Genomic DNA, 72089 nt, shown 5'->3' on the forward strand with positions numbered 1-72089 from the left:
CTGGCGGTATCGTTGATGCAGGGCCCGTTCAATGGCTGTAGCCTCTTTTTTGAACTGTGCCACTGTTGTCGGTGGATTTCTCACAAGGCCGGCAAACAGTTGCTCCTTCACTCCTCGCAGGAGATATCGCAGCTTTCTTTCCTCTGGCATGTCTGGGTCTGCCCTAAGGAAAAGACGGGCCATGTCTTCCGAGAACATAGCAACACTCTCATTGGGCTTTTGAAAGCGGATTTCAAGGAGACGCTGCGCGTTTTCCCTCCTGTCGATGCTTGAAAAGGTATCCAGCAGCTGTGCGCGGAAGTCGTCCCACGTGGCAAAGCTCCTCTCCCGGTTTACGTACCACGTACGAGCATTGTCCTTCAAATAGAAATAGACACTCGAGAGTTTGTCCGCCGAGCTGGTCTTATAGTTATACTGGGCGACGCGCTCGAATTGGTCTAGCCAATCTTGGACGTCTTCAAAGGCATCACCATGAAAGCTCTCCGGGACCATAGGATTATGTAGTGTTACTTGCGATGGAGCTGCGGTGGCCATGTTATTTGTAGGCGGCAAACGATTTCTCGAAGTTTCTTGCAGGGGACTGGACTCGGGCGCTAAGCCTAGCAGGCGACGACTGAAGCGGTGGACCGGTGTTTCGATGCGCGATGGTGATTCCGGGCTTGATCGTCGGCTCCGCGAAGGGGTGCCAAGCATGAAGAATACCCAGCACCTCCACCAGTGTAACGACGTGGGATGGACGAGTATGCGTAGCAGCACCGCCAAGAAACGCACTTTATCAGTCGTCCAAGGGAACAACAACGTCTTCTTCGTTTCCCCCGCTTCACCTAAAAAACCCGCGCTACTTCAGCGTCGTCCCCACTGGCGCATACCCGCTGAATTATGGTTCTGCCAAATATAGTTGCGCCAATATTCATGGGTCATTGCTTGTATTTACTTTTGACTTTCGGCGCCGAATGCTTCGATGTTTCGCATAAAAACGTTTTGCACCTTTTGTGGTTTATTTGGTTCTGAAAACTTCCATGGCTTATCTTGCTTGCATTTTCTTCTTTTTACTTTCGGTGCGGATTACTTCGATGTCAAAAATGTTATGTCCCACTGATACGTGCATTCCGTTGATCATGTGAGATTACCGCGGGTTCATAAAGGACTTGAATACACGAAAAATAGGTGATGTATATTTCTCCAAGACATAATAAACTCCTGGGAATGCAAATTATTCGTCGTAATTACGAGGGTGATGTACATTGAGCTGACTACAGTCGCAGAACGCCGCAAGTGGAAAATCGCCCTATTGAAAATACTCGCATGGAGATTATGTCCTTTCTGCAACAGCTTATGTAATTTTATGGGTTCCTCTATAAAACCTCGCATGTTCCATATAAACCCATATCAGCAATATGATTACAGAGTGAGGCATATGCGTCATCTTTTATATGGTAGCAATTTATACCACTCTTGAAACTACTGCTTCATTATTTAGCGCCATAGCGTTAAGGGCCCTGTGCCGCAGATACTCCGTCGTCGGCATCCGGCAACGGCGTTTCCAGGAGCGAAAATTTCCTTACATGTTTAGGTATATGTAAATGCAACCTGTTGCTATATGACTGGCTGTATATTCAGGTTATATCGCCACACCATTCTATAACTAATGTTACACATACCTTGTATTACATTGTTGACAAAGTTATTCCTCGGAATTTTCAGAAGGACAGAGCAGAAAATAATGCCATGAAACAAAACACCGAGAGCACATGCATGTTATGTCAACTCTTCTCAGATGAAATAATAAACGGGCAAAACAATAGCAGGAATGTGAAAATGATGTGATTTTATTGCACGGCTGTGCACGGCGTTACCTCAGCGATCAGCCAAAACAATAGGCCGCGTTTCCACAAGAAAGCTCACCTTTGTGTATAGCGTTCGCCATCACCATTTCCAGATAAATTTTACGGTTACATAAGCGACACTCAGCCGGAAGCGTGAAAAGCAGTCGGGGATCTTTGAATGCTACCGCGTTCCATTCAAACGGACAGACCGCTGCTGGGAACATTAATCTAGATAATCCAGCTGATGAGAAAATTCCATATCATAGAGGCTACAACGAGCCATGTTTTTCTCATTAAACGTAGATCTATACATTTAATTAATCAAGAAAAGTCGCGAAAAGTGACCTGTGGCGTCCCGCGCGCCAAAAACATGAAGCTGCATAAGAGGTCCTCCACGTGACCTTCTACTAGTGTACGCGGTTCCTGGTCTTTTTATTAGTATCGAAATGCAGTACACTTTTTATTATTATAAGTTTTTCCTGACTTCCAATGTGCAGATAAGCCTTCGTTTTCGATGACTTCGCTTGGCTTGTCTATCGACAGAACAACGACGATGGGCGCCAGCCAGCCATGACATAGGCGCGCAATGGGGTAAAAGCGCGGTACAACTATTAGACATTTTTGTACAACAAAGCGAACTTATTGTATCAGCTTTTCATTTTCAAAAGTGGTTGAAAAGGTCAAAATTCTGGTGCGTAATCAGATTACCCTTACGACAGGATGGAGTACTCACGGTCCCAGATAGCTACAGCTGCGAAGAAAACTACACTAATGAAATCGTCGTAACTGGCTCACTCACAAATTTTCGCATTATTATAATTTGAATTGGTTTATACGCCCCGTAATGGGAGTTTTATTTTCAGAGGGGGGGGGGGGGCGGACCTAGCGCCTGTACCCTCTACACGAATGCTTCGCCATGCCGTACGGGGAAATGTCGCTCCGCTATTTCGTTTGTTCATTCCCTTCGTCACTCATCTAGAAGGTGAGCTCACCGCGAACACACGCACACGCACGATTACACAGCACAGAAGCACAACTCCAAGCGCACCTGCCTAACAACGTGACCAATGCTGTCCACGCACGAAAGCAAAAGCGTAGTGGGGCCAGCATACCTTTCAACTTCCCCATGCTTGGAAAAGAAGTCTTGCGGTAGCATACAGAAAAACCTTTTCGCTGTGATTTTATTACATTACATACCCCGTTAAAGAAACCCTACTGTTAACGGCGGCTGTGTACGTGAGCAGTTGCAAGCGAAAGTAAGCACAGCAGCGCCGTTTCTGTCTCGTGCGGCGACCGTCGAAAGCTCGAAATGTGCCGTGTAGCACGGCCGCTATTCCACTGCCGTAAATCTCCATTAGGGTGTTTCATGTCAACGGATTTCGCCGGTGCCCGTGTGACAGGGGTATTACACTCACTCCTATGAAAGCCCAACAATGGGCGGCTTTCACAATTTGCCAGGCGGACTATCGGCATCGCTCTCACTTCTCAGCGTTGTTGGAGGAGGGAAGCCTGGAAGACAGCCTCAGTGGTGCTCATCCCGAAACCAGGCAAACCCCTTGCGCCGGAGAACATGCGACCCTTCTCGCTTACGTCCTGCGTGGGTAAGGTGGCCGAAGATGCCATTCACAACCGTATATCTAGGCACATAGAAACTAATGAGTTATTCCCTCACAACATGGTCGGCTTTCGGCCGGCACTCTCCACACAGGACGTCATGTTACTTATAAAGAGGCAAATCATTGATGACGACACTAGAGACACTCGGGGCCTCCTTGCTCTAGACTTGTGCAAGGCTTTTGATAACATCTCGCACCGGTTCGTGCTAGACGCCATCTCGGACCTGGGCCTGGGGCCACGATTCCATGCGTAGGTTAGCTCCTTCCTGAGGGATCGAAAGGCCACTGTCAAAATAGGGCAAATCAAATCCAAGGAATTTACATTGGGAGCGAGAGGCAACCCGCAAGGGGCGGTCATCTCTCCCCTATTGTTTAAGATCGCCATGAAGGGCCTCTCGGACAGAGTGGCCACAGTAAGAGGAATGGGTCACGCCCTCTACGCGGATGACATTACCGTGTGGTGCATGGGAGGGTGTGACGCTGCAGTTGAGAGTGCGCTCCAACAGGCGCTCGACATCACAGAACACTTCCTACTATACACAGGCCTGAGTCTGTTACCAACCAAGTCCGAACTTCTATTGTATAGGCCCACCCGACGGGTGGTTAGGTGGTCCACACCCTTAGATCAAGTTCCCATAGCCCTTTATACGAGGGATGGACAACAAATCCACAGAGTGGATACCATCAGGGTCCTCGGACTCTTGCTGGAATCTCGTGGGGGCAACTCACAGACTATAGCCCGCATTACCTCCTCGACGGAGAATATGCTTCAGCTTATCCTCAGGATCTCGAACCGCAGAGGGGGTTTAAGCGAGAGCAATCTCCTCAGACTCTACCACGCGTTTGTGATGAGCCACGTTAACTATGTAGCCTCCGCGTTGCGCTGGTCTAAACGGGATGAGGCCAAAATCGACGCCCTCATGCGCAAAAGCATCAAGCGCGTGCTGGGTTTACCACTCTCTACCAGCACCGCGCGTCTCATGCAGCTAGGCAGGCACAACACCCTATCAGAGGTGATCGAGGCTCAACGAGTGGCCCAAATAATACGACTCTCATCATCGCGAGCGGGGAGACGCATCCTCGAACCCGTTGAATGCGGTCACCAGGAAATCACGGAGCGCGACGTGACCCTATCACCCGTGGTCGGAGATTCGTTTAAGGTAGATCCCATGCCACGTAACGTCCACCCTCAATACAATGTAGGGAGCCGGGTAGACAGGGCTCGTTCCCTGTTAAAAGCGGCAGCGGCCACTCCGAATCTGGCATGTTTTGTCGACGCCGCCCAGTACGGGCGCTCTGATCACTATGCCGTAGTTTCGGTTGACTCCAGCGGTAATCTCATTAACTCAGCATCCGTGCGGAAGGTTTCTGCAACAGTAGCCGAGCAGGTTGCTATAGCTATAGCACTGAAGGACCCTCTGCGTCCCAATATCTTTACAGGCCCCAGGTCTGCAGCCCGAGCTTTCGCCTCCGGCTCTATCTCAAAGGAGGCGGCAGCCATCCTCGGCAGCGAGGGGGCGGCTGGTTTTCATAGCATCAAATGGTTCCCGGCCCATATGGGAATCAATGTGCACTCTGAGGTTGTTCACGCCAATGAGTTGGCCCATGACTGTGCGCGAGGTCTTACACACCGCGGCGGTTCAGGTGGACTCACGGGCGGCGACTTAGGACTGTACAGGGATTCACTTCTCACCTTCCATGAAATCTTGTCACACTATCAATTCGCTCGACGGGCCTTTCTGCTACCGCACCCTAAACTTAATAGACCACAATCGTCGGTATTTCACATGCTACAAACAGGGTCGTTCCCCTCCAGGGGCCGATTCAGTCACTTTGCGCCTAATGTAGAACCCCACTGTCCAGACTGTGGGGAGGCGTACTGCTCCTTATCCCATATGCTCTGGCAATGCCCTGCGTTACGCAGCTCATCGCTAATCACTCTAACCGACTGGGAGGCAGCCCTTAAAAGCGGCGACCTCTCAGAGCAGCTACGGGCTGTCCAGAGGGCATGCGACAGGGCGGAGGACCACGATCTTCCTACCCCGACGTGGGTGCGGCCCGCGACGGCTACGGGGACTCCCTGAAAAGGGAGGTACCCTAACGCTGTTCCTCAGGACCATTAGTAAAGTTGTTTGTCTGTCTGTCTGCCTCTTACTTCTTTAGAGGGTGCTCAGATGGAAAAATTCTGCTAAAAATATCCACGCGCTTTTGCAAAACACCGCTGCAGATGTAAACACTATACCGAAGGTGGACCTTGCGTTGCGCCATAAAAAGCTGGGTCCTTAATTATCGGTTGTCAGTCACATTAAAGGCGAAGCTCATGCGTCCGCCAATTTTTTTCTTCTTTCTGATATGGAATAAAAAGTTCAAGAGAAACAACACTGTTTATAATTTTCTAGCTTCTCTTCTTTCAGAAAATAGACAGTTTCCGCCGAAAGGCGAAGCATTGATATTGATAGCAAGGTGTAGCGTTTCCATTGAACTTCAAGGACGTTGTTATAACTTTACTCGAGGCCATCATGTCCGCGCGACGCCATTGGCGCGGGCACTGCTGGTGTGCAGGAGGAACAGCGTCGTTGCGGCCCCAGGCGCCCCACAATACTGGCATGTGAGGAGCGCCATCAGTGGCATTGCAGACGTCGCACCTCATGGCCCACGAGATGAGTAAGCGCCCAATAAAAAATTGCATAGCGTTACTTGGATGTTTACTATGCGTTCGGCTAATATCAGTACATACGCACGGCAACTAAGCATAAATGCTAGTGAACATACAGTGCGCATGCGCACATCGCCCATGCCGGCAGCGGAAGCCTCACCGCTGTCCTGGCTCCGCCATCGATCTTATCGGGCGCAGCGCGGGCGGCAAGTCTGGTTTGCTTTATCTTTTTTGCGGCCAAGTGTACTCGACGTGTCGAATGCAGCCTAATTCGTACAGCACAAGCCACGCACATAGCGTAAGTGGCTGCGGCGGGAATATGCCTCGAGTGTTCGTAAATAATTGCTACCGCAATAATAATCGTTTCTTGTGATTTTTTCAACCATTCTATCGATAATCATAGACTGCCTTGGCTGCACCATCATTTAACGCTGAATGATAGTGGACATTTGAACTAGTTGAAGAAGAAACGATTGGTCTCGAGTTTCGGCTGCACCTTTCACTCATTATTTCAGTGAGTAAAGCATTTAATAGCGCTTAGCAAGACTTGTTCACCATTCCTACACTCCGTTTCACACATCAGCTGCAACGCTGTGGAAGCTACGCAAGAAGTTCGGTGACCAAAATGTAACACTCCGCCCGTTCTCTCCATGCTTCGCTGCGCGCCAGCGGCGTTCGCTAGCGCGAGCGTGAACCCGAGGCTGCTGCGACGGGCTTCCGGTAGACAGTCCAAAAGTAAACACAATAAGAAATAAATTAATCTAAAACAAAGCCTTACATAATCGTATAGCACAGTTTCTTCGTTTAGAATGATTAACGCTTTATTCAGTCAATGCTGATACGTTATATATACTGCAAAGTAAAGATAAAGAATACTTTCCCATAATTACGATAAAGAACGTCGAAATGTTTCTAAAGGTTGACGCAGCCAGTCCAAAAGTAAACACAATAAGAAATAAATTAATCTAAAACAAAGCCTTACATAATCGCATAGCACAGTTTCTTCGTTTAGAATGATTAACGCTTTATTCAGTCAATGCTGATACGTTATATATACTGCAAAGTAAAGATAAAGAATACTTTCCCATAATTACGATAAAGAACGTCGAAATGTTTCTAAAGGCTGACGCAGCCACTGCAAAAAGTCCCTCTATCAACCACAGCTTTGCACCTGATGTCTGAAACCGATTATATTAATTGTCGCAGGGTGCCCTTCCGCAAATCCTTCAGCCCGAAGCTGTGGATGCATGCATCCAGTTGGGTGTAAAATTAGATGAAGAAGAGGAACAAGAAGAAGAAGTAGAAGAAGCAAACCATACCTCCGAGCGTTTGCGATTGTTTGCCGGCTGGTAGGACTTCTCGTGCTGTGTCATCAGTATCATGTCGGAAAAAGCGGCTGTTCGTGAAAACGCCACTCCCAAGACGGTGACCACTTCGCTCCTGGAAGGCTTCGCAAACGTGGACACGCGGGACTTAATCCAGCAAAACGTCTACGTCATCCTGGGTCACGGGTGGTACCAGCGGATCGTCCTGGTCTGCACCTCCGTCGCCATCACTGTGGTGCTGGTGCACTCGTTCGCCTATTACCTCATCGGCCGTCCCGTAGACCACTGGTGCCAGCCGCCCGACCACCTGCGCCACCTCGGTGTCCAGGGCTGGAAGAATGTCGCAATACCCGTGCTGGCTGACGGCAGCTTCAGCAAGTGCACCGTGTACGAGCCCCCACTACCGGTGAGCTAACGACCCTTCAGTCCCTCGCGCATTTCGGTCTACTGTATCAAGCTGTACCACGGCTGCTACCCTGGCATCATCTTGCTTAACACTTTCTGCGAGGCGACGCAAAGAGTACGAAATATTCCGTCAAACACGAGTGGACATTCCCGCAATAATCAACCTAAAATAAGCTATACGGAGGACTTGGCATTGCGGTTAGCGTACCATGTTTTCACAGGGCGACATAATTACGATGGGCGGTGCGGTGACTTTTCGCGATATGGAAGCGCGTATCCGCGGTATCGAGTTCACCTGCAATGGTTTCTTCTTTCCTGCTGTCCCGAGCTTGTGCAGCACGCATTCCTATGATAATAGACGGAAACATAACGATGGCAACACGCAACAAACAGAAGCGCATTTCCCGCGACCTTTCGACCCATTTCATTCCCGTTTCAGATTATCCGGGACATTTTCTTGCAATCAAAAACAAAGTAATGCAGTGGGCCACGGCTGCATAGTGTAAACTACACTGACATTCTTAGCAAAATGGTAGTGTTTTCCTGCAAGTTTTCGTTGTCTCGTTCTTGAAAACGGCCCTAGCAGCAAAATGAGGCGTGTATAACGATTACTTGATAAGCCTCAAGCATTGCTCATACCCACCGTGAAGGAAGCGCCTAGAATAAGGGTGATTGATGGAAAACACCGTCGGGAAGCAACAATTCCTATGCGAACAGCGACGTCGCAACAGCAACCTAATGTATTTCACATGACAGTGCACACGATTCATAACCACCTAGTGCCTTGTATAGAATTTTTTCATACGAAAGTGCGCAACTCTCATTCGTGACTGTGACGTCGAAGGCTTCTGCAATTCTTTTGCGCGAGCGTTCACGCGCAATTACCACAGCAAGGACGGCCCTATGGCGATGCGCAAGGCGTTCCCTTTGAAAAGGTTCATAGCAACAATAGAATCGTACTGAGAAAACGAAACCACTCAAATATCGTAGGCGGCGCTGTATGATTTAAAATTATATAGGACTATTCCTGAGTTTGGCGCACCATAACCACAATATGATAATGAAGTATGCCATAGGGGGCGCTGCAGAATAATTTTTACCATCTGAGGTTCTTTAACATACGCCCACGGGTGTTTTACTACGCATAACTTTACCCCGCAATGCATTGGTCGTGTGGGTGGGGGAAAACTCAACCAATCACAACAGGGGCTCCGCGCGTCTTTGGGTTCCTTGCAGCACCACTGGATGGCGCTTGTCTCCGCGCATCCACAACAGGAGCGGCGCTGTCCGTAAGGGGAAAGCAAAAAAAAAATACAGAAAGCTCCCGTTCGCGCATAGCGTTCGCCGCAAGCGTTTCCCACTTAATGTAACTGTTACATAAGCTGCAGCCGAGAGACATTTCCGAGTCTTTCAAGCATCTCTAGGAGAAAATAACGAGCAGATTGCAACACAGGGAAGAAGGCGCTTACTTTCCTATCCACCATGCCGCCTCCACACATTTTTTTTCTTGTCAAAGGTTAACGCTTTCCGTTCGCTTGTAAAGGGAAATTGGAAAAACGCGAACAAAAAAAAAAAACCAGAGGCATGAAATGTTCCCGTTTCATTCTCATCTATGTTGTTGTGGGATGTCGCCGGTTGTATATTTTCATAGGCGGGACGTTCGTTTCTGTGTACAAGACCATTACTTACGTTTGATAGCAGATGGGGACGTGATGGTCACACATATCGCGGTTCTTGTGCAATTCGCGCTAACTAAAGAGGCATGGCGTATACAGGGACCGAGCCTAGGAGTATCTCAGTGATCAATATTTCTCTCGAAGCTAATTTAATTCGATTGTTCGAACTTTTCAAGCAAGCTCAAGGAGCAATTGCTGAGAAGTTTGTCAGAAAGCGGTTCGTCCTGGCGATTCACATTTTTGTTTCTCTCTTTCTTTTTCAGGGAGACGACCAGGACGAGCGTAGCCCAGTGCCGTGCAAGCACTGGGACTACGACACCGAGAAAGACGGCGAAAGTATCGTCAGCATGTGGAACTTGGTGTGCACCCGTAGCTGGCTCTACTCCATTTCGAAATCGACATTCGGACTGGCCCCCATGCTATTCGTTCCCATCGCCGGAATCGCAGCAGACCGCGTGGGTCGCAAACCGGTCTTGTCGACGTGCGCCATCTCCACATTGCTCGGCAGCCTGGTGGCCGCGGTGTCCCCCTCCGTGGGAATGTTCATACTGTCGCGCTTGGTCACTGCGGCCATGGCCAGCGCAACCCTGCTGTTGGCTCTAACTATGCTCTACGAAGTGACCGGAAGTCAGCACCGGGCTCCGTATATCCTAACAGCCAGTGGCACCGCCATGCTTGTGACATCTCCGCTGTTGCAGCTTCTTTCGACGCTTAAGCCAAGGTGGGTGCTCTCACAAGCGCTCTTCGTCACTATCACGGCGATAATGGTCTCTTGGTGCTATTACCTTGACGAGTCCCCTGTTTGGCAGATTGCCGCGTGGAGGCTACGGGCAGCTGAATTCAATGTACTCCGAGCAGCCCGGATGAACAGCATAGAAGCTCACAAGGCCACAGCAACATTTCAGGCGTTGAAACAGCAGCTTCTGAAGCGGGATGCCAACACCACGTCGGTGACTACTGCCGCTACGAGCATACTCCGTTCGGCTCCCCTTTTGCGGCGCGTATTGTCTGCACTCGTGACGTGGTTTAGCGTGAGCTTTGCCCTTTATGCCTCAGGCTTGGGTGCCGCGCTCGAAGAACTGTGGGCTCTCGCATCCTTTCTCTGCAATGGGCTCATTCTCACCATAGCCTTCGCTTGCATGAAGAAACGAGGCCACCGCCTCACTCTGTCAGTCGTACTCGCTTTCCTCGGCGCCTCAAGCGTGCTGCAGATGGTCCTCTCAAATTTGTCCTTACGCGCCGTACTTCCTCTGCCGAGGATAATGATGTCCAGTGCGTCGGCGATTGCCATGTGTCTGAACTACGCCTACACCGCGGAGGTGTACCCTACGACGATTCGAAGCTTGGGGCTTTGCCTGTCGTACTCCTTCGGCCGGCTTGGCGTGCTTCTGGCTACATACGTCGAAGTATCCTTGCACGATGAACAGCTCTTGGTCGATGGGGCCATCACGACAGCGCTGGCATTTGCGAGTGCAATAGCGGTCCAGTGTCTTCCCGAAGTATATGTCGAGAAGAAGCCCGCCGAAGTCATCCCAGTTCTGAGCGAAGATCAGCGCAAGGAAGCACTTAAGGCATCTTTGAGACCCATCACGGAGTCCCAAAAGTCCCCAAAGGCAGCCAAACCGGGCAAGCAGCATGGCCCACGCAAGACAAAAGTAAGCTCAAAACGCGGTACCACGACCAAACATTCAGCGACAGCATCGCCGGCGGCAGCCTTGTACCAAGAGGAAAGTGTTGGCTGTCCTGAGCTATCCCCAACGATGCCGAAGTGCAGAACGCAATCGCCATAACTCCATAGCATCGAATATATGCGGACTGATTAAGGAACACGTAACTTCTTTTTTTTTCGCGTACTTCCTGGCTTTTGCTATCTTTAGCTAAGTTGATTTTGCCGTCACTGTTATTAAATAATTCGGATGCCTTCTGCTGTATTCCTTGTGAAGTACATACTAGTGGCTGCCAATGCTAGGTATGCTGGCACAGCATATCCTTAAATCCCTATTAGGGCGTCTGGCGCATTCAAAATACAAAAAGTGTTCATTTAATTCTCAGCTGCCATATGACTTTCATGTAATGTATCCACTTCATACTTAAGGTATTCGGGCTGTTTTACTTCCTCAGTAATATTAGCATACATCCTGCAAAGGAGCAGAGCCGTGTTTCTGTGAAACTTTCCACACTGTTATAAAAAATGTATTTGGCCCAGTTACTAGACTTTACTACCCAGTACAACTTCGAAACTACCTGCTTACTACCTTGGACAATTCGGACTTGGTAGGAGATAACTTTATTAAGCAGTTACAAGGTTTCCAGACCGCTTAGTAAAAGGCACTTCCTCTCCCATTCATGGTTTGTTATCTGTGTTGTGGCTGTCTTAATGGGGTGGTTTGATAAACTATAGTCCTTATAAATATGGTGCGTGAGTAGTCATATGCTGCGTTGTGGCGCACTTTTCTGCGCGCTGTACCTAATACAAATATAGCTTCGTGAATTTCTTGATGAGTCCAAAGGCAGAAATCCCCACCGTTGCAACCTGTGCTCGTCATGACTATGGGTTTACGGTGTCATCATTTTTTGTTTTCATGAATTTTCTAAAATCGCCTGTTGCAGACAAGATACTTTCATTCCTTCAGCTGCATTATTCGGAGGCGCACAGCACTGGCACCAGAAATCGAAGCACTTATCGGAATAAATAAAAAAATTGACTAGTTACCTATTTAAATAGTAACTTCATGGCACATATTGAAATTTACGAATTGTAGCCAGCGTGATTGGAAGACGTATCTACTTGGATTGGCTTTCGAGTATGACACCAGTTTTAGGATAGGTGCCATCCAACTCCCCTTAAGAATGCACTGTTTTTCAACTAGCTTATTTAAGGAAAGCTTTTTTCTTATTTATTGAAGCATAATATAACTGGTGCGCCCATTTATTTCATCCGACACTTTGGGCAATGATATCTCGAAAATATGTCTGATCCTGGAGGTTCATTTCAAGGGAATACGACAAGGGAAACTCCTCGGCTACAACTTGCAAAGTTCAATGTGTGCCGTAAAGAAAATAAGCCAAATATTCTGCACATACTGCGATCAATATTATGATAATATAAATTTAGTGTTAACAAAGGAGCTCGCAAAAAAAAAGGTTCATTAGCGAAATTTGTGCAGCGAAGCCTTTGGTGCAGTGTAGTCTAATACACGCAACCTGATCCTGCCATGCTAAATCCTTAGGTGCCGCCATTAAATTGCCGTTAAATCTAACTAAACTTTGCGTTATACCGATTCCAGTTTTCCTCTTTTTTTCTTGTTCGCAAACGGGTTTATAATCCACTTTCAGTAAACCAGCGACCTAATTATTTCTTTGCAATGGAATTGCCCTTTGTAAACAAAACAGGTCCTACTAAGTCAGTTGTCTAGCAAATGCCACTAGACAGCTGTCGTTACTATGTATGGTTCCTAAACATTCTACCGGTGCTAGTCCTATGTACAAGCGCGCTTGCGCAGTAAATGCTGCTACCAGTGCAATTACTTCCCACGGTTACCAGGATCTTCTTAAACTTTGGGACAAGCCGTTACTACCTTTGAGTTAGAAAGTGGCACGACCCTTTATTAAGGGCATGGGTTTAACAGTTTTCCGCTACAGCGATATGTTAAGTGCGGTCCATTGTTAAAGTGAGCACTCAAATGTTTCGCTCTCACTTTGCTGGCGCCCTTGCTGCATGTGGCTGCAGAGCAATACTAGTGCACTCGAAAGGTGTGCCTAAAGGAGCAACAACTACCAACCACAAGTTATGTTGCACGGTCGCTGCACTCAAGTGTCCCCTTTAACAGTATGTCCCTGTGCACAAGTGTTCGAAAGAGGCATTCATTTCGTCGACTTCCGCTAGTATGTCCTGGAGATATGTCCTCCCAAGAGGACATATCTCCCAAGAAGACTGGAGGCAGTCCTTCCAGGCTTGGAAGGACTGCCTCCTTGTGGCAGCCAACTTCCATTAGCCTTGGAACATTGAAGTGCCGCTGCAGGGCGGAGCTACGCTTTAATATTGGCGTTGTGTAGATGCCGCTTCTCGTTTAATGATCGTCGCCAAACATCACTTTTCGCGTCGTTCACGTTAACCGTCAACTTTGAATAACTTTCGTATTAGGTAATCTGTCGTCACAACTGAACGTTAGGTGCAGAGGTATGTCTTATCGGAATATAAAGACATTGAATGAATGAGGTTTATGAATGAGGTTTTATTATTAATACAGAGGATATAGTACAAGGCAGTATTATACAGTAGGAGGTCCCGAGGTCAAAGACTGTAATGGGACCTCCTGTACAGCGTATAAGTAAAAATATAAATAACAACACTTGCAACAAATAGCGTAAAATATTCAAAAGATAACAAACTTAGTATTGTTTTAGGTTCGGCCGTACTAAACAAATCAGCAGCAGACATGCGAGTAAAAAAGTATAATTATTATTACATTCGACTAATTACAGAACTATAACACCATTTTGAAAGTAAATTGATAATGAGACCTAACCAAATGAACTTTAATTTGTGTTGCGTAGCCAAATGTTTCTTTGCTGTTCACCCCTAGCACCATGTGCTAATTGAATGAGTGAGTGAGTGAGTGAGTGAGTGAGTGAGTGAGTGAGTGAGTGAGTGAGTGAGTGAGTGAGTGAGTGAGTGAGTGAGTGAGTGAGTGAGTGAGTGAGTGAGTGAGTGAGTGAGTGAGCGAGTGAGTGAGTGAGTGAGTGAGTGAGTGAGTGAGTGATTGAGTGAGTGAGTGAGTGAGTGAGTGAAACGACTGCGTTTCCCTTCTTTTGGTACCCATTCTCTAACGCTAATGGTCCAGCGGTTATCTAACCGGCGCATTACATGACCTGCCCAGTTCCATTTCTTTCTCTTGATGTCAATTAGAATATCGTCTATACCCTTTTGCTCTCTGATCCAAACCGCTCTCTTTCTGTCTCTTAACGTTATGTCTAGCAATCTTCCTTCCATCGCTCTTTGCTCGGTCCATACCTTAAAAAATTATGGGGTTTTAAGTGCCAAAAGCACTTTCTGATTATGAAGCACGCCGTAGTGGAGGACTCCGGAAATTTCCACCACCTGGGGTTCTTTAACGTGCACCTAAATCTAAGTACACGGCTGTTTTCGCATTTCGCCCCCATCGAAATGAGGCCGCCGTGGCCGGCATTCGATCCCGCGACCTCGTGCTCAGCAGCCTCACACCATAGGGCCCTTACCTTGTTCGCAAGCTTCTTTGTCACTCTCCAACTCTCTGCCGCCCGGTCGTATTGCGATAACAGTTATAGAGACACTCTGAACGCACTCCAGCCATTCCAGCTGTCGTTGGCGTCGCCGTCACCGTAAGTTTCCTTATAAAGTCCATGGGCATCATGGCTCATTCACACCGGCGACTTGAGGAGGTCGCGCGACCATTTGCGACTCACGATCAAAAAGCGAACGAAGGCAACTGATGTTCACACCGGCAAGCCCGGCTGAGCGCGGCCCGCTAGTCGCAATCCCGGAGATTATCGTTCTCAGCGAGAACTCTCGGAATCTACGCCGAATTTGCCGCGACGCGGGAGGAGGCTGGAGGTAGACACATGAAAGATCCCTTCCGGTGCACCGCTGACTGGTTTGTCAGTTTTGCGACCACGGTCGCGTGACTAAAAAATTGCGCAGCGAGCGACTGGCCCAAAATGGTCGCTTTTCGAGGAAAGCGAACATTTGCGACAATTTGCGACCGGTTGCTTTGCGACAAACTTGGTCGCGCGACCACTGTCAGTCGCCGGTGTGAATGAGCCCTTAATATTTTAGCCGCGTACCCTGTGCTCTATGTGTGAGAGAAAGCGTGCGAGGGAGAGCCGGCGAACGCGAATCAACGTCGCGCGCGCCAGTGAAGGAGGCTGGGAGGAAGCGCGCCGTCCTGCGTCGCGCGCAAGGATCCGTAAGGAATGTAGGGAGAAGAGCGGGGGGCGCGTTTTACTACCGGCGGCTCGGGTGACCGTGCGCAGTGTTTTCCCGCTTACCTCGCGTTGATGCGAGACGCAGCACGAATGTCAATTCGCACACGGCTGCTGCCAGGCTTCCCGATCGACTCCAGCGTTCTGACAGCGAGTTTCCGCGGTCATCGAATGAGAAGTGAGCACGTTTGCCTGTGTACGCGTGAGACCATGCTTGTTAATTTCATTAGTATGCCTATTTTTGCGAGTTTATAGGGGCGATAAAACTAGTATCATTACTTCGTATAACTAGCTGTGAACTAATTCACTGTAGCAATCTCGGTGCTTCGACTTCCTGGTTAAACTGCAACTTTTTTTAATCTTTCTGTAAATTTCCTTTTGGTGATCAGGGTCCCCTGTGAGTAATTGACCTAACTAGACGTACTCCTGTAAGACACTAAAGGTTGGCTGACGATCCTGAATTCTTCTTTCCTTCCCAAGTTATTGAAAATATGATTGTCTTTTCCGTATTAATCTGCAACCTTACTTTTCTACTTTCTCTGTTAAGGTTCCCAATCATTTGTTCTAATTTTTCTCCAGTGTTTCTAAACAGTACAATGTGATCTGCGAACCGAAGGCTGCTGAGATATTCGCCGTTGATCCGCACTCCTAAATCTTCCCTGCCTAATCCCTTGTATACTATTTCTAAGCATGCAATAAAAAGCATTGGCGAGATTGTGTCTCTTTGCCTGACCGCTTTCTTGATAAGTAACTTTCTACTTTTTTTGTGGAGAATCAAGCTAACTGTGTAATCTTCGTAGATATTTCCCAAGGATTATCCTCTGCCTCCCATACTCCTTGATTACGCAATGCATCTATGACTGCTAGTATTTTAACTGGATCAAATGCATTTTCATAAGCTATGAAAACCATACAGAGACATTAATTGTACTCTGCAGATTTCTCGCTTGCCTGACTGATGACATGGACGTCATCCACTGTAGAATGTCCCTTCCTGAAGCCAGCCTGTTCTCTTGTTTAATTGAAGTCAACCGTTGCCCGATTCTATTGGCAAGTATCTTTGTGAATAATCTCAACAATATTGAAAAAAAAGCAGGTTGCCTACAATTCCTTAATTCTTTATCGTATTCCTTATTTTGGGTTAGTATAATGTTGGTATTCTTCCAGCTCTTTGGCATACTTGAAGGCATGAGGCATTGCGTATGAAGGGCCCTCTTAGCTTTTCAAGCATGACATTTCCTTCATTTTTGAATAAATCGATTGTTTGCCATATTCTCATGCCGCGTTTCCGCGGCTCATATCTCCAAAGGCACTTCTAACTTCATCTCTAGTTATAGAAACAGCCTCTTTATCCAGTTCATATCTACTTCAAAAGAACATAGCATGGCTGCTCTTGGTACTGTACATGTCAATATGAAATTATTCTGTTGCTTTAATTATATCATTGAAATTGCAGATGAGTACATCCTGCTCGTCTTTCATTGGATGCATCATAGCATGTCGTATGCCAAGACTTCTTCTCACTGATTTCATGCTGCGGCCATTCTTTACTGCTTCCTCAAGTTTCCCGTGGTATAACTTACTTTCTTGTTGTCGTTGTTGTTTGTTTATTTATTCGGTATTTATTTATTTTTTATCGCATAAATCCGCATTCCATTCAATAGCATTATAGCTGAATGGGGGGGACACACTTTAGACCCACCAATGTGAGAGCGTCCCAATTTTGGTATCAGACTACATTTTTAACGTTTAAAACGACAGTACGGCGAGCAATCTCTTAGAGATCCTGCGCGATACGCCACAGAAGCGCAACCTTCAGCGTTTGTCGCTCCAAAGCCGCTGTCCGTTGCACTCGGACTACTCACCAACACACTGCACGAGCGATAGTTTTCATGAGCACGCAGCGCATTACAACAGCAGAAGGCAAAATGCTTAGCCGATTTAGCGGAGCGTGAGAATGCGTCCGCTTGGCTTCTTCGTTTTTTCAGCGAAATGCAATGCGCTTCTCACCCGTATCTGCTGACCTAACCTTCCACGCGTGGTCAGCACACCAATGTTGATAGCGTGACAACGCGGCGGTGGCGATGGCGCCTCGAGTGTGCATATAATTGCTATCACAATAAAGTGTATTAGCATGGCATAGAAGACTACGCTAACCGCTGTAGTTGTCTGCGATTCGGAACTGAAACGGCGGTCCGCCGGCTGTGATTGCTACTCAGGCAAAAAATTAATTGTGACACGTCCGTATCACGGCAAAGCGGTTCAAACTCCCAAGCCGCGTTTAGATGAATGCGACAGCATCACATCGCATTTCCCAGCGCACATGGGAAAGGCGATGGAGCTTCGTTTACATATAGCGCATTAACTCTCCTGGGAACCTAGCGCCACATGCGGGAGTCGAGTCGCGCCCGTAAATCTACCCTCACGTGGCGCATTAATGCGATGCGCCTTCCTAGGGCATTGCAGCTGTTTACATGAATGCGATGCGCTAGACAGGCGACACGACGCGCCACTAACGGCGTTTACATGACCGCGACAGAATGCTGACAGTGGCGCATCACATGTTCCACCGCATCACAATTAACGCGATGCCACAGCGTTTTCGTGTAGCACCTCCCCGCTGGTGCTATGGTGGTGTCACATCGTATCGCACATCGAAGGCAAAGCAGCGCATCAGACGCGTCCGACGCCACGCCACGCGGCAGCTTGGCGAGCGTAACGAATTTGCAACAAATTCGCACCAAATTCCACTTCTCTTAATTGCTAACACGATGCGGTCGTGGTTATGTATACATGCACTGCGAAAGTCGACTTGCTCGTCTCAATCCACCCCCGTCCCGCGCATTTACGTGGCGCGCTTTCCTAGCGCATTAGCCTCGTGTACTCGTAGACGGATGCGATGCGACTGTCCCATTCATCTAAACACGGTTCCATGTTGTGGGGATACTCTCACGCTTCCCCTGATATGTTGTTTTCTCGCATAGCTCCCTTCTCCTGTAATCCGGCTTCGCCACGGCGAGGCTTTACTGCGGCGGTCGGTATGCTTACAGGGTAGTGCGAGAGATAGCGCCAATGTGGTAACAGCGGGGTTACTTGGGCGCAGAAAGGTGAAGGCTCTTCTTCTTTGACTCGAGGGTCGGCTAGCAGCGCGGACGTTCTGTGCGTGCACCGATCCATGCTTCTGCGAGACCATCTCGTGAGGCCTATTCCGGAATGGACGAACACGATCGTTCGAACGCGCCACCGTTCGCATGACCGTACGCGCGAACGATCAGCTGGGCGCTGGTGTCCAGCATGCGGCGAACATGTTCGCTCGTTATCCGGTCGCGGTGAGTCGTACTTCCGCGATTTGTCGCGCGCCCATCGGCATGTTTTGTGGATAGCAACTCTGCTAGCAGGCATTAGTCTATGAAAGGTGCAATAAATGCCCTTGTGATTGTTTGCACTAATATGTTGTCGTTCCTTTTTCCCAAGAGCATTGGTGAGAACCCCACAATTTGTCCTACACTATAAGAAAAATCCACGGGAAAACGGGAGTAACTGGGCCGTTAGTCCTAAAAAGGGCGCTTTCGTCCTTCAGAGGACTAACTGCATGACTGTGCGTGCCGTGTGCAAATTCCGGAGAGTAAGTGTTTAGTGCCTGGTCGGAAAGAGAGCAACGGGAGGACGAGCGACAACAGTTACTTCCCATGAACTTCGCTGCTTTCATCCGTGTCATGGAGCGACGCGGCGAAAACGGTATTGTCTATAAATCATGAATAGTTCGAAGTTCCTGCACTGTCTATTGAACTACACGAAAGCCGCGACTTGCCTGTTCGTGAGAAAATTGCGTGAAGCTTAAAAGCTGGAATGTGAAGAGCCATGCCCTTCGTGCACACACCATTAGTGAGCGACACACATTTAACGCGCAAGTCATTGTAGACGTACGGCTAGATTTTCTTGTACAATAGTACCTAAGTTCCTTCCGTCCCAAGGAGGTTACGAACTTAACTGAAGCGATGCGTAGCTCAATCAGCACACGCCAAGCGACAGAGAAATTGGCCTTCTCTGTCGTCTTCGGTGCCCCGTTTGAGCTCGCTGCACGTATACATCGCGTAGTGCCTCAGTTTAAATTCCCCTAAGAATACTCGGCCTGCTTTCTTTTCGCAGTCGCTTATGGTTGCAAGTACACTCGACGTTAGACTTCCACTGCATAGGCATAGCATGCACGAAATGCTGAGTCGCTTTTCTAGTGCAGCACTTGCGTTCCGATGCTTAACCTTGTCTCAATATCCGGTCCTGTGAATTGACCACCGTGATGAACAATGTAAGTGCCTGGCATTTCGCATTCCATCTCATAAAGGTGACATAGGCTCTTAAAAGCGTTTTTTTTCTTGATTCTTGCTATAGAACGATTTCACCGATCCAATTTCTCTAGCTACTGTACGAACCTCTTGTTTAAAGAGTTTCCAAGCAGCAAATAATGGCAAGTCAGTAGAAAGAGAATTTGTAAGGGCCATGCGCACGCGATAATTAAATTCCTGATTGTTGGCATAGAAAACCGTAAATGTGAGTTACAAAAGTACAAAAGTGAGTTACAGAGGTGCGCGAATTCGATCTCGAAATAGGCGCGCTCTGCAGTCTGAGTAGCAAACACGTCAAGCTTTACTTGACGAGCGACGTCACGGTATTTACAAAGTAATTCTGGAAGTATACTCCGAAGCAAATAAAAGTGAGGCGTGCAGACAGCACACAAGTGTAGACAAGTGGACAACACGAACGCCGGAAGCTAACGAAACAGGATTGTGCAGATTAGTAGGGGAACATGGAAAAGGGCTCAGAGTACTAGAAATGAAGCTTAGAACGACAGAAAGCTGAGCTAGTTGGTAAGGATTCATTGTGCAAATAAAAGTGAGGCGTGCAGACAGGACACAGGTGTAGAGAAGGGGACAACACGAACGCCACTTCTCTGCACTTGTGTGCTGTCTGCACGCCTCACTTTTATTTGCATAATGAATCCTTACCAACTAGCTCAGCTTTCTGTAGTTCTATACTCCGAAGGTTGTCTTCTAACAAATACGAATGACATAATTTCTCAATTAGAAATTTACTACACTGTGTTGTTTAGTGCCCCTCAGGAGGATCACGATACAAAAGTTTTAGAGAGTTTTGTATTTCTTGTAACCCTCACAAAAATTTTTATAGAAAGTCCATAGACAGTCTATAGACATTTGTCTATGAAGTCTATAGACTGTCTATAGACATTTCTTTAGACTGGTCTATAGATAGTCTATAGACTTATGGCCATACACTTTTTATAGACTAGTCCATAAAAAGTCTGAGTCTATAGACTGTCTATAGACATTTCTTTAGACTAGTCTATAGACAGTCTATAGACTTATGGCCATACTTTTTATAGGCTAGTCTATAAAAAGTCTGAGTCTATAGATTGTCTATAGACTGTCTATAAACTTATGGCCATACACTTTTTATAGACTAGTCTATAAGAAGTCTGAGTCTATAGACTGTCTATAGACGGTCTATAGACTTATGGCCATACACTTTTTATAGACTAGTCTATAAAAAGTCTGAGTCTATAGACTGTCTATACACTGCCGATAGACAGTCTAGAGACTTAAGGCCATACACTTTTTATAGACTAGTCTATAAGAAGTGTGAGTCTATAGACTGTCTATAGACTGTCTATGGACAAGTGTACAGGCTTACAGTTCTACTTTTGTAGACTAAAGTCTATAGAATGTCTACAGATGAGATTTGTCTGTAGACATTTTATACACTTCAGTCTACAAAAGTAGAACTATATATACAGTTCTACTTTTGTAGACTGAAGTCTAAGGAATGTCTATATACAAATGTATATGGATAGTCTATAGACATTCTATAGACTTCAGTCTACAAAAACAGAACATTATAGTCCGATACACTTTTTTTCTATGACATTCTGCAGACATTTGTTAACAAATATGAATTCTTTTTAATCTATAGGCACTCTATATACACAGACATCTTATAGACAAGTCTACAAAGAGTGTATAAGCCGCTATGGAGTGTATACTCCATAGCGGCTATCTACTAGTTAGTTTACATTTTTGTTTACATGCCGTAGCAAAAAGTTTTGAATGTATTTATGCATGTGCACCTGTTCCTTTTCATCTGCACTTATGCATTACCGTTAGTACATTAATAATGCTTCTGAACCAGCTGCACTTTCATATATGTTGCATAAACAGAAAGAATTTTTATAGTGCTGAATCATGCAGTGCGAAAAATAAAACAAATGCACCAGCAATGCATTCACCGTTTTTATTGCTCGATATAATAGATGAATTCCTTAAATTCATGTCGTATGCTATTATGGAAACAGATTAAATATTTACACTACTCCTTGGCAAGCATGGTCGCCAGGCTGGCCTTGACCTTTGTGTCATTAGTCCCAAAGGTGCTGCAGGTGTATGCTGCAAATAAGTAGATGCAGCAATATGAAGCAAAAATAACAAGTGTATATTCTTTGTGTGTTCATTAAGCAGCTTAATATATTTGCTCAAACCATCTAAGTCAATACTTAATGCGGTTTAACTATGACTAATGGCTGCTTGTCAATACAAATCAGCACCTTTATACAATGTTTGATTGCATGGTATGGTGAACAATTAAACAGTCACAACTGCTGCTCGTGCCAGCAACAGTATGTTCCTTTTTATGACAAGTTCATATATGATGCATTATTGTACTTATCCCAAATGGTCTCTATATTTATTGCTGAAACGTTACCCAGTTGGGCTGTCTGTACATTTTTTGGGGGGGCTGGTAGTTAAGTATGCCCGTGCAGAGGGATATTTTCAGAAGAAGTGACTGGAATATTCAGAGTATCATGCCTAATATTGTAATTTATTTTGCTTAATACACATTTAAATGTCTTTCTCATACTTTTAAATGAATGGGTGATTGGCCGTAACTTCAACGGAAGGCAGATGGGCTGATTGTATCGATACGGTCACTTAATTTGTTACAGGTAATGAGGCCTCTTGGGCGTGCTAACAGGTTTCCAAGTTAGGTATACCACATGAGCACCCGAAATGCCACACGAGCAATTTGTGTCATGGCACGACAGATATGCACCTCCTAGGAAACAGAACTGATAGTATAGTTCGAATGAATTCTATTACAGTAAATTATTTAAGGTGCTTTGAAAGATGAAAATTTTTTCTAGGCTATCGAGGTTCAGGACGCTTAGTTAACGCAAAAAAAAAAACACAGATTGAGTAAGAAATGCCTTGTCAGTATGCTTGACTTTCTTTTATTTTTCAATAAATGGAACCAATTTCCTTCAATTTTTATCAGGTGAAACGTTTTAAAATATATTTAACTCAGAGATTCTCTGGAAACTTTGTATGACATATAACAAGACAGCATACCTATGTGGCCATTTTAAAATTTCCCGATCTTTTTCCAAGCCTTCCCTGGCTGTTTTCATGAAAATTATCTGGCAGTCTATGACGCCTGCAGCTTAAGTGTAATAAAAAAAAATATTGTGGTTTAATGCTTGCCAAGTACTGCCAGTCCATAATATTTATATAAAACGAATAACACGTCAGTCACTTGACATGCAGTATTAGATTCAACTGACTTGAATCCCTTGATTAATAAAGCTGACAAGGGCTTCGGCAAGTTCGTAATTGATGGCCACACGAGTACAGCACGGAAGACACAGAGACACACGTAAAGCAAATGCAACAATGTGAGGAAAAACTATACAATGAGTTATACAATTAGTTATTTTTACGGTTCAATAGTAGTTTTCAATATAATTTGCTCTCATCACTTATGCCTCTAGTTAACTTTGTTTACCTCTGACTAAAGACTACATGGCAATATTAATCAGTACCATTATGATGTTTCGTTATACTACAGTATGATAAGCAGTTAGACAACCGTAATGGTCGCCGGTGCCAGCAACGGTACGTTTCGTTTTAAGACAGGTTCATGTGACACACAGTCTACTTATAAAAATAAAAGAAATGCGAGAATCCCAAACGATTCCTATAATAATACTTGTTGAAACAAAGATACCCGGCTGGACTGTGCACATTTTTCAGGTGTTAATGCAATATGCCCGTGCCGAACGAACATGCTCAGCATACTGACTGCAGTTTTGAACAATCACGTTAAGATTTGCAATTTATTTCCGCTTAGAACAGTCTGCAATGTCTCTTTTGTCATACTTCGAGATGAATACATTTGCCACACTTTCAGTAGAATGCACATGAATGGGGGCGTACTGATCAGGTTACTTATCAACTAAAACATGTTACGATCTCTTAGGTGTGTTGATAAGGGTAGAACAAATGCAATGTCCACTGAATTATTTGAATAATCTGTGCGTTATCCGCTTAGAAAAGACCACCAAATTGATAATCTGGCTCTTTTTTCTTTTGTACAGCGCATATTGTATGCAGTCTGTCCAAGACGACGGCACTACATGCAACAGTAATGAAAACCGGAACACTTATTACGCACGACAATGGCTTCATACCATGCACGATTAGCACAATGCGAATCTGCGCCAGCAGCTGCCTTGTGATTAAGAGCACGTAAACTGCAGAACGCCGAAGCATCGGAAGCCGCTTAACGCTTTTCATATAGCTCGATAGATAACTTCTGCTGCTAAATTGTTTAAAAAAGAGACAAAAAACGAATCTTCCAACTACCGTCAAAGGCAATGCCTTCAGTTTGAAACGTGTAAAGGTGTTCCCGGAGCGACTAATTTATTGTTCTCTAATTTTTTCGGCTAAGTTGCGAAGCTGCAAGTGACTGAGCTTATCGCAGGTTTCATGCTCCAAAAGCGTTTGTGGTTGCATATAACGAGATTGGGTGAATCTAGAGATTTCTACTAGATATTTATTCAAGTCTTTAGATTGGTTGCCAGGAACCTTAAAAATACTGCTACCTTTAAACTATGCGAAAACGGCAGCGCACACACTGCTGATGCATGCCCCGCAAACACGGCCTTTCATCTGAGTACGCTAGCAGTTATTCAACTATGCCTGTCTGTTTGAAAATTCTTGATGTTAACACAATTTCGAGATATATACGTAAAGCGTGTCACGAGAATTTCACTACACATACGGTGCAGCATTCATCGCGGCCGGATCAAGCGCCACGAAATGAGATCTACCACACTGGCTGCCCAACACACACAATCCGCTTAGTGGTTGCTCAGTATCAAGTTAAAACATGGTGTACTTCCTTTTTTACGCACTTAAACTATAATGATAAAATCAACAAGCACGAGCGATCGCTCGCCGTAAAACATTCCGTATAGTAGAAGCGAGAACAAGAGCGCGTTATCAAACCATGTCAACGACAAACCGACACTATACCCGAGTCGCCTGCGCTACATGCAGCCGGTTCGCGCTACGAAATGCGCTCACATAATCATGAGGTATTGACGCAAAACGTCTTTGATAAAGCTTACCATTGAGTGTAGTTGACGTGTGATGCCACAAAGAAGACACGCATACACAGATACCAATGTTCAGGGAGACACCGCACACCGGCACAACCGTTTACGTGCCTGGCGCACTCGCTGAGACGGCGCACCGCCGCGCATGCGCAAGAGCTCCGAGCATGCGCAGGAGCTCCGCGCTGGAGGGCGTGCGCGCTCGGAGGAGTGTGAGCGCCTTTTCCTCCTTCATTTTTTTCTTTGTCTCTTTCTCTCTCTCTGCGCGCCATGCGCGCCGGAACGGGTGGCTTTTCTTTTCCGTTATGCATTTTTTTCGTGGACGAAGGATATGCGCTGGCAGGTTGTATGACAAGCGCTGTGGGCTATCGTACGAGACTGGAACGCTAACATGAATGCGCTGTTTGTAAAAGCCGTTACGGGGCCCTTCAGACGTTTTAGACGCATTATTGCCAGCGTCGATGAGTAATACAGTGTATTTGTAGCATATCTTCCAGCGTACCGCCAAATGTGATGCCCGCACGTATGTTAGTGCTAATTTTTTGTTCCGATGATAGGTCAAAGCAATCAGTACAGCATTGAGGTACTCATATGCGTGGCTGCGCAGGCATACCGCCGGCGAAATACTGGGTGGGCTCAGAGAATTTGGCACCTATCTTAAGTGAATAAGAAACTTTGATGAGTTTATAGTGCAGGATATTAGGCAACAAAAGTCGCCCGATGTTAGTGACGCAGCCGAGATATGAAGACAATGTGAAAAGTATCCGAGGATCGGACGACACACAACGCGAACACCACATGCGCGACATTGGTTCATGGCACATTCACAAAGTCCGCGTTGTCAGCTACAAACATTACGAGTGTCTTTGCTGTTAGCTTGATGCCTGTTTCGAATCCACTTGTATCTGAAGCTGGCGTTCATAACATATATTTTAACAATTGGATCGGCGTTTTGCTTCCGTTATTCTACTCCCGCAAAAGTGATGCGACAACTGTGAAGAATGTCTTGGGATTGCCGAGAGCGACTACGTAGATCATATGTGGTCAACAAATGCGGAGGTATACACTATGTGTATACTAAAGTCTACAAATAGGCTCTATAGCAATCTCAGCAGTATACAACTTTAGTGGCTTATATCAAATGCAGCTATGTATTATCCACCGGTACCTGCGCTTGGTTACAGCGTACACGGGTTGGGCCCAGGTTTACGATGTTTGCCTATTGTTAATCTATAGACATGCAAGACCACGACAACTCAGAGGTGGTGAATTCACCACCTGGTCATGCGGGCTTTCGCCACTTATTCACCCCCTTTGCCACATCTTCACCATCTGAACTTCACCACCTGGTCTTCGCGAAGTGTACGTCCGGGAAGCAGCCAGGTTTAGGGCCTTCGGGTGCCTGGAAGACCTTGGTGACTCGGACGGTGCCAGCTCCGCAGCGATCCTCGTTCGGTGCAGCTGCACCGAACGCAGACTAGCAGTCTGCACGGTTTGCCCGCCGCGCCGGGGTTGCGGTGCCGTCGTGCATGAACCAGTGCCATATCAGCGCGTTCGCACAGGGCGGGGGGTATGGGAACTCGGAATTACATATTATCGACTTTCTTCTATAGACATTCAATACACCAGGAGTAGAGAAAAAATAGAAACCTTGTCGAGTATTGTCCATAATATAAAGAGTCAATTAACAGACAAAGTATGGACAAAAATAAATGGAAACTGTATCGGCTTTCGTCTACAGGTGGTCCATATAGAGGGGAAGTAGACAAAGAAGAAACAAACTCCTTATCGAATTTTTTCTATAGACAGTCTATAGACTGCGAGTAGACAAAAAGAAATAGAAATCTTATCGACGTTCGTCTACAGAAAGTCTATATACAAAGTATATGGACAAAAATAAATAGACACTGTATCGACGTTCGTCTAAAAGTAGTCCATAGAGGGGAAATAGACAAAAAGAAACAAACACCTTATCGACTTTTTCTATAGACCGTCAACAGACAGCGAGTAGACAAAAAGAAATAGAAACCTTATCGACTTTCGTCTATAGAAGTCTATAGACAAAGTATGGACAAAAATAGATAGAGACTGTATCCGCTTTCGTCTATAGGTAGTCCATAGAGGGGAAGTAGGCAAAAAAGACACAAACACCTTATCGACTTTTTTCTATAGACCGTCTATAGACTGCGAGTAGACAAAAAGAAATAGAAACCCTATCGACTTTCGTCTATAGAAAGTCTATAGACAAAGTATGGACAAAAATAGATAGAGACTGTATCCACTTTCTTCTGTAGGTATTCTATAGAGGGGAAGCAGATAAAAAGGAAACAAACACCTTATCGACTTTTTTCTATAGACCGTCTATAGGCTGCGAATAGACAAAAATAAATAGAAACCTTATCGACTTTCGTCTATAGAAAGTCTATAGACAAAGTATGGACAAAAATAGATAGAGACTGTGTCGGCTTTCGTCTGTAGGTATTCGACAGAGGGGAAGCAGACAAAAAAGAAACAAACACCTTATCGACTTTTTTCTATAGACCGTCTATAGACTGCGAGTAGACAAAAAGAAATAGAAACCCTATCGACTTTCGTCTATAGAAAGTCTATAGACAAAGTATGGACAAAATAGATAGAGACTGTATCCACTTTCGTCTGTAGGTATTCTATAGAGGGGAAGCAGATAAAAAGGAAACAAACACCTTATCGACTTTTTTCTATAGACCGTCTATAGACTGCGAATAGACAAAAATAAATAGAAACCTTATCGACTTTCGTCTATAGAAAGTCTATAGACAAAGTATGGACAAAAATAGATAGAGACTGTGTCGGCTTTCGTCTGTAGGTATTCGACAGAGGGGAAGCAGACAAAAAAGAAACAAACACCTTATCGACTTTTTTCTATAGACCGTCTATAGACTGCGAGTAGACAAAAAGAAATAGAAACCCTATCGACTTTCGTCTATAGAAAGTCTATAGACAAAGTATGGACAAAAATAGATAGAGACTGTGTCGACTTTCGTCTGTAGGTATTCTATAGAGGGGAAGCAGACAAAAAGGAAACAAACACCTTATCGACTTTTTTCTATAGACCGTCTATAGACTGCGAATAGACAAAAAGAAATAGAAACTTTATCGACTTTCGTCTATAGACAGTCTATAGACTTTATATCAACAAAAGTCCAAATCTATAGAAAGGAAAGGTCGTCTATGAAAAGTCTATAGACTTTCTATAGACAGTCTAAAGTCATTTTTGTAAGGGAAAACCGTTACAGGATGACGACTGTGCAGTTATCAGTGGTAGCCTTACGATCCAAGAAATTGAGCTAGCTATTGATCAGCTCCCTTTGTCAAAAACACCCGGCCCCGATGGACTTTTAAGTGAATTTTATAAAGCTTCCAAATCAATTATCAGTCCCACATTATTGGACATTTTTATTATATGTTTAGAGGTGGACGCCCTTCCGCAACCTTTTTGCAAAACCCACACAGTTTTAATTCCCAAAGTTCAGATAAAGAGAAACTGCGTTCTGTTGAAAGCTACCGACCAATCGTATTGTCAAAAGTGGATTACAAAATTTTTCTAAAAGCTTTCTCTAATAGATTGCCATTTACGATGTCAATTCTAATTGGTCCCCATCAGACGTGTGGAATTAGGGGTCCATCAATTGAAACCAACATACATATCGCTCGTACACTTCTTCAATACTTTTATGGTTCCACTGAGCAGCTTGCAATGCTCCAGGTAGACGTTGCTAAAGTTTTTGATCGTGTCAGTCACTCCTATTTATTTTCTCTTCTGGAGCATGCCAATGTTGGCTCAATTGTACTTAAGGGCGTTAGCCTTTGCTACACGTGTTGTACTACTCGTTTAGTTATTAATGGCCAACTCTCCGAACCCGTTTCTATTTGCTCATCAGGTAAACAAGGATGCCTGATGTCCCCACTACTATTCGCCCTTTACCTGGAACTGCTATGCTTAAGCGTAATTCAGTCGAGTTACATACATGGCTTTAATATACTGGGTAATGAAGTAAAAGTCCTTGCTTATGCAGATGATCTTGCGTTTTTCTGAACGGATAAGTGCAGTGTTGAAAAGGTAGCATAGACAATAGAATAAATTGGCAGTGTATCAGGAGCACGAATGAACTCCTCAAAAAGTTTAGGCTTGCGGTTTGGCTCATGGTGCTATACAACAGAACAGTTTGCAGGCGTTAAATGGACTGATGTCCCGCGAAGGCACCTTGGCGTGCCGCTAGACGCATATAAATGAAGCGCACACTATTGGAAAGAACAGGTTTCAGCCCTGCAAAGTTACGCCTAGACATTCGGTCCACACCGACTTTGTATTTTTGGGAAAGCCGAAGCCTGCAACGAGTTCTTGGCAACAAACGTTTACTATGTATTGCAAGTTATTCATTGTACTAGGCTATACATACAACGCTTTCACCGTATCTTTGCAACCTTCATATGGGCTTCAACTTTTGAGCCCATGAGGCGAGACAATCTTTTTAGGCCTGTTAGTGAAGGTGAGCTGGGCTTAGTACATCTTTATGTGCGGCAAATAGTGTCTCGTTTCTTGTTTTTTCGCCATACTTCGCATCCTCTAATTCGGTCATACACGCAAGTCACACTTGTTAACGCGTTACCTCATTTAGCTGTTTCTTCAAATTTTTCTTCGCGTTTATGCTTGTGGCGGTTCATGCAAGAAGTTTGCTTGGCGGTTCGTTTCCTGACAGTTCGGTTTTCCACTGAATACTTGTTCGCGTAAAACATTATACAAAGATTTACTGTCCATGCTATTTCCGCCTCCAGTTTACCGATCGCTATACATAAAATGGTCAGGCCACAATGTAATAACGCGAGTTCGCAAAATGTATTTATCCCCTTGCTGCAAAACATTGTTTTATAAACTTTATAGTGAAACCATACCGGTAAAAACATCGCTACAAAAAGGGTGTCTTTGTATCTTCTGTTCACTGTTGATCGCCTGATGTAACAGAGACAATTGAAAATTGTTTCTACTTGCTCAACCGTGCTCATTGTTCTACTTGCTCAACCGTTGGCATGATTGTTGCGCTAAGTTACAGCTTGAAACAACAAATATGAATTCAAATGAAACTAACATGAAGTGAAACATCTTGGCGCGCTCGTCGAAGCAACATATAAACAGCGTCACAAGCGCCTGCATGAAATCACTCGATTTAAGCAACGTTATGTGTTACAAAAAAAAAGAATGAAACTGAAATTAGGGCCTCCGAGACTCGGTGGTGTGCGCGACCACGTTGGAGGCGAGCGCGTTTCCCCGATTCCGCTAGGTGCGCTTAGTGCCAAAGTCGGTCGCAGGCGCCTATGGGAGTGTCCACTCTTTACGTTGACTATGTTACTCTATGGCCCGAGCAGCAAAAGAAGGTGTGCGTAACGATTAAATTGATAAGCGTCAAGCATTGCTCATACCCACCGTGAAGGACGCGCCTAGAATAAGGGTGATTGATGGAAAACACCGTCAGAAGAAATAAATTCCTCTGCGAACAGCGACGTTGCAGCGGCAGTCGCTCGTATTTCACATGACAGCGCGCACGATTCACATCCATCTAGCACCTTGTATAGTCTTTTTTCATAGGAAAGTTCAAAGCCCTCATTCTTGAGTGTGACGCGGACGGCTTCTGCATTTCTTTTGCGCGAGCGTTCACGCGCAATTGGCACAGCAAGGACGGCCTTATGGCGATGCCCAAGGCGTTCCCTTTGAAAAGGTTCATAGCAACACTGGAATCATACTGAGACAATGAAACCACTCAAATATCGTAGGCGGCACTGTATGATCTAAAATCATATAGAACAATTCTTGAGTTTGGCGCACCCGAACCACCGTATGATTATGAGGTACGCCATAGTGGGGGCTGCGGAACAATTTTGAAAATCTGAGTTTCTTTAACATGCGCCCACTAGTGTTTTACAGTGCATACCTTTACCACGCAACGCATTTGTCGTGGCCGTGGGGGAAAACTAAACCAATCACAACAGGGGCTGCGCGCGCCCCTAGGTTCCTTGCAACACCACTAGGTGGCGCTTGTTTCCGCGCATCCACAGCAGCACCAGCGGCGCCGTCCGTAGAGGGAAAGCAACGGAGAGAACCAGAAAGCTCGGGTTCGCGCATAGCATTCGCCGCAAGCGTTTCCCGGTGAATGTAACTGTTACATACGTTGCAGCTCTGAGATAATTCCGAGTATTTCAAGCATCTCTAGAAGAAAATAACGAGCAGATGGACCCACAAGGAAGAAAGCTCTTATTTTCCTATCCACGATGCCATCTGCACACACCTTTCCCTCGTCAAATGTTAACGCTTTTCGTTCCCTTGTAATGGGAAATTGGAAAAACGCGAACAGAAAAGACCAGAGACAGGAAATATTCCCGTTTCATTCTCATATGTGTTGTTGTCGGATCCCGCCGGTTGTATATTTCCATAGGCGGCACGTTCATTTCTGCGTAGAAGACCATGACTCACCTTTGATAGCAGATGGGGACGTCATGGTCATAGATATCACTGTTCTTATGCAATTCACGGTAGCTGAAGAGGCATGGCGCATACAGAGACCAAGCCTAAGAGTCTTTCAGTGATCAATATTTCTCTCGAAGCAATTTTATTTCGATCGTGGGGACTTTTCTTTCAACGTCAAGGAGCATTTGCTAAGAAGTTCGTCAGAAAGCGGTTCGTCGCGGCAATTTACTTTCTCGTTTCTCTCCTTCTTCTTCAGGGAGAAGACCAGGACGAGCGTAGCGCAGTGACATGCAAACGGTGGGACTATGGCACCGAGAAAGACGGCGAAAATATCATCAGCATGTGGAACTTAGTGCGCACCCACAACTGGCTCTACACGCTTTCGAAATCCACGTTCGGACAGGCCCTCATGCTATGCGTTCCCATCGCCGGAATCACCGCAGATCGCATGGGTCGCAGACCTCTCTCGTCGACCTGCGCCCTTTCCACATTGGTAGGCAGGCTGGTGACCGCGGCGCCCCCCTCCGTGGGAATGTTCATCCTGTCGCGCCTTGTCACTGCTGCCATGGCCCGCGCAACCATGCTGATGGCTTTAACTATGCTCTACGAAGTGACCGGAAGTCAACACCGGGCTCCGTATATCTTGACAGCCGGTGGCATCGCCGTGCTTGTGACGTCTCCGGTGGTGCACCTTCTTCCGACGGTCATGCCAAGGTGGGTGCTCTCACAAACACTCTTCGTCACGGCTACCGCAATAATGGTCTCTTGGTGCTGGTACCTGAGGAGTCCCCTGTTTGGCAGACTGCCGCTTGATGGCTTTACGCAGGTGAATTCACCCTACTCCATGCAGCCCGGATGAACAGCATAGAAGCTCGCAAGGCCACAGCAACTTTACACGCGTTGAAACAGCAGCTCCTGAAGCGGGATGCCAACACCACGTCGGTGACTGCTGGCACCACGAGCGTACTCCGTTCGGCTTCCCTTTGGCGGCGCGCATTGTCTGCACTCGTGACGTGGTTTAGCGTGAGCTTTGCACTTTATGCCTCAGACTTGGGTGCCCCGCTGCAAGAACTGTGGGTTCTCGCATCCTTTCTATGCAGTGGGCTCATTCTCATCATAGCCTTCTATAGCATGAAGCAACGAGGCTACCGCGCAACTCTGTCAGGCATACTCGCTTTCCTCGGTGCCTCAAGCGTGCTGCAAACGGTCCTCTCAAATTGGCCCTTGCCCGCCGCACTTCCTCTGCCGAGGATAATGACGTCCAGGGCGTCAGAGATTGCCATGTGCCTGAAATACACCTACACCGCCGAGGTGTACCCTACGACGATTCGAAGCATGGGGATTTGCCTGTCGTACTCCTTCGGCCGGCTTGGCGTGCTTCTGGCTACATACATCGAAGTATCCTTTCACGAAGAACAGCTCTTGGTCGCTGGAGCCATTACAAAAGCGCTGGCATTTGCGAGCGCGGTAGCGGTGCAGTGTATTCCCGAAGCCTATGTCGAGAAGAAGCCCGCTAAAATCCGCCCAGTTCTGGGCGAAATCAGCGCAAGGAATCACTTAACACATCTTTGAGATCCACCACGGAGTCGCAGAAGTCCCTCAAGCCAGCCAAACCGGGCAAGCAGCATGGGTAACGCACGAGCAAAGCAAGCTCGAAACGCGGTACCGCGGCCGAAATTTTTGCCGCAGCATCGCCAGCGGCAGCCTGTTCCCAAGAGGTGGGTGGTGGTAACAACTTTATTGACACTCTGCTCAGTTATGACCTGGCAGGCCCGAGTCCTAGAATGGCCCCTCACGAGGAGCGACCCTTTCGGCCCAGGCAACGAGGGCTTTTTGTACTTTTTCTTCCGGCGTTCTGAGCAGCTCTTCCCACGTCTGTTGTGAGGGAGCTGGCAGGAGCGACCTGGGAGGGGGTAAGCCCTCGCACCCCCAAAGAATGTGATTTTGGGTAGCCAATGTTTGATTTGTGCAATTTTGACATATTGGGTTCCATTGCCCGTTGGTAATTATGGATAGCCAATGTGGGTTGGGGAACGATTTAGTTTGGATTCGACGCAGGATCGAGGCTTGCGCTCGCGTGAGGCTTGCGTTTGGAGGCGGGTAAATTCGCCTTTTTTGCTTGTAATAGTTTGTTATTTCCTGGTATGTCGTCGGTGCCTCATCCATGGGATCCGAGTCTGAGGGGCACATCTCCCGGTTGATTAGACCTCGGGCTACCCAGTGCGCCTCCTCATTCCCTTGATTCCCCGAATGGGCAGGGACCCATACGAGTTCAACAGTGTTTTCATTATTAAAGTCCCGTAGGACTCGCGCTGCACATACGCCTATGCTGCCTCTCGAAAAGTTGACTATTGCCCTTTTGGAGTCGCTTATGATTGTTTGCACGGAGGGATTCATGATGGCCAAAGCAATGGCAGTCTCTTCCGCTTCCACGGTGGACGCTGTTTTTATGGTCGCGGCGTTGAGGATACTTCCCTCTCCGGTCACGACGCTCACTACGTAAGTTTGGTGATTTTGCTTTGCTGCATCGACATAAGCGGTGTGCTGGTTGTTTTGGTACCTTTCCTGAAGGGCCTTGGCTCTGGCAGACCGCCTCTTGTCGTGTCTCCCAGAGAGCATGTTCTTGGGTAATGGTTTTATAACCAAACGGCTTTTGACCGCACCGAGTAATGTTGTTCTTCCTGCTGGATTCACAACGGGATTCAGCCCGAGTTTACTTAGAATAACTCTGCCAGTTGCGGTGCGGGAGAGTCGTTCACGTTGGGCTGTTTTATGGGCCTCCACGAGTTCGTCTAGGGTATTGTATATACCTAGCTCAAGTAATCGTTCAGTGTTCGCATACCTCGGGAGACCAAGGGCAGCTTTATGAGCTGTGCGAATGACGCTGTTAACCTTTTCCTTGTCAGAAAGGCGTAGGTGGTAGTAAGGGAAGGAATACACGACGCGACTGATCAGGAAAGCCTGCGTCAAATGGCAGATATCAGCCTCCTCCATACCGCGGTGTCGTGTGGCTACTCGTCTGATTAGGCCACATATTTGGCGGGCTGTCGTCCGTAATCGAACAATCGCCTCAGAATTATCGGTGTTATGTTGAATTAACATGCCCAGGACTCTTATAGTCAGTACGGGCGGAACTGGGCCGTCTTCCATACTGACTCGTATAGGGAAGGTGGCGTCCCTTTCGGTGGCGTGTTTGGTTGATTTATCACGGATGACGAGAAGCTCCGATTTCGTCGGCGAGCACGCTAGACCATTCTGTCGCACAAAATTTTGTACGGTATCCGCGGCCGCTTGTAATGCTTCCGTGATTTCTCCATCGGAACCGCTATTGGTCCAGATGGTGATATCATCTGCATAGATGGAGTGTTTGATATGCGGGATGCTTTCCAGTAATGGAGGCAGGTTTCGCATGGTCACATTGAAAAGGAAGGGGGAGAGGACCGCACCCTGAGGGGTGCCCCTTGTACCTAATTGAAATTGTCCGCTTTTAATGTCCCCAAAATGTATTTCTGCAGTGCGATCCTTGAGAAAGCTTGTAATATAGCTATAAGTGCGCTTCCCGACATTCATTTGGGCTAGATTTGTGAGTATTGAAGCATGTGACACATTGTCGAACGCTTTACTCACGTCCAGCCCTAGAATTGTACGGGTGGCTCTTATAGGGCCCGGATGTAGGATATCGTGCTGTATTTGCCACATAATGTCTTGAGTGGACAGATTTGATCTGAAGCCTATCAACGTATGGGGCAGCAGCCCATTGCTTTCAGTGTACTCGTTTAGCCTGTTAAGAATGACGTGTTCCATAAGCTTCCCCAGGCAAGAGGTTAAGAAGATAGGGCGGAGATTCTCTAGCTCCAGCTTCTTGCCTGGTTTGGGTATGAAAATTACGTTTGCATGTTTCCAGCTGGTGGGTATAGTTCCCTCTTTCCAGTGGATGTTGAAAAGATTTGTGATTTCGGTAACCGACTGATCGTCTAGGTTCCGTAGCATTTTATTGGTGATGCGGTCCTCGCCAGCCGCCGCTGTTGTCTTGATGTTGTTTAGGACAGCACGTACTTCAGATTCCATAATGTCGCTGTCTAGTTCCCTGTTTTCCTTTCCGGTATAAGCTACGGGTAGAGGAATATCGGTGCTTGTATTAAAGTAGCGGTTTTTTAGAGCTTCAAAAAGGGCATCATTATCTCCCGGGAAAGAGTGTATGATCCTCTGAAGGTTCTTTTGTGATGCTGTTTTAGTCTGACTAGGGTCAAGTAGGTGTTTAAGCAGGAACCAGGTGTTTTTGCACCCTAGCTGGCCATTAAGGCGGTCGCATAGCTGGTGCCAGTGTTCCTGACTGAGCTTTCGTGAGTATTTCTCGATATCCCGTTCCAGTTGCGCGATGCGTCTGCGTAGGCCACGGTTGTGTTTCTGCGCGAGCCAGCGCTTCTGCAAACTCCGCTGCGCAGACCATAGATGGACCAATTTAGCATCTGGAGCCGGGCCGTCCTCCTCCTGGTCTACCTCCGTGGTCGAGTTAGCTGCGTCTTTGAGAAGAGTGGATATCCATTCTTCAAGGTTTGTAATGGTTGCGGGTTCGCGTCTATTGCGAACATACCGGAAAGCGTCCCATCTAGTGTGCTTAATTTTCACCTTATTGCGCTTGTAGCCTCTGGAGGGTACCGTAATGGAAAGAATGTAATGGTCGCTACCAACGTTTAGTTCGGTATTCTCCCAGATGGCATTGTCTATGTTCCTGGTGAAATTCGTACGTTACCTGGCTTTCACGTTTGAAGTCTTCCCGTTCCGAGAACGGCCGGAGGCCTGCTGTTCCCAAGAGGAAAGTGTTGGCTCCCCTTTGCTAGCCTCACCGATGCCGATGTGCAAAACGCAATCGCAATAACTCAAGAGCATCGAATATATGCGGGCTGATTAAAGAACACGTAGCTTCGATTTTTTTTCGCCTACTCCCAGGTTTTTGCTATCTTTAGCTAAATTGATTTTGTTGTCATTGGTTATTAGTTCATTCGCATACCTTCTGCTGTATTGCTTTTGTGGGCGCAAGCTTTTCACCTTTGTTTCCTTGTTCTCAGTGCGTACGAATTATATACTAGTGGCTGCTTATGACGCACGTAATCCTTAAATCCTTGTTATTGCGTCTGGCGCATTCAAAAGACAAAAGGTGTTGATTTAATTCTCAGCTGCCACGTGACTTTCATGCAATGTACCCACCCCATAGTTAAGGTTTGCGCGCTGTTTTACTTCCTCAGTAGTATTAGCATAAATTCTGCAAGGTAGCAGGGCCGTGCTTCTGTAAAACTTTCCACAGTGTTAGAAAAAAATGTTGTATTTGGCACCGTTACCATATTTTACTACCCAGTACTACTTCGAAACTACCTGCTTACTCGCTTGGATCATTCGGACATGGAAGGAGATACCTTTATTAAACAGTTACAAGGTTTTACAGAGCGCTTAGTAAAAGGCACTTCCTGTTCCACCCATGGTTTGTTATCTGTGTTGTTGCTGTGTTAATGGGATGGTTTGATAAACTATAGTCCTTATATATATCGTCATGTGCTGTGTTGTGGCGCACTTTTGTGCAGACTGTACCTTCTACAAATATAGCTTCATGAATTTGTTGATGTGTCCAAAGACATAAGTTCCCACCGGTGCAACCTGTGACCATCATGGCTATGGAGATACGGGGTCGTCATTTTTTTGTTTTCTTGAATTTTCAAAAATCGCCTGTTGCCGATAATTTTATTCCTTCAGCTGTAATATTCGGAGGTGACAATTAGGGGCACCAGAAATTGAAGCACTTATTAGAATATAAAGAAAATGACGAGTTACCTATTTAATGTATAACTTTATGACACATATTGCAATTTGCGAATTGTAGCTGGCGCGACTGCAAGATTTATCTACTTGGATTGACATTCGAGTATGAAACCAGTTTTGGGATATGTGCCATCAAACTCTCCTCAACCCTTTACTGCACAGGTTTTTGTTTCCTCAAAATATTATCCATGGAGTTGTAGGAAAGCATAACAGTAGCTGTACTCCCATGGAAGCTAATTTTAGCGAATTTGTGTGGTTTGAATTTGCAGAAAAAGGTTTATGTTGCGTACTTACAACAACGTGCAAATGAAGTCGAAGGTGAAAGATAGACTTAGTGCGATTCATACTCATATGTTTATTTGCACGTGACAGTCATTGGTGCACCTACTATTTAGTGTGGAACAAAAAGAAACAATTGTACTAGCTTGCGTAGCAGAGGTGGTTCCCACACTTCGTGCAGTACGTCATGCAGATTCCCGTGCTGCCAGGAAACGATGCAGTGTTTTCGCGTTATTGTAAATATTAAGAACATAGAAGCACAGACGGAAGGCTGTGCCCGTGACGACGCGACACGCCTGCGTGCGGATGCTCCGCATCCTTTTGAAAAAGAAATGAAATTCGCCCAGAAAGCATCTTGCACACATATTGAATCGAAAGGGACTTACACTCGTGTATGTCGTCACTCCTGAAAAAGTCGCTGCATTGAATATGAGAAGGAATTGCTCGGCCATAAAAGGTTTGGGACCATTTTATTTTTCCGAAGAAAATAAAGCATGTACACGTTGTTGCATTTGCGCAACATAGCGACGTTCCGTCGCCAGGAAGAAACTATTCCGAGATAATGTTTTTCTTCTTTTTATCTACAGAGTCAGGAGGATGTGGAGCTTAGCGTAAGAATTTTTTTTCGTTTTGTCTTATGGAGAAATACGTTTACTATTGGCAAAACTTACCTGTATCACTGCTCGCGCACGCGCACAGAATCCGCCACGTTTATTTTGGTAGAAGATGCGAACAATGAGCACAGATGGCAGCACAAGGCCGCGCGTTTTTCAGACGAATGCTGCGAAAATGCAACAACGTGTACAGGCAGCTCCAAACGGACTTTGCTTCTGTTTTTGATGCCGTTCATCGGAATGTTGCGTAATTGCAACAAGGTGTAGTAAAGGGTTAAAATTGCACTGATTTTCACTTGCCTTTTTTACCAAAAACTTCTTTATATATTGAAGCGTGAAATAACTGATGCGCACATGTATTTCATACCACATTTTGGGCAATATATCGAAACATGTGTGATCCTGGAGATTCATTTGAAGGGGATACGGAAAGGGAAACTCACCGGCTACAATTTGTAAAGTGCTATATGTGCCGCCAAGTAAAATTAATTAGTGTCTTTTTATTTAGCTGAATATGTGTTTCGATTTTTCTTTCTAGTAATCTTCGCCTCTTCAAGTAAGCCAGCTGAAGTACAAGAATTGTGCTAGATGCGACAGGCAACTTTTGAAAATCCCGGGAAACTTAAAAGTGATCGCCCCGTGTATACACATAAGGTCGATCTCAGAATCAACATTGTACCGTGCGATGCGTCGTTCATCTTTGTCGGTTTTCCTTTTCCTTTCCTTTTTTGTGCAGTGTAGTCTATTACACGGTACCCGATCCTGCCAGGCTAAACCCTTTGGTGCCGTCATTTGATCGCCGTTAAATCTAACTATGTGTTATAGCGATTCCCGTTTTCTTGTCGTTGTTTTTTTTTTGTTCGCAAACGTGTTTGTAATCCACTTTCAGTAAACAAGCGACCTAATCCTTTCTTTGCAATGGAAGTGCCCTTTGTAAACAAAACAGCTCCCGGTAAGTTAGTTGTGTAGCAAATACCACTAGACCGCTGTCGTTGCTATGTATGGTTCATAAACATTCTACCGGTGCTAGCCGTATGTACAACCGCGTTCCCGCTGTAAATGGTGTTACCTGTGCAGTTACTGACGACGGTTACTAGGATCTTGGTAAACTTTGTCACAAGCCGTTACTATTTTTGAGTTATAAACTGGCACGACCCTTCAATTAAGCGCACGCGTTTAACAGTTTTACCCTACAGTGCGGTCCATTGCTAAAGTGAGCACTCAAATGTTACGCTCTCACTTTGCTTGCGCCCTTGCTGCATTTGGCTGCACACCAATACCATTGCACTACAAAGGTGTGTCTAAAGGAGCCACAGCTAACAACCACAAGTAATCTCGCACGTTCGCTGCACTCAAGTGTCCGCTTCAACAGTGGGCCCCTGTGTACAAGCGTTCAAAAGAGGCATTCATATTGTCGACTTCCCGCAGTATGTCCTGGAAATATGTCCTCACATGTGGGCATCTACAGGACTGCCTCCTTGTCGCAGCCAACTTCCATTAGCCTTGGAACATTGAAGTGCCGCTGTCGGACGGAGCTACGCTTCAATATTCGCATTGTGTAGAAGCCGCTTCTGGTTTAGTGATCGTCGCCAAATATGTCTTTCCGCGTCGTTCACGTTAACCGTCAAAATCGAACAACTTTTGTATAGCGTAATCTGTTGTTACAGTTGACCGTTAGGTGCAGAGGTATGTCTTATCGGAATCAAGAGACATTATCTTTCTTTGTGGTTCACGCCTAGCACCATGTGCTAATTGCCCCGTGCCTATGATGATGACATCACCTGTGTTCTCAAGCTTTATGTCTGCAAGGGAAAAATGGAAATGGCACGATTTGAAGAAGTATCAGCTATCGCCCATGCATGTGTTACTGTATGTAGCAGCTGTGTCCAGCAACAAATTAAGTGTAAAATGCTTTGATGTATGAATACATGCATGTTTACTAATGCGTAAGCTTGAAATTTCGTCGACGTGTCTCCTGTAATAATGACTTCCACCTCGTTTCTTGTTATAGTAACACTAACAGCTGCCAAACACAGTACAATGTTGCTTCACTTGATTTATATAGACCTACTGAAACAATTTTGTCCGGTGTTTGGCAGCTGTTAGTGTTTCGGCTTGGGTTCGTCAGTGACATGTAACAGAACATCGGCAGCCTTTGGTACAAATGCGGATAATTATTAAGCAGTAAATTGATATGGTTATACATTGAAGACAAACGAGCTGGAAGCATGCACGATGCGCGAGGGAACGATGCCCACGGAGTCCATCTTTAATCGCCATAAGAGCCTCAATTTGTGGGGTGCACAATTACTGTACACCGGTCGACACGTCCGACACTAAAAAAGAACGTGTTTTCACACACGTCATGTTTGTCGTGTTTGCTCTTTTGTTATATATATATATATATATATATATATATATATATATATATATATATATATATATATATATATATATATATATATATATATATTAGCGACATTTTTGAGTACGAGGAATCGCTACATTCCGCTTTTGAGCTGACGCAACCCTCTGAGCCGGAGTAGTCGCGCTGCTACTAGAGTTAGTGTGAGGTGTCTGGTAGTAACCGCATACCAAAATAAAGGTGTCGCCTCTCTCGGACCTGCCCTCCTGTGACCTGGAGAGTTTTAAAGCATGGTCGCATAATAAAAAAACTTCCGTGAATGCAGCCCCGTTTGGGCCAGGAAGTTCAGTTTTGCTCTTTGGCGGGAGTCCTCCCGGACGCAGGTCCTGAAAGTCAGCACGTGGGTCATTATGCCAGGCATCGCGGAATAGGCGGAAGGAACAGTGGTCAGCTGTGCTGAGTTAGGCAGGAGATGCGTTAAAGCTTTCTCACAATTTCTTTATTGCATCATCCCCATCGGCCCATTTTTATGTCGACTGCAGGCCGAAGGCCTCTCCGTGGGATCTGCACTTCCCTCTGTCTTGCGCTAGCCGATACCAAATTGCCCCTGCAAATTTACTAATTTCTTCACTTCACCTAGCTTTCTGCCGTCCTCGACTGCGCTTCTCTTTGCGTAGCGCCCATTCTACAACTCTAAAGGCCCACCTGTCATCCACCCTACGCATTACATGGGCTACCCTTACCGGAACTTTTTCATAATGTCAACTACAATGTCAGGTGCCCCCCTTTGCACTTTGATCTATGCCGCTATCTTCCTGTCTCTCAGCGTTATGTCTAACATTTTTCGTTCAACCGCACTTTGCGTGGTCGTTAACTTGTTCTCGAGCCTCTTTTTGTTAACCTTCAAGTTTCTACCCCATATTTTAGCACCGGTAGAATGCAATTACTGTACTTCTCTTTTGAACGACAGTTGTAAGGATTTGTTAATGCCTGCCGTATGCGCTCGAACCCGTCCCATTGCAATACCAATTACAGAGACACCTCGGGCGCCGTTGGCGTCGCCATCACCGTAGGTTTCCGTATAAACTCCATGGGCATTATTGCTGATGTGCGAGTGAAAATGCGTGCGAGGGTGAGCCGGCGAATGCGGCTCAATGTCGCGCGCTAGAGCGCAGGAAGCGGGGACGAAACGCGCCGTCCTGCGTCGCGCGCAAGGATCCGCAGGGAAGGTAGGGAGGGGAGGGGCGACCGAGTTTTAACGCGACAGCGTTAAGAGGAAGCTTTAGCTCGAGTGCTCCTATCTAAATACATGTAAAAGGAGAATTCGTTTTTCTCGGCAAGTACTGCACCAAATTTCACGAGGTTTGTTGCATTTAAAGGACAAACTTAAAATCTAGTGACTGTTGGTTTCGAATTTTTGAGTTAGATTGTCAATTTTTTATTAAAAATTGGCAAAAATCGGAAATTTTCAAAAAACAAAACTATCAAGTTTACAACTCTGTAACTCAACAACGAAAAATGATAATACAATTCTGTGAATTGCATCTAATAGTACATTTAAAGCGGACAAAATTGATATGTTACACATGAATATAAAAAAATTTAATAATAGAGAAATACAACTTTTGCAAAACCGTTGTAACCAACGTAACAAATTCACGTAAGATGTAAAATGACATATTGAATTTGTCCGCTTTGAATGATCTAATGGATGCCGTTTGCAGAACCGCGATATCGGTTCTTGATGCAGAGCTATGAATTTATAAACTTCGTGCTTCTATTTTTTTCAAACGGTCAAATACTTGAAAATCGTTTTAAGAAAATTCAAGCCCTAAATCGAAATTCCGCTTCCGACAGTCACTAGAATTTAACTTTCTCTTTCAAATGCGACACATTTCATCAAAATCGGTCCAGGGGTTATCTCATAAAAACGTTTTTGCGTTTTACATGTATTTGAATCGGCCGCGTCGGAGTTGGGCCCCAGCTAAAGCTTCCTCTTAAGGAGCTCGTGTCGCAGAAAAGCCGGTGTCGACAGAGTTGGCTGTGAGCGAAAAATAGTGGAAGGCAATTCATAAATAAAGACAACTTGCAAGATGGGCTCGGTGGGAATCGAACCAGGGTCTCCGAATTGTGAGACGAGGACGCTACCACACAGCCATGAGCTCGATGCTTCAGAGCGGGAGAAAAGCGCCTGTAGTGAATGCGGTGTTGCCTTATAAACGTGCCGTAGAAAGTTATACTGCGGTGTATACCGGTAATTATAAGCATGTAAATTACAGAAGTCGCAGTTAAAGGCGTAATGAATCACCTTTCCGCTACATTTCTTCTGCGCTTGGCGCACACGCAGTGCCATTTTGTAGCAAACACAGAAGACCCCCTCCTCGCGATGTACGGCGCTGCCCCAACAGGCGGCGCGCCACTCGCCCGCTTCTCCCCTTCGTCTCGTTTGAGTGCATTGGGGCCGTGCAGGGACCGGTGCGAGGATGCCCCAATACCTTTGCGTTTAATAAGTTTTCTCACTCTTTCCCCTTCCAACTTCCCGCGTGCGTCACTCGAACCCCCGTGTTTAGGCGACGCGGCTCCTTTTTCCGCTCCCATCGCGATTCCTAGGTGCAGCGACCGTCGCGGGACGCCTCTGACGTGATCGCTGCGCCGTAGCGCATCTGGTAGGAAGGCGTTCTCTGCGATGTGTGCCGTGCTGCTGGCGAGGAGTCTTGGGGCCCCCAGGACTTGGTGCTCCCAAGCGAGATAGAAGACGATCCCATCGAGGTGTCTGCCCCGTGATCGCGTCCGCCTTGATGGCGCGTCGCGGCCCAGCTGCCCGTGCCAATCACGACGTTTGACTCGCGTAGATCTTTTCTCGCTCCGAGACACCGAGTTCTTTGGTTCGTTCCGATTGCTCAGGCGCACGTTTCGTCTTGACTCAAGAGCATGCCGAGCGAATGAGTGGGCGGTGCGAATGGCGTGCGATAACGCTATCGCGTTCCGCTCTTGATGGCGAAGCTTAAGCATCCTCCCAATTTTTAATCCAGGTGGCGCGGGCGGCCGTGCGCTGTGTTTTCGCCGCTAAGCTAGCGTTGATGCGAGACGCAGCACAAATGTGCTGCTGCTGCCGGGCTTCATGACTCCAGCGTATTGACAGCGAGTTTTAGCGGTAAGCGAAAGAGAACTGATCATGTTTGGATGTGCACGCGTGACACCATGCTTGTCAATTTAATTAATATGCCTATTTTTACTAGTTTATATGGCCGATAAAGCTAGTATTCTTACATCATATAGCTAGATGGCAACTAATTCGCTGTCGCAATATCGAAGCATCGCCTTTCGGGCGAAACTGCAACTTTTTTTATATTCCTCTAGAAGTTTCCTTCTCGTGATCAGGGCCCCTATGAGTAATTGACCTAGCTAAATGCACTCCTGTACAAACACTAAGGCTGACTGGCGATCCTGAATTCTTGTTCCCTTCCCAAGTTATTGAAAATTATGATGGTCTTCTCCGTATTAATCTTCAATCTTGTGTTTGTACCTCCTCTGTTAAGTTTCCCAATCATTTGTTGTAGTTTGTCTCCAGTGTTGCTGCACAGTACAATGGGGTATACAAACGTAAGGTTGCCGAGATATTCGCCAATGATCCTCACTCCTAAAGCTTCCCTCTATAACCTCTTCTATACTAATTCTAAGCATGCAATGAAGAGAATTGAAGATATTGTGTGTCTTTGCCTGACCGCTTTCTTGATACATAACTTTCTAGTTGTGGAGAATCAAGGCAGCTGTGTAGTCTTCGAAGATACTTCCCAAGGGTTCTCCTATGCCTCCTATAGTCTTTGATTACGCAATGCAATTTTGACTCCTATTAACATATCACTGACTCCTATTTGACTCCTATTAACAATATCTACTGAATTAAATGCCTTTTCATAAGCTATGAAAACTATATGGGAACAATAATTGTACTCTGCAGATTTCTCGCGTACCTGATTTATGACATGGAGGTGATCCACTGTAGAATGTCCCTGCCTGAACACAGCCCTTTCTCTTGTTCCATTGAAGTCAAGTGTCGCCCTGATTCTATTGGTAAGTGTATTCGTGAATTTTTTATACAATATTGAAAGCAAGCTAATAGGCCTATAATTTCTGAATGCTTTATCGTATTTCTTATTTTGGGTAAATATAACGTTGGCATTCTTCCAGCACTCTGGTGTACTTCACGTCATGAGGAATTGCGCATAAAGCGCCACAAGCTCTTCATGCATGGCATTTCCTCCATCTTTGATTAAATAGATTGTTATGCCATGTTCTCTAGCCGCATTTCCGCGGCTCATGTCTTGAAAGGGCCTTCTAAATTCATGTCTAGTTATAGAAAGAGCCTCGGTATCCAGTTCATCGCTACTTGAAATGAAGGTAGCGTGGCCGCTCTGAGGACTGTACAGGTCAGTATAGAGTTATTCTGGTGCTTTTATTATATAATCGACACTGCCGATGACTATATCCTGCTTATCTTTCATTGTATACATCTTATCATGTCGTATGCCAAGTTTTCTTTTCGCTGATTTTATGATGTGGCCATTCTTTTCTGCTTCCTCAACTTTCCCGCGGTATAATTTCGAATGACGCTTACTTTCTTGTTGTCGGTGTTGTTCATTTATTTATTTATGAGATATTTATTAATTATGTATTTATTACATAAATCGGCGTTCTCTTTAATAGTATCATAGCGGGAGGGGGGATATAAATATACGTGTTTGCTTTTATTTTAGAGCCACCTATCTGAGAGCGTCTCAGTATTGGTATCAATCATTCTTTACCTAGAAAACTACTATACGGCCAGCAAAGTCTTATAGATGCTGTGCGAGGCGCCACAGAAGCACAACCTTCAGCTTTTGTAGCTTCAAAGGTACTGTCCGTTCTACTCGGGCTACTCACCAGCACAGTATACGAGCGATAGTGTTCGTGAGCACACAGCGCATTACAACAGCGGAAGGCAAAAAGCTTATCCGACTAGAGCGTGAGGATGCGTCTGCTTGGCTTCTTCGATTTTGCGGCGAAATGCAATGCGCGTCTCACCCGCATCTGCTGACCTAACTTTGGATGCGCTGGCAGCATGTCAGCATTGATATCATGACAACACGGCGGCGGCGATGGTGCCTGGAGTGTCCACACTATTGCTATCGCAAGAAAGAGGAAAAGCATGGCTTAGATGACTGCGATAGGCGCAGTAGCTCTGTCCCAATAGGAACTGAAACGGCGGTCCGCCGGAATAAATTATTACTCACGCAAAAATTTAATTGTGATCGTCCGTATCACGGCGAAGCGGCTCAAACAAAAGACTCCCAAGCAGCGCTTAGATGAATGCGACGGTAGCGCATCACATTTTCCAGCGCATTTGGGAAAGGCGGTGGGACGCCGTTTACATGTAGCGCGTTAACTCTCCCGGGAACGTAGCCCCACATATGCGAGTCGACGCGTGCCCGTATGTCTACCTTCACCTGGCGCATTAATCCGATAAGCCTTCCTAGCGCATTGCCGCTCTTTACATGAATGCGATGCGCTAGAAATGCGACGCGATACGCCACTGGCCGTGTTTACATGAATGCGACAGCGGAGCATCAAATATTCCAGCGCATCACAATTAATTCGATGCAACAGCGTTTTCATGTAACGCCTCACCCCTGAACGCCTCGCGCGAAGCGCGAGAAGCATTCAGAAATCTTTGATTGCTATGGCATTCCACTCTTAAAAGTGAAGTTTAAGCGTCCTCCAACTTTTTCCTTCTAATATAAGATAAAAGGTTAAAGAGATATTACACTGTTAATAATCTTCTAGCGTCTTTTCTTTGAGAAACGAGACAGTTTCGGCCGAAAGGCTAAGCATTGACATTGATGGCAAGGTGTAGCGTTCCTGTTGAACTTCAAGGACGATATTCTTTTACTCGAGGGCACCATCTCCGCGTGATGTTATTCGCGAGGGCGCTCCTGGTGGGTAGGAGAAACAGCGCCCTTGCAGTCACAGGCGCGTCACAATGGTGGCGTGTGACGAGCGCCATCACAGGTGTTCCAGACATCGCACCTCATGCCCCCCTAAATGAGAGTGATCGGAACCGGTTGGCGTCAATAAGTGCCCAATGAAAAATTGCATAACGTTACTTGGATGCTAAAGCTCTCCGTTCGGCTAAGTGCATACGCACACCAACTGAGCAGGCATGCTCTAGTGTACATACAGTGCGCATGCGCACAGCATCCATGCCAGCACCGGAACGCTGACCGGTCTCCCGGCTCCACCATCGATCCAATTCGCAGGAGCATTGGCGGTCAGTCGGGTCTGCTTTATCTTTCTTTCAACCAAGTGAACTCCGCGTCTCGAATGACAACTTAAGTCGTACAACACAAGTCACGCCCGTTCCGTCAAGAGCGCGACAGCACGCCGGGGCGGCGGGAATGAGCCTCGAGTGTTCGTACATAATTGCCATCAAAATAATAATGGTTTCTTGTGATGTATTCGCACGCTTTAGCGATAATCATAGACTGCCTTGATTGCGCCATCATTCAACACTGAATGTTGGCGGGGATTTCAGGGAGTCGAAGAAAAAACAATTGGTCTAGAGTGCCTGCTCCAGCTGTCACTCATGGTTTCACCAAGTAAAGCATTCTGTCGCGCCTATAGTGTGATTTATTCACCATTCCTACACTACGTCTCGGGCATCAGGTGCAACGCTGTGGAACCTACACAAGAAGCTCGGTAACGAATGTGTGTGTGTGTGTCAGTGCGCGCGTTCTATGCATGCTTCGCTACGCGCCAGCGGAGTTCGCTAGCTCGAGCGTGCACGTGAGAATGCCGCGACGGGCTGCCAATAGAAAGGTGAAAAAGAAACGCAATGAAAAACAAATTGGTCTAAAACAACGCCTTACATAGCCGTATACCACAGATTGTTTCTAATGATTAACACTTTCAATACTGAGCGTATACAAAGAACACTTTCCCACAATTGCGTTAAAGAACATCGACTTATTTCCAAGGGCTGACGCAGCCACTGCAAAAAGTCCGTCTAGTCTCCACAGCGTTGCACCTGATGTGTGAAACAAGAATATAATAATCGTCGCAGAGATCCCTTCCACAAATCCTTCAACTCGCAGCTGTGGATGCATGCATGACACTAGAAGTAAAATTAGACGAAGAAGTGGAACACGAAGAAGAAGAAGAAGAAGAAGAAGACCATACCTCCAAACGCTTCTGATTCTTTGCCGGCTGATAGGACTTTTCATGCTGTGTGATCAGTATCATGTCGGCGAAAGCGGCTGCTCATGAAGAGGCCACTCCCAAGACGGTGTCCACTTCGCTCCTGGAAGGCTTCGCACACGTGGACACGCGGGACTTAATCCAGCAGAACGTCTACGTCATCCTGGGTCACGGGCGGTACCAGCGGATCATCCTGGTCAGCACCTCCGTCGCTGTCACTGTGGTGCTGCTGCAGTCGTTCGCCTATTACCTCATCGGCCGTCCCGTAGACCACTGGTGCCAGCCGCCCGACGACCTGCGTAACCTCGGTGTCCAGGGCTGGAAGGACGTCGCAATACCCGTGCTGGCCGGCGGCAGCTTCAGCAAGTGCACCGTGTACGAGCCCCCTCTACCGATGAGCTGTTCAGTCCCTCGCGCATTTCGTCCTACCTGACCCGGCTGTACCACGGCTGCTACATTGACGTCTTCTTGCTTAACACTTTTCCGAGGTGACGCAACGATTATGAGGCATCCTGTAAAGCACGAGTGGACATTTCCGACCTAATCTACCTAAAATAATCTATACGGAGAATTTGGCATTGAAGTTACCTTACTATCTTTTCACAGGGCGACAGGATTAAGATAGACGGTGCGGTGGCTTTTCGGGATATGTAAATGCGTATCCGTGGTATCGAGTTCACCTGGAACAGTTTCTTCTTTCGTGCTGCCCCGAGCTTGTTGAGCTTGTGTTCCCTGAAAAATAAACGCCTACATAAGGATGGTAACATGCAACCATATGAAGCGCAGTTCCCGCGGCCTTTCGGCGCATTTCTTCTGCGTTTTAGATTTTCCATGTATTTGTAATTGCAATGAAAAAACTACTGCGGTTGGCCACGACAACATAATGTAAGCTACACTGACAGTGTTAGCAAGACGGTGTTTTGCTGCAAGTGTTCATTGTCACGTTCCCGAAAACAGCGTCGGCAGCAAAAGGAGGCGTGCCTAACAATGACGTTGATAAGCCTCAAGCATTGATCATACCCATCGTGAAGGACGCGCCTATACGATGGTGTCGGCGGCGGCGATGTTGCCCGTAAGAAAACCACGCATTCCGATCCACGCATACCCTCCGCTTGGCGCATACATGGACGTTACTGAAGTAAGTTAATTTATGAAAGCAAGATGCTTCAGAAAATTCGTAAAGTATGAATTGCACACGAACTCGAGATATGATAGCGTCGTATTGTCATGTGAATATACGAGAAAACTCCATCCTCATACGCGGAAACTCAACCGCAAACTCCTTTTCCACCTGCCGTTTGAGGTCAGTCTTTAGTAGGCAGAATTCGCAGGCGGAATCACGCAGAATTCTGAGCTGGATGTGCGTCTTCAACTGCACGATTGACGTAAAACAGTCAATCTCTCTCCCGTAGCTCAAATAGTGTTCGGAGGGCAATCTGGGAGCATTGATTCGTTTAGACAATGGGGTCCACACAAGAATGCGCACGTTCTAGACTGTTTTCCTGCTGGATGTTTTCAATTACACTAACGATGCAAAAAAAGAATGTCGGAGTAAAATTTCTAGCGGCAATTGATAACGTGTGCCTCAAAGGGCACTACGACGCATTGCAATACCCAATCCCCTGTAGAACAATACAGGAACATCCAACAGACATTATAAACAGCGTCACAACGACGTGCAAACTCGATGTGTCTTTCAACAAGCTTGCTCATCACTCAACCGTGTACAGACATGACGTCCGCCTAGAGCCGTTAATTGGGAACATGACCGGGGTGTTAAGACAGATACAATTTTGACTTCTCGTCTTGATCTCAAAACATTTTACTTAAACCAAAACTCTCGCGGGCATTCCTGACCGGAACGACATGCATTCAGCGCTAGCGTAACCCATGGTCTAGATAACGTAGCGATTCCATTCGAATTCGATTACTGCATAATCGCCGAAATCTTACAGTTGTCAACAGAGAATCATAGAAACGAAGAGAAAGCAGCGAAACTAATCTTTGCATAATTTCTTCTCAGGTTTCTGGCTCAGTGGATATTCGTCTTACTGTAAGCGATTGTTTTTTTTTCTTTTTTTTCGCAGTTTTACTGCAAAATATTGATACCGTGTGAAAGCGGGAACGGTACATTGGTTGGTGCTTAGCTTATAATTTATGAATCGCACTCATTTAGTGAATTCAGCCACACTTTTGGTTATAACACGAATGCTGAGACCTAAGCAGGCTGATAGATTAGTTTGAACAAGTTCACCTAAGAAAATCAGAGATAAATCAAAACGGCGACGATGGACGACAAATATGAGGTCAAGATTGGTCAATTTATTTTCTTAATATTTTCCTCTACTTCTGCATTCCTTATTAATGAAGCTAGTGCAGCATACTCCTGAACAATGGTCCCCCTTAATGAGCACTAGTAGTAGCTGCTTTTACTACAGCTTACGTTTACTCAGTTTGGCAATCTATCCATCCTTCAGCCACATGGTCAACAACGATCAAAATTTCTGGATGCCAATGTAATTGTATCTGTCTCCGAGAGACATTTCCGAGTCTTTCGAGCATCTCTAGCAGAAAATGACGAGAAGATGGCAACACAGGGAAGAAGGCACTTACTTTCCTATCCACGATGCCCTCTGCACACACATTTTGCTTGTCAAATGTTAACGCTCTTCGTTCGCTGATAATTTAAAAGTGGAAAAACGGGAACTGAAAAAACCTGAGGCAGGAAATCTGTGCATATAATGTATATTTCCATATGCAGGACGTTCATTTCTGCATACAAGACCATTACTTATCTTTGAAAGCACATGAGGACGTCATGGTCCTAGGTATCACGGTTCTTATGCAATTCACGCTAACTCAAGAAGCATGACGCATACAGAGACCCAGCCTACGAGTCTCTCAGTGATCAATATTTCTCTCGAAGCTATTTTATTTCGATTGTGCAGACTTTTCTAAAAACGTCAAGGAGTATTTGCTAAGAAGTTAATCAGAAGACGGTTCGTCGGGGCGATTGACGTTTTCGTTTATCTCCTTCTTTTCAGGGAGAAGACCAGGACGAGCGTAGCATAGTACCGTGCAATCGGTGGGACTACGACACCGAGAAAGACGGTGAAAGCATCGTCAGCATCTGGGACTTGGTGTGCACTCGCGACTGGCTCTACTCCGTTTCGAAATCCACGTTCGGACTGGCCCCCATGCTATTCGTTCCCATCGCCGGAATCGCAGCAGACCGCGTGGGTCGCAGACCAGTCTTGTCGACGTGCGCCATCTCCACATTGCTCGGCAGCCTGGTGGCCGCGGCGTCCTCCTCCGCGGGAATGTTCATCCTGTCGCGCCTTGTCACTGCTGCCATGGCAAGCGCAACCATGCTGATGGCCTTGACTGTGCTCTACGAAGTGACCGGGAATGAGCACCGGGCTACGTACATATTGGCAGCCAGCGGTATCGCCATACTTGTGACGTCTCCGCTGGTGCAGCTTCTTTCGACGCTCAAGCCAAGGTGGGTGCTCTCACAAGCCCTGCTCGTCACGGTCACGGCGATAATGGTCTCTTGGTGTTATTACCTTGATGAGTCCCCCGTTTGGCAGATTGCCGCGTGGAGGCTACGGGCAGCTGAATTCACCGTACTCCGAGTAGCCCGGGTGAACAGGATAGAAGCTCGCAAGGCCACAGCAACGTTTTAGGCGTTGAAACAGCAGCTCCTGAAGCGGGATGCCAACACCACGTCGGTGACTGCTGGTACCACGAGCATAGTCCGTACGGCTTTCCTTCGGCGGCGCGCATTTTCTGCACTCTTGACGTGGTTTAGCGTGAGCTTTGCCCTTTATGCCTCAGGCTTGGGTGCCCCGCTCCAAGAACTGTGGGCTCTCGCATCCTTTCCATGCAATGGGCTCGTTCTCATCATAGCCTTCTATGGCATGAAGGAACGAGGCCACCGCGTGACTCTGTCAGGCTTACTAGCTTTCCTTGGCGCCTCAAGCGTGCTGCAGACGGTCCTCTCGCATTGGCCTTGGGCCGCCGTACTTCCTCTGCCGAGGATAATGATGTCCAGCGCGTCGGGGATTGCCATGTGTCTGAACTACGCCTACACCGCGGAGGTGTACCCTACGACGACTCAAAGCTTGGGGCTTTGCCTGTCGTACTCCTTCGGTCGGCTTGGCGTGCTTCTGGCTACAGGCCTCCAAGCATCCTTGCACGAAGAACAGCTCTTGGTCGTTGGGGCCATCACGACAGCGCTGGCATTTGCGAGCGCAGTAGCGGTCCAGTGTCTTCCCGAAGTATATGTCGAGAAGAAGCCCGCCGAAGTCCGCCCAGTTATGAGCGAAGAGCAGCGCAAGGAAGCACTTAAAACATCTTTGACATCCACCACGGAGTCGCAGAAGTCCCTCAAGCCAGACAAACCGGGCAAGCATCATGGCCGACGCAAAAGGAAAGCAAGCTCAACACGCGGTACCGCGACCGAAATTTTAGCGGCAGCATCGGCAGGGGCAACATCGCCAGCGGCAGCCTGTTCCCTCGAGGAAAGTGTTGGCCCTCCTGAGCTAGCCTCAACGATGTCGGTGCGCAAAACGCCATCGAATAGAGCATCGAATATATAAACTCAAGAGCATCGAATATATGCGGGCTGATTAAGGAACACGTAACTTCGATTTTTTTTTATTTTCGCGTACTCCAAGCTTTTACTATTTTTAGCTAAATTGATTTTGCGGTCAAGGGTTATTAGTGAATTCGGATACCTTATGCTGCATTTTTTTTTGTGGGCGCAAGTTTTTCACCTTTCCTTTCTTGTTCTCAGTGCGTGTGAATTATATACCCGTGGCTGCTTAAGGCAGATTTGCTGGCGCAGCTAATCGTTAAATCCCTATTATAGCGTCTGACGCATTCAAAAGGTAAAAGGTGTTAATTTGATTCTCAGCTGCCATATGAGTCTCATTCAATGTACCCACTCCATGCTTAAGGTTTGCGGGTTTTTTTACTTCCTCAGTAATATTAGCATAAATAGTACAAGGTAGCAGAGCCGTGCTTCGGTGAAACTTCCCACACTGTTAGAAAAAATGTATCGGGTGTTTAGACTAGACGCTATACCAAGTACTACTTCGAAACTACCTGTTTGCTACCTTGGACAATTCGGACTTAGTAGGAGATACATTTATTAAGCAGTTACAAGGCTTTACGAACCGCTAACTAAAAATCCCGAGCAAGTGCCCCTACCCATGCAAGCGCCCCGTCTCCACTTTTTAGTGATTTGGAATAAGTACACACTATCGAGCAGCTATTGCCAGCTGTGTTGATGGGGATGATAATGATGATGATGATCGGGCAACTGCCCTTTCTTTTCTTCACCCTGTTTACCACTTTATGCGTTCTCACCGGACCGCTTGGCTGCAGTCTTTTTGTGAACATTTATGAAATTGCATATTAAATTACTTAAACTGATGCAATTATTGAGAAAGAAATTGTTTAAGCGCACTTCTGCCGAAGCCCAATTGCTCACCGTAGCGAGGTATATGCATAGCCATTGCTTTCGTCAGTCGCCACTTTCGTCAAATGTGCGAAGTGCAGTGCTTTGGAATATACGCGACGTAGCAGGCAAGAATGCATTCGTATACAGTGAAAAAGAAAGGTTGAGGTTGTGGAATAGTATCGGCAAACTGGGAGAAATGTGCGCGCAACTGCGCACCGTTTGGGAAGAAATATGCCATCACAAATGGGGAGGGTTATGGCTGGCACCCCTGCCTCCTCGTCATTTGCGTCGGCCATCAACCTTTCAATTTTTCGGCAATCAGTGTCCGAAAAATAGCGAAGAGCAAGATGTGGGTAGGGTGGCTAGAATGGGGAGGTGTGAAGAATGGCACCTGGAGGCTGGCCCCAAAACGCGTTCCTGCTGCATGACCGCGCTGCGGGCAGGGGCGCTGTAGTTTCTCGCGGCGTGTGCATACCTCCAGGCGCGCAAATGATTTGTCGTGCTTGGTTTTTACGCTTGAATGCTCTTGATGCTGACAAGTATATTTCTTTCAGCATTGTAGATTCCAAGATAATTTAATGGAGTGTTTCACTGCTCTCATTGCACGTAGAAGCTGCAAGCACCGCCCACGCAGCCGATACAGAGAGGAGGGCTCTTGCATCCACCTTTGGCCGAGGTTGGCGCGCCTATGTCTTGCCGAAAGTACAGTTCATAGGAATCACCATGGAAGGCCAGTGCGTTGGAACACCTTTGAATGTGTTGCGCGCACATTAGCCGCATATTTGCGATTGTAATAGCACTTTAAAGGGAGGAAGTTAATGCAATATATCAGCAATGTCGTAGAAAAAGAAATTCTAGAAAGTACAAAAAGCTGATTACTTAATAAGAGTTTATTGCATATAGCACAGTCAATGAAGAGCATCACATTTTTTACAAAGCACCCAGTTTAACCCTCTTGACTTTGTTGTGAGGAGCACACTTGTTTAACCCTTTGAGCAAAAGCGAACATGTGATGCATTAAAACCTAGCCATCGATCATGTTAGAGCAGTGGAATACTCCGTGCACCCAATCTGTGGCACATTGGCTGCTAGAAACAAGAAATCCTTGACCACTTTTGCATGCAGTCATGTTAGTGCTGTATGCACTATTGAGTCTGTCCTCGAGGGTCTGAATAAGGTTGTACAAACAGGCTGATGGGTTCAGAAGACTCCCCCACCCCATGTCCCGCTGTTTGCAAGCTTCTGCTGGCAATTGGTGGGGTACTTTCTCTTATCACAAACCAGGCATCCCTACATGCCTTGCGATCAGTCAAAACGATGCACTTCCTGGCTACATAGCCCGCAATGTAATAAACCAGGCGTGCATCACTGCGTTTCTCCACATAGTCCACATGGTGCACGGCAACTTCTGCCGCTTCTGTTGCTTCAGCCAGTAGTGCACTGTCGTCCAAGGCTGTTTATTTTCTGAGGGCAGCTGCTACTCCGACAGCAGCAACTCTAAAACTACAGGGGACACATTTTCTCCTGTGGTGCTCTTTGCCAAGCTGTAAAAGCTCACGAACTACTGTAAAAGCTTAACAGAGCTGCACTACATAGACCACGAGAGCTACCTTGCACAGCGCTATGGCCTACGAGACTGACAGGCTGACGGCGCCCTCGATGGAAGCGCCAAATTTTCCCCCAGTGGCAGGAACGCGCAGTGGGGCCTAGCTAGGCAATGGTGGCGGTGCCACGGTCTTCACACCTCCCCATTCTAGCCACCCTATTGTGGAGCCGCATAATACTGGTACGATTACCGGGTAATTAGTACTCGTTGCTAACAAATGCCAAGGTTAGCATCGAGGAGCCAGCCAGCCAGCTTCCTGCCGTGCCGACCGCCCAGCCCGATCATGTCACCGCCGCCGGTGACACAAACATTGCCTATAGTATGTATTGCGATAGCAATTATATGGCACTCCAGGTGCGTTTCTGCCGTCGGCGTGATGCTTCGTATGAGGTCCCAGTACGGTAACATCGTCGCCACGTGCCGTATATGTGAGTGAAAGCATGCAAGCGTGAGCCGATGGTGGTGGCTCAATCTCGCACAATGCAAGGGAGGAAAGCGGGTAGAAAGCTGGCCGTCTTTCATCGCCCGCAAGGCACTATGTGAAGGGGAAGGAAGGGGGGTTTACTCCAGCGGCAGCTGCATAATGCCACGACTGCGCAGGTCCTATCTTTAAAGTAATATGTGATAGGGACAGAGTCTAGGTTTCTCTCGATGGCTCATAGCTTCGTGTGCATTGGGTTCTCACTGCTGTTTGCATTGAAGCAATAGGTAGCACGAAGGTCACCTCGCACACTGCTGCTGCCGTGCTTCCTTGCACCAGCATTTTGATAGCGAGCGTTAGCGGTCATCAAGTGTGACGTGTTCATGTTTGCCTGTGCGTGCGTGGCAACATGCTTGTTAATTTAGTTGGTAAGCGAATGTTCGCATGCTTATACGGCCGAAAAGCTACTATCCCTACTTCATATAGCTCTCTAATAATTTGCTATCGCTTATGATGCTTCGCTTTACGGGCGAAACTGCGACTTTTTTACATAAAGCAGTTGCCGGCAGAATAAACTCTTGTCTTAATATAATCTTTCATGAAAAATGACGACGATTATCAAGCCAGAGTACAAACGAGAACTGCAGTACAGTCGAACCCGGCTATATCTAACTCGCAAAAAAATGCCTACCAGTGCGGTATAGAGCATAATTCGATATAGGCCTGCTAAATAATTGGATGTCATAAAAGCACATACCATATACAAGATCACTTTCTTGATGAAACTAGCTGAGTTTCGCATGAGATAGTACTGCATTTTCTTCTGCTTGGGCAATTTCGCTGCCTATGTGTGTGTGTGTGTGTGTGTGTGTGTGTATGTGTGTGTGTGTGTGTGTGTGTGTGTGTGTGTGTGTGTGTGTGTGTGTGTGTGTGTGTGTGTGTGTGTGTGTGTGTGTGTGTGTGTGTGTGTGTGTGTGTGTGTGTGTGTGTGTGTGTGTGTGTGTGTGTGTGTGTAAAGTGATTTTAGAGAGAATGGAAGAGATAAGTGCAGTGCCGTAACTCTCTCACAGGAGGACACCTCAACAGCACTGCACGGGGAAAGGGGTGTGGGGAGAAAAAGATGAGAGAGGAAAGGAGGATGCGGCAAAAAAGAAAAAAGAAACTAAGCGAATGCGGGGCTCAGAGCCGCGCTCTTAGTTGTGTCTAACTGCAAAATTCAAGTAGTGCCGCAAGCGCACTCTTGACGATAGACGAGTGGGCAACAGGAAAAAGCAGCGCGTTGGTCGTGTCGCAAGGCAGTCGCAAACGCCGATACGAAGAACACAAGTCCGTGCGCTCCACACTGAAAGCAGGACAGTGAAGTAGGAGGTGCCCAAGCGTCTCGACATCGGCACAGTTGCTGCACACGGGGCTGCCCTTTCCCTGCAGTCTATGTAGTCTGGCGGCCGTCATGTAGCAGCGGACACGTAGGCGAAGGAGGAACGAACGGTCCTCGCGGGAGAGTCCGGCACGGGGGAGGAGGCGAGGGGGCGTACCTGCCGCAACGCGCGGGTCCGGGTGCTGCGCGCTGAGCGTGCGCAGGATCGTCGTCTTGGCCACGTCGAAAGGGGTGACGGTGGTAGCGAGGGAGTCGGCCGCCTCGTTTCCCGGTAAGCCGATGTGCGCGGGGACCCACTGCAAGGCCAAATCGCAGCCCCGCCCGACGAGATGGCGGAGTTTTGAACCGACCCGCTGCACAAGCGGAAGACCGACATAGTCCTTCGCAAGCATGCACAGCGACGCACGCGAGTCAGATAAGATCGCAGCGGAAACGACACCGCTCCGCTGTAAAAGTAGGTCAACCGCAAGGTCGATCGCAGCGAGCTCGGCCACCGTGGAGGACGAAGCAAACCGAAGGCGGCACTGTCGCGTAGCGGAAATGTCCGGCGCCGTGCACGCAGCAGCACCGGAGCCATCACTCTACACAGAGCCGTCGGTGTAAAAGAGCAGCCGGTGCCCTAGGCGCTCGTAAAGAAGTGCAGCCGTCTTCTGCTGCATGGCACATACGGCTGTTCGGCGCTTTGACTTGACACCTGGCACAGTGGTGGCGACGTCGAATAGCGCGGAGTCGTGCGGCGAGAGCGGCAGAGGGAGAAGTTGCGGCAGCGACGCGATGAGTACGCTGAACTCGGTGGCACGCTGGCCTCGCTCCCTGCGACGCACGCACTTTTTCACATTATCTAAGGATTCGGAGCAGCTGAGGCTGCAACCATCCGCATTCGTGCAGAAGCACCGGACTAGTGCGGGCGCACCAATCACTTCGGAGGATGTGGGGCAAGGACCGTCACTGCTTTCCTCATTGTGCCCACTTTCACTTGTGCTCGGTACGGTGTCTGCAATGTAGTCTTTGTTTTAGGGCTCTACCGTGGACGCGACACCATCATTTACACTCACGAACTCGTCCACCGTTGATTCGTCAACAGCTTCCGGAAATTCTGACAGCTCGCTCCAAACTTCGGCAACACCAGCAACGGCTTCGTTGCATTCATCAGAATTTACAATCATCACCGAGCATGCGGAAGCAATTTCGGATTAACCACTCGTACACGGCCGTAACGTAATACATGTCGGGCACCAGGGGCACCGTGTCGCGAGTTTGGCCGCTTTAGCCCTAATCTCCCCCTTATTCTTCGAGATTGTGCAGGGAGTGCTCCTCGGAATCTTGCACGCTACGGGGACATCCGACTTCTCACCACGTTCGACCCGATTTATTATCTCGAGCTTCACGACGAAAGGCGAATTCTGCCGCTTCATCACGGCAACACTGCGGGAGAAGGCCCACAAGACACACACACAAACACAATGAACCAGAAAAGCAGCAAGACAACTCGCACTTTCACTATCTTGCGCGACGAGGGCACAAGAGCCCCTGATTGGCTGTCCGAGCAAGCGCTGCGGGCGGGCCAGGATCATATTTTGCAGGGTGTGTCGGAGCGGTTAGATGGAGCCTGAAATAGGGGCCCTGACCATAAGTGGTTTTTCTTATTATTCTTTTCATAAAGTTTGGCCTATCGTTCTCTTAACTACTACACGCAGAAACAAAGCCACAGCTCTCACATTCGACCCATAAATGAGGAAACTATATATATATATATATATATATATATATATATATATATATATATATATATATATCGGAAGTTATCAGTCATAGCACTCGTAGTACAGCCCTCCAGGCCGTTAACTTTTCGAAAGTCGTCTTATGACGGTTATTATAATTACAGAAAGGACTTTCGCTCTCGTGAGCAGCAGTCCTTGGGATAGTTACTCGGGCTAGCTTCCCACGCTAAGCGTGCCGCGCTCGGACCTGCTTACGCTTTTCCTATTCTCTAGAGCCGCTCGAGTTCCCTCGATTCAAACTAAACAATGTCCGCGCAACCTTGGGCGATCGGAACGCACGTTATCTACGCCCGGCCGGCAGAGAAAGGGGCTTTGTGCCGGCCACAGAGCTCCATGCCTCAGTGAGGTGCCTGGTGTCGTCTCGCGCAAACGCCATCCCCTCGGTAAGCGCGGAGACTTTATATTCCCTCATCTTTTAAAATGTTCAATACTTACAGCATTTCTCTCGCAAACCACACTTACTTCAAGGGCATTTTCCGGGTCTCAATTATTGCTCTCGTCATATTCGAGTGCTGCTTGCCATGTTATCGGTTGTTAACGAAACTCTTTCTCAAGTCTCTAAATTTATTAAAGCAGTTATTCGCATGCGTACCATGGACACGCACGTTGATATTTCCTTCTGTTTCTCTACCGCGGGTGCGCTTTAGAACCACGGCGCTGCAATTTTGCTTCAGTAATTTTCCTTTTCTTTTTTTTTCTCCTCCCTTAAACACGTTCTCTTAACTACTACACGCAGAAACAAAGCAACAGCGCTCGCATTCGATCCCATAAATGAGAAGGAAAATATATATATATATATATATATATATATATATATATATATATATATATATATATATATATATATATATATATATATATTGAATCGAAATTTATATAGAAATCGACCATCGCGGACAACATCAGTCTCTTTCAACGTAAGTACGAGGCTCTGGACAGGAGCTATGGCGCTTCATTGTCACCTGGGGTCTGACGGACCAAACGACTGCGCTATCTCTCTGGGCAACCTCCAAGGATCACGAGTTCAAATCCCCAGCTCTCTTCTTTTTTTTTCTTCCTTACCCCCCTTTTTTATCACTTTTCTTCTAGTTTATCACTATACCAGGGAATTGCATTTCTTCGCCGCTGCCGTCCACACGGGCACCCTCTTAAAAAAAAACTTCTCCTTATTATGTATGACCACTCATGGGAGGTCATAAACTAGCAGGTTTCTCCAGTTGAGTGCCATCTGTGCTGCTTAACCAAGCTCAGATTGGGCCACCTTGAGTGAACGAAGAAGGCACCACTGAAGGTTAAATGAGGCGTACAACTCATGCGGTGGCGAAGAGGTAGAGTATCCGCCTCGCGTGCATGAGGACCGTGGTTCGAATCCCGGCGCCGCGTAATTTTCCACCGGAAAAAAAATCCGCTTTTTGAGAAAACTGCATGAACAGGTCTGGAGTGCGGCCTGATCCCGGTGACCAGAACCGGTAACGCAATCACTCACCAGAGCAGGATTGGCCACCCTGGTGCAGTACTTCGCCACAACCTCCTATATGAATACAACAATCAAACCCAGTCCCTCAGTCCCCAGCAGCCGCGAAGCAACTGACCACGGCGGCGGTCAGATCTGTGACGCAGCAGAGGGTGCTAAGAATCGCTGGCTCCCCACAGGCCTCCATTGGAATCTGAACCTGGCAACGTTTAACGTTAGAACGTTATCTAGTGAGGCGAGTCTAGGAGTGTTAATGGAGGAATTAGAGGCTAGTAAATGCGATATAATAGGGCTCAGTGTGGTTAGGAGGACAAAAGAAGCATATACAGTGCTAAAAAGCGGGCACGTCCTGTGCTACCGGGGCTTAGCGGACAGAGTAAGGATATAGCTGGTAATATTCAGGAATTCTATAACATTAACGAGATGGTGGCAGGTCTTGTGAAACTTAATAACAGGTACAAATTGAAAGTCGTACAGGTCTACGCCCCTACATCCAGTCATGACCACCAAGAAGTCGAAAGCTTTTATGAGGACGTGGAATCGGCGATGGGTAAAGTCAAAACAAAATACACTATACTGATGGGCGACTTCAATGCCAAGGTAGGCAAGAAGCAGGCTGGAGACAAGTCAATGGGGGAATATGGCATAGGCTCTGGGAATAGCAGGGGAAAGTTATTAGTAGAGTTTGCGGAACAGAATAATATGCGGATAATGAATACCTTCTTCCGCAAGCGGGATAGCCGAAAGTGGACGTGGGCCAGCCCGAATGGCGAGACTAGAAATGAAATAGACCTCATACTCCGCGCTAACCCTGGCATCATACAAGATGTGGACGTGCTCGGCAAGGTGCGCTGCAGTGACCATTGGATGGTAAGAACTCGAATTAGCCTAGACCTGAGGAGGGAACGGAAGAAACTGGTACATAAGAAGCCGATCAATGAGTTAGCGGTAAGACGGAAACTAGACAAATTCCGGATCAAGCTACAGAACAGGTATTCGGCTTTAACTCAGGAAGAGGACCTATGTGTTTAAGCAATAAATGACAATCTTATGGGCCTCATTAAGCAGTGTGCAATAGAAGTCGGAGGTAACTCCGTTAGACAGGATACCAGTAAACTATCGCAGGAGACGAAAAATCTGATCAAGAAACACCAATGTATGAAAGCAACTAACCCTACAGCTAGAATAAAACTGGCAGAACTTTCTAAATGAATCAACAAGCGTAAGACAACTGACATAAGGAACTATAATATGGATAGAATTGAACAAGCTCTCAGGAAAGGAGGAAGCCTAAAATCAATGAAGAAGAAACTAAGAATAGGCAAGAATCAGATGTATGCGTTAAGAGAAAAAGCCGGCAATATCATTACTGATATGCATGAGATGGTTCAAGTGGCTCAGGAGTTCTATAGAGATTTATACAGTACCAGTAGCACGCACGACAATTATGTGAGAGAGAATAGTCTAGAGGAATTTGAAATCGCACAAGTAACGCCGGAAGAAGTAAAGAAAGCCTTGGGAGATATGCAAAGGGGGAAGGCAGCTGGGGAGGATCAGGTAACAGCAGATTTATTGAAGGATGGTGGGAACATTGTTCTAGAAAGACTGGCCACCCTATATACACAATGCCCCATGTCCTTGAGAGTACCGGAATCTTGAAAGAGCGCTAACATAATCCTAATCCATAAGAAAGGGGACACCAAAGACTTGAAAAATTATAGACCGATCAGCTTATTGTAGGTTGCCTACAAAATATTTGCTAAGGTAATCGGAAATAGAATCAGGAACACCTTAGACTTCTGTCAACCAAAGGACCAGGCAGGATTCCGTAAGGGCTACTCAACAATAGACCAAATTCTCACTATCAATCATGTGATAGAGAAATGTGCGGAATATAACCAACCCTTATATATAGCTTTCATTGATTGCGAAAAAGCGTTTGATTCAGTCGAAACCTCAGCAATCATGGAGGCATAACGGAATCAGGGTCTAGACGAGCTATATGTAAAAATACTGAAAGATATCTTAAGCGGCTCCACAGCTAACGTAGTCCTCCGTAAAGAAAGCAACAAAAGCCCAATAAAGAAAGGCGTCAGACAAGGAGATACGATCTCTCCAATGCTATTCACAGCGTGTTTACAGGAGGTATTCAGAGACCTGGAGTGGTATGAATTAGGGATAAAAGTTGACGGAGAATACCTTAGTAACTTGCGATTCGCTGATGATATTGCCTTGCTTAGTAACTCAGGGGACCAAATGCAATGCATGCTCACTGACCTGGAGAGACAAAGCAGAAGGGTGGGTCTAAAAATTAATCTGCAGAAAACTAAAGTAATGTTCAACAGTCTGGGAAGAGAACAGCAGTTTACGATAGGTAACGAGGCACTGGAAGTGGTAAGGGAATACATCTACTTAGGCCAGGTAGTGACCACGGATCCGGACCATGAGACTGAAATAATCAGAAGAATAAGAATGGGCAGGGGTGCGTTTGGCAGGCATTCTCAAATCATGAACAGCAGGTTGCCACTATCCCTCAAGAGAAACGTGTATAACAGCTGTGTCTTACCAGTACCCACGTATGCGGCAGAAACGTGGAGGCTTACGAAAAGGGTTCTGCTTAAATTGAGGACGACGCAGCGAGCTATGGAAAGAAGAATGATGGGTGTAACGTTAAAGAATAACAAGATAGCAGATTGAATGAGGGAACAAACGTGGGTTAATGGCATCTTAGTTGAAATCAAGAAAAAGAAATGGGGCATGGGCAGGACATGTAATGAGGAGAGAAGATAACCGATGGTCATTAAGGGTTACGGACTGGATTCCATGGGAAGAAAAGCGTAGCAGGGGGCGGCAGAAAGTTAGGTGGGCGGATGACATTAAGAAATTTGCAGGGACAACATGGTCACAATTAGTACATGACCTGGGTAGTTGGAGAAGTATGGGAGAGGCCTTTGCCCTGCTGTGGGCGTAAGCAGGATGATGAAGACGATAATGATGATGATGATGATGAACTAAAGGTACTTCCTCTCCCATTCATGATTTATTATCCGTGTTGTGGCTGTCTTAATGGTATGGTTTGATAAACTATAGTCCTTATCAATATGGTGTGTGAATATTCATATGCTGAGTTGTGGCGCACTCGTGTGCAGACTGTACCTTCTACAAATAAAGCTTCATGAATTTGTTGATGCGTCCAATGGCATAAGTTCCGCCGGTGCAACCTGTGCTCCTCATCTGTTTGGGCATACGGGGTGGTCATTCTTTTTTCGTGAATTTTCAAAAATCGCCTCTTGCGCAGAAGATAATCTTATTCCTTCAGCTGTATGGAGGGGGAAGAAGAAGACGCAAAGTGCGGATGTGTGTCGCGTCGGCTCCGCAGATTTTCAATGATTCGCGGCGTACATTCGAAGAATTCACCGACGCCTTATTATCGAGAAGGAAGTGCAAGTTCCACGGACCACCCTGATATCATTCTCAAGTAGGTGGACCGTTTATTTTCCGCACATCGACCACTTTCTATTGCGCCACGCCGACACCGCCGCTAAGCCTGACCCAACGAAGCTGGTGGCTGGAGCCCCGGTGGCTGGAGCCCCGCCTCTTTTCGGGTTAGAGCATCAAGATGGCAGCGGTGAGCGTCGAAGGGGATGATATAACGAGAGAAGAGTATGAGGACGAAGCAGGTTGGCGTGTTGTGAAGAGAGGAGGATGTGCCAATGAGCGGACGAAATCGCACGGAACCAAGGATCAGGCAGCGCGCTTCTCCAGCGAGAACGCATTCAATAATAGGTGGAACAAGAGACAAAAAGCAAGACAAATCATGGCGGCAAGCAGGATGGCCAGTTTGCCGAAGGCAGAGTACAAGATAATAGTGCGCCCACGTGACAGCTTCAAGGTCACCGACTATGGGATAAATCGCCTAGAATGCTGAGTCGCCAACGCCGCGGGAATCCCCAGGAAGGAATCGGAAGATGACACGGTGTGTGCCAACTACAAACAGAACATTCTAGTGATCAGCACGCCATCGGAGGAGCGCGCCGAAAAATACAGGACTATCACTCGACAGAGGATGGGAGACAAGGAGTTCGAAGCCAACGCGTGCGAGTCGGCTCTGGAGGATACATCTAAGGGAGTGATAAGAGGAGTAACGCACGAGGTGTCTCCTAGAGAAATAGTGGATATGCTTGTAACACCAAGGAATCCGACGGTCCTCATGGCCAAAAGGATGGGAAACACCACGAACGTCATCATCCTTTTCGACGAGCATCACGTCCCACACTACGTGAGATACGGAAGGGCACTTGTCAAGTGATCACTATACCGGAAGCAAATAGACATATGCTACCAGTGCGGACGCCTCGGGCACAGAGCCGATGTCTGCCCGAACCTGAACAGCAGGATATGCAGAGGCTGCGGGATGGAGAACCCGCCACAGGACCACGAGTTCGAAGCAAAGTGCCAGCTCTGCGGCAAAGACCACCCTACGGCGGATCGCCGATGTAATGCCAGATACAAGTTACCGTACTTGGTAAAGAGGCGCCGCTGGGAGCGAGTCAGACGAGAGGAAGAAGAAGCGATGTACCACGAAAGGGAAGCTCAAAGACTGTACAAGCCAGGACGGGAAGACCGGAGACAGCGGTCGGAACATCGGACAAGGGACGGATCTGGACTAGATTTCCCCAAGCTCCAGGCAAGGGAAAGGGGCCGCTCGACGTCCAACAACAGAACCATATCGAGATCGCGGTCCAGATCGAGATCCAGACCCAAGACCAGTAATACCGGATCTCCCAGAGCCCAAAAGGAATGAGCAACGTCAACGGCGCCGCGGGACCTTTGCAGGTGAGCTGGGCGGACGCGGCTTCCGGGGCGCGTGCGGAGGCAGAGGCTGCTTTTCAAAATAGAGTTAAGACGCTAGAGAAAGAATTCGCGCAGATCAGGCAGAGCAATGTTGCGTTTATGGATGAAATTAAAAAACTCAGGGAAGAGAACGACCGTTTGAGGAGCGGGGAAGTGCCACGCAACGAGGAAACCTCGCGAATTATAAGGGAGGAAAGAGGCACAGCAATGGAAGAAGGCGTAGCAGTCACCGCCATTAAACGTAAAACTAAGAACGCTCCGATTGAAACCGGAGTAAAGAAACCCAAGCCAGCAACGACACTCCAAGGAAGACAGGAGGAATTTGAACAGAACATCGAAAGCAGCATCAAACAGAGCGAAACAAAATTTGAAAGTAAACTAGAACAACTGGAAGTGAGGCTTGAGACAAAGAGGCAAAGATAGAGGCGCTAGGAAAGGCGATACTACAGCAAGTGCAACAAATGATGGCTGACTTCGAAGCGAAACTAGCAATATGGGGACCGCAAACAAGTAGGGGGGGGGGGGGATCAGTTAAGACGGCCATTAAGCCGTACACTAGGCCCCCGGTACCCGCCGAGGGATTGGAGAACCTGTAACGCCGCCATGGACAGACGAATTAGATACACGATTTGGCAATGGAATTGTAGAGGACACGATCGAAAACGATAAATTTTGCAACAACACCTTAAAGACAAAGAAAACCCGGAGGATATTATAATGATGCAGGAAACAAATGGGCTGGCAAAATTGTCGGGTTACAAGTCGTTTGGTACTGCCGAAGGGGAGACGAAGCCGCTAACGACGTTGGTAAAGCGAAATCACTCAGTCGTTCAACATGACAAGGAAGTTAAGTCAATCGATCACATTCTTTTAGAACTCATACCCATGCCGAAAACGAAGGACAGTCTCTTTGTATTAAATATTTATAGCAGTCCAAAGTCCAGACACCACAAATTTCGATCGCTCTTTAAAAAAAACCCTAGCCATAGCGGACAACCGAGCGGTAGTGATCGCAGGCGATGTTAACGCCCAACACGCGGCATGCGGTTACAAAATCGAAACTCAGAAAAGGCAGGAACCTATGGCTAGACGCGCAACAGGAAGGCCTGACCCTCGTGACCGACCCATCGGTTCCCACGAGAATAGGTACCAGCGTTTGCGCGGATACTACGGCAGATTTAACATTCACCAAGAACATATGGGACACGCAGTGGACAAATACGCAGCACGACTTTGGGAGCGATCACAATATACCAGAAATAACGGTAAGGGCAGGACCGCGCAAGACAAAGGGTAGACCACTTAAGATTGTCGACTGGGACAAATTCAGGACAATAAGGGAGGAGGCCGACGACACGACACAAGGTATTGAGGAATAGACCGAAAAACTAAAGGAAGATGTGGCGGCAGCTACGAAAACGGTCCCTCCAGAGGCGCATATAGAGAACGTAGACAGTAAGCTTCTACACATGTGGGAAGCTAAGGCAGGGTTGCAACGGAGATAGAAAAAACAAAAACACAGCGGCACGCTTCGTAGAAAGATAGCCAAATTGAACAGGGGCATAGAACAGTACGCCTAGCAGCTATGCAAACAACAGTGGGAGGAAAAATGCAACAACATGGACAGTCAGATAGGAATGACAAAAACGTGGAACATCCTTCGATACTTGTTAGACTCGGACGGGACAAAGTCGGCACATAGGCAAAATATAAATCGGGTATACAAACGTACCGAGGGAAAGAACAGGACTTCCTCAAGGAAATCGAGAAAAGATACATCTCGCAAGCGCTTCCCGTCATACACCCTGACTACACAGGGCAGGTAAATGACGAATTAGCAAAATCGGCGAGTCAGAGGTCAGGAAAGCCCTACAGAAACTCAATACCAAGTCGGCACACAGACAAGGCGGTGTAACGAATAAAACGCTAAGAAACTTGGACGATGAGTCTATAGCTAAGTTAACCGAATATATTAACGAAAGCTGGGAGGCAGGGCAGATTCCGCAGCAATGGAAGACGGCACAAATCGTGTTAATACCTAAACCGTGCAAGCGACTGCAAATTGAGAACTTGAGACCCATATCTCTCACTTCTTGCGTGGGGAAACTCATGGAGCACGTGGTCCTAGCGAGGATAACCACCTACCTCGAAGACTGCGACGCGCTCCCGCCCACGATGATAGGATTCATCAGAAACCTCTCAGCGCATGACCCTCTGTTACAACTAAAACATCAGATCATAGACGATTCGGGCAGATCGACAAAGGCAATTCTCGGGTTGGACCTAAAAAAGGCCTTCGATAACGTTACACATGCAACGATACTAGATAGAGTAGGCGAACTAGGACTGGGAAAACGCACGTACGATAATGTACGCAATTTTCTAACAGGCAGAAAGGCAAAGATCACGATAGCGGACCTAGTTTCGGAGGAGATCGAGATAGGCAGCTCAGTTAGGACACAGGGCTCGGTCTTATCACCGATGCTATTCAATCTGGCGCTAATCGGGCTGCCAGCCACCTAGGCGGGGCCTTTGGCCCTCCCCACCAACTCGCAGGGCACACAATAAAGTTCTTTCCTCCTCCTCCTCCTCAGCTGTATTATTCGGAGGGGCACATTACTGGTACCAGAAATCGAAGTATTCATTCGAATAAATAAAATATAACTAATTATCTATTTAATAAATAACACTATGGTGCATACTGCAATTTAAGAATTGTAGCCAGCGTGATTGCAAGGCGTGTCTACTTGGATTGACATTCGAGTATTACACCAGTTTCGACATATGTGCCACCAAACTCACCTTAGCAATGCACTGTTCTTCCACTTGCTTTTTCTAGCAAAAACTTTATTTTATTTATTGAATCATGAAATAATTGGTGCGCACATTTATTTCATCCGACACTTTGGGCAATGATATCTCGAAACATGTGTAATCCTGGAGATTCATTTCAAGAGGACACGGCAAGGCAAACTCCCCGGCTACGATTTGTAAAATGCGATATGCGCCGCAAAGTCAAGTTAATTAGTTTCTTTTTCAGTTAGCTGAATGTGTGTTTCGATTTCTCTTATTCATAATCTCCGCCTCCTCAATAGACCAGCTCAAATACAAGAATTGAGCTATCTGTGACAGGCAATTTTTAAAAATCCCGGGAACCTTAAAAGCAATCATCCCCGTATGTTACGGGGAACGACCTTATGGTCGTTCCCCGTAACATATCGCGTACGTAGCACGTCGAACATTGTACCGTTCGGTGCACTGTGCATCTTCGTCAGGTTTCTTTTGTGCAGTGTAGTCTATTACGCGCAACCTGATCCGGCCACGCTAAACCCTTTCGTCCCATCATTTTATCGCCGTTAAATCTAACTAAACTCTGTGTTATAGCGATTCCCGTTTTCTTGTTGCGTTTTTTCTTCTTCGCACACGTGTTTATAATGCACTTTCCGTGAACAAGCGACCAAATTGTTTCTTTGCAATGGAAGTGCCATTTGTGAACAAAACAGGTCCCACTAAGTTGGTTGTGTAGCAAATTCCACTAGACCGCTGTCGTTGCTATGTATGGTTCGTAAACATTCTACCGGTGCTAGTCGTATGTACAAGCGCGTTCGCGCAGTGAATGGCGCTACCTGTGCCGCTACTGCCCACAGTTACTAGAATCTTGGTCAACTTTGTGACAAGCCGTTACTACCTTTCACTTAGAAACTCGCACGACCCTTCACTTAAGGGCATGGGTTTAAGAGCCTTGCGCTACAGCGATATGTACAGTGCGGTTCATTGTTAAAGTGAGCACTGAAATGTTTCGCTCTCACTTTGCGGGCGCCCTAGCTGCATGTGGCTGTAGAGCAATACCAGTGTACTGCAAATGTGTGTCTAAAGGGGGGTGTGTCTAATGTGTGGCTAACCACCCACAAGTTATCTCGCACGTTATCTGCACTCAAGAGTCCCCTTTAACAGTAGACCGCTGTGAGTCCAAAAGAGGCATTCATTTTGTCGACTTCCCGGAATATCTGAGATGTGTTCGCCCAAGAGGACTACAGGACTGCCTCGTTATGGTAGCCAACTTCCATTAGCCTTGGAACATTGAAGAGCTCCTGTCGAATGGAGCTACGCTTTAGTATTCGCGTTGTGTAGAACCCAGTTCTGGTTTAATAATCGTCGCCAAATATGTATTTTCGCGTCGTTCTCGTTAACCATCAAATTCGAATAACTTTTATATTAGGTAACCTGTTGTCACTATTGACCATTAGGTGCAGAGGTATACCCTTATTGGATTCTAAAGACATCCATCTTTCATTGCGGTTCACGCCCAGCACCATGCCCTCATTGAGTGAGTCAGTAAATACACTTTTATTGAGTCCAGCTAAACACGATCAAACGCGCACCCGACTAATCCCACGAAGGGACTGACAGATCTAGACTGCCGGCCCGATAGTGGGTGCGCTGTACGGCCAGGCTTTCCTCCTCAAAAAACGGTACTGCGCAGGAACACGTCCCACTCTTCCTTGGTGAACTTCAGGCCCAAGGACCCACACTCCCACAACATGTGGGACAAAGTAGCAGCCTCACCACAGGCCACGCAAGAGCAATTCGAGTAAAACTCTGATATATGCTGTAAAGGGACGCCGGATTTGGGCAGGAGTTAGTTTTCAAGAATCTTAGCGTGACCGCCTGTGACCTGCTTAGCTTGGAATGAGGCGGCGTGAAAACCCTTCTCTCTAAGTAAAAAAATTTAGTAATTTCATTGTGCGTGATAGGAGCGTCTCTGTGTCCAGGGATAGAGTCGCCTGATCCGAGGGCAGCATGGTCGGTAAAGCCACGTGCAGCCCATATGCAGACTCGTAGAGGTTCAGAGGAGCCCCCTCAAACGCCCCAACGTGGGCAGGGAACCAAAGTATGGGGCGTATGGAGCTGTCGCCAATTTGGCGCCTTTAAGAATTTGAACTACCTGCCGGGCACCCGGCCTTTCTGGAATGACCTGACGGCCGTTTTCGAATCGCTATACACCCTGTCTCTCCAATCGTCTTGCATGGCGAGTGCAATGGCCACTTGCTCGGCCCCCGCGGAGTCCTTCGTCCGGACCGAAGCACGGTTGATGATTTTTCCCAGCGTGTCCACGACGGAAACCGCAAAAGCCTTGCCGTCTCGGTACGCGGCGGTGTACACGAAGCTTGCTTCCATCTTGTCCTTGTATATTTGCTTCAGTATATACGATGCTCTTGCTTTGCGACGACCTTCGTTGTGAACAGGATGAACGCTGCGGGGCAACGGGGATCTTCCCTATTTTCCCGATCTTCTCCCCTATTTCTCTGGGGATTTCGGTGTTGTCAGCCCAGTTCTTGGTGAGGGCGGGTCCGATCTCCTCGAGGATACGCCTGCTGGCCGGCGTGGTGGAGAGCCCAGTTAGCTGGGCCCGTTCCGGAGCCTCGGCAATCTCCTCCATGGTGTCGTGTATGCCGAATAGGAGGAGGTCCTCGGTATGCGTTCGGAAGGACAGCCCGGGGGCCCTCTTGACCAATTTACTAATGAGGGCGTTGAGCTTGTCCTGCTCGGCTCTGAGCCAGTTGTGCAGGGTCACCTTGTAGGTGAAGTGACACAGCACAAAGGCGTTGATGAGCCGAAGCAGGTTGTCCTCCTTGAGACCACGATGTCTGTTTGTGACCCTTTGCACGAAGTGAAAAGCGTTGTCGGTCTTCGAAATGATCTTGCGCAACGCAGTCCCGTTGCCGCCATTTGATTCGATGAACATACCCAGGACTCTGATAGTGTCGACCTTGGGTATCAAGTCGCCGCTCCCAGCCAGCAGGTGAATGTCACTTTCCGAGACCGGTTTCGAGCCCTTGGGTCTGCCTCCACTTTCTTGTCTGTAAAGCATAAGCTCTGATTTGGTCGGGGAGCACCTGAGCGCGGTGGGTAGCAGGTACTGCTCCGTGACGTCTACGGCCTCTTGCATGGCGCTTCCCACTTTCCCTTCGCTACCGCCGGTGCACCAGATCGTGATATCGTCGGCGTAAATGGTGTGTGTGTTTGATACCTTTAACTTGAGACAGCTTTCTCGAGAGGCCGACCATGCAGATGTTGAATGGAGTAGGCGAAATGACCGACCCTTGCAACGTGCCCCGTGGGTCCAGGAGCACCTCGTCGGAGGCAAAGTCAACAATTCGCAGCTTCGCTTTCCTCCCCGTCAGAAACCATCTGCTAATTATCCCATGCCTACGGTGATGACATCACCTGTATTCTAAAGCTTCATATGGAAAGAGAAAAAATGGAAATAGCGCGATTTGAACAAGCATCAGCTAATCACCCGTGCCTTTGTCACTGTGTCTAGTAACTGTTTCCAGCAATAAATTAAATGTAACATCATTCAATGTATATACTCTAATATGCATTAACGACCTCCCAACAAACATATCATCTACAATACGTCTATTCGCCGATGACTGGGTTATTACCGTCGTGTCACGACTAACACTGACCAATCCATTTGCAAAATCACCTAAATTCTATTGACAAGTGGTGCTCACGCTGGATGATGGAACTAAACGTTTCGAAATGCAAGTTAATGCATGTATTACGTAAACGCTCTATATCCAACTTTTCATACTCTTTAGGCTCTGTGAATTTATCTGAGCTCGACAGTTACCGCTGCCTTAGCGTTATCATTACTAACACACTAAATTGGTCGAACCATGTTCCACAAATAGCAGCCGATGCTTCACGATCACTTAACTATATTAAAACATCCCTATCTTTGTCTCTTCTGTAAATTCGTAAACTAGCATATGAAATTTTCATCCCTAGCAAATTAGAATACACGCCTATCGAATTATGACAAAAATATCAGCGTTACTAACTTGAAATCATCTATTACTCGGCCCCTTTCGGCATCAAGACGTGAAGTTTCACAACTCTGTCTATTTAATAAATTGTATTATAACTTTCCTGACCTTCGTTCCTCGCTTTTATTTCCACACGTGCGCTCATCACATCGTCTGTTCAATTCTTTAAGTATCCAACGCCTTCACGGTTCTACTAACGCTTTCAACAAATCTTTCCTTCCCGCTGCAATAGAACAATGGAACTCGTTTTCGGAATCCATTGTTGTAGAGCAAAACCCTTCGAAATTTCGAGAGTTACAAAGCGCCCATATCTTCAACTAATCATGCAAAAACCAGTTTGTTTACGGGTATTTTAGTGTCTTTCAGTTGTTAGCTTTTTGTTGCTGCGTACATGACCATTCCTTCGATGCTTGTATTATTGTTGTGCTCCCACCGCCCTTATGTAATAGCCCACATCGGGCCCTTAAGGGAATAATAAATTATGATGATCATGATGATGTTGACGTGCATTTCTTAATGTGTAAGCTTTAAATTTCGTCGACG

General features: G+C 46.8%; 1 protein-coding gene across 1 annotated transcript; it reads left to right on the forward strand.

Moving 5' to 3' along the window:
* The first annotated feature begins 7445 nt into the window (after positions 1-7445).
* LOC142574702 (uncharacterized) lies at positions 7446-52710 on the forward strand. Its single transcript, XM_075683730.1, has 5 exons — positions 7446-7829; positions 9768-11159; positions 31681-32138; positions 47769-48135; positions 50774-52710. The coding sequence occupies exons 1-5, from the start codon at positions 7479-7481 to the stop codon at positions 51413-51415; spliced, it is 3210 nt and encodes a 1069-aa protein (XP_075539845.1). The 5' UTR covers positions 7446-7478; the 3' UTR covers positions 51416-52710.
* The last annotated feature ends 19379 nt before the right edge of the window (positions 52711-72089 follow it).

Source organism: Dermacentor variabilis, chromosome 3 (assembly GCF_050947875.1).
Source record: "Dermacentor variabilis isolate Ectoservices chromosome 3, ASM5094787v1, whole genome shotgun sequence".
Lineage (NCBI taxonomy): Eukaryota > Metazoa > Arthropoda > Arachnida > Ixodida > Ixodidae > Dermacentor > Dermacentor variabilis.

Bases quoted from the DNA above. Each gene is read 5' to 3' on its own strand.
- LOC142574702 (XM_075683730.1), top strand. From the start codon at position 7,479: ATGTCGGAAAAAGCGGCTGTTCGTGAAAACGCCACTCCCAAGACGGTG. The intron at 32,139-47,768 runs GTGGGTGCTCTC...CTGTGTGATCAG, and splicing joins CTTCCGACGGTCATGCCAAG to TATCATGTCGGCGAAAGCGG. The intron at 48,136-50,773 runs GTCCCTCGCGCA...CCTTCTTTTCAG, and splicing joins CTCTACCGATGAGCTGTTCA to GGAGAAGACCAGGACGAGCG.